Source organism: Peromyscus californicus, unplaced genomic scaffold (assembly GCF_007827085.1).
Source record: "Peromyscus californicus insignis strain IS unplaced genomic scaffold, ASM782708v3 Scaffold_20__1_contigs__length_68692818, whole genome shotgun sequence".
Classification (NCBI taxonomy): Eukaryota; Metazoa; Chordata; class Mammalia; order Rodentia; family Cricetidae; genus Peromyscus; species Peromyscus californicus.
Window position 1 is genome coordinate 41,460,764 of NW_026294503.1, and position 60,948 is coordinate 41,521,711.

Sequence of the window (60,948 nt, forward strand, 5' to 3'; positions counted from 1 at the left end):
TGCCTGTGCTGGGATTCAAGGCATGCTCCACCACTGCGGGACTGGAAAGGCACATTTTAACCTCTGATTAGGAGCTGCTGCCCAGTACAGTTGAGTCCTGTTGCGGGATGGTATTCCTTGTAACATCCACTTTAGCTCAAATTTCCAGTCTCTTCGCTCCCAACTTTGGGAAATGTTCTGTGCCTTGATTTCCCTTCCTGTTGAGGTGCACTGGGCCATCTGTCCTGTGCACCTTAGTCTGGTCACCTTTTTGAAGGGCCCTGGCCTGAGGCTTGACAGTCACTTCCTGCTACGTGCAGGCTGGCTCATATGGACATCTTTCATCTTCTGCTAACCCACTGAGTTTGGCTGTAGGGTTTTCCTTAGAGCATGATGAGTTTTGCTGCTTCATGCAGTCATTGGAGAAGAACTCTGTTTCTGCAGACAGATTGTCCACACAGTCCCTGTAAAAAGCATGAGAACTACCAGGCACGGGGGGTGGGGGGTGGGGGGGTGCGCACAGCACTTGGGAGGCACAGGCAGGAGGATTTCTGAGTTCAAGGCCATTCTGATCTACACAGTGAGTTCCAAGCCAGCCAGAACCATATAGTGTGACCCTGTCCTTAAACAAAACAAAACAAAAAAACAACAACATGAGAACCAGGTACAGGGAGCTTATGGCACTGTCCAAACTGGAAGGGGTGAAGGGGCTGTGGGACAGTTGTAGACCATCATCACCACAAGCTGGTGAGTATGGACCTGGTCTCCTGGTGGAAGAGAACGCACTGACAGCCGTGTGGTGGCCGTGTTCTGAGCTGCCACCACCAGTGGAGCTGTGGGCATCACAGGGACCTGGACAGGAGGAGGGTCATGGCAGACAGAGACGTAAGACTCTGGGGTCACTGCAAGAATAAAGTTTGTATTTCCCCCACTACTGTTTATATAGCGTTGAACTCGCTGGCGCCACAGGCAGAGCCTCTTATCCGAGTCCTTCCTTCTGCACTTCCCTGCCCCTGTGGCCTTGTTTTGCCCCAGAGGACACTCCTCCTTGGCCTTAGCTCCTGCCTGCAGTTTTCCCCACAGCCATGGGGCTGCTGCATGTGGGTCAGGGTTTGGGCTTGAGAACGGAACTGCAGACCATCTGGACCCACAACACTGGGTGGTTTTTGTTTGGGCTTTGTTTGGATTTTGGCAGGTCTGGCTGTAGGTTTGACACCCACCCACCCCCATGCCTTTTGGGGCCTAAGATTCTTTCTCATTTGATGGGGATTTGAGAAGATAGCTTAATGGGTGCTGGGTAGCCTATCCTAGAAGGACCCAGGCATGTGAGTAACCCTCGGAGGGGGTGGTAGCTCTGGGGTTTTCAGCACAGGGCTTTATCTACCTGACATCATGACTGTTATCTCCCACCTGACTGTGACCTTTTGCTGTAGATAAGTCCTGATGGGGTAGAGGGCATTACAGGTACCTCCTAAAAGAATCTTTGTTCTACATCCTGAGTGGGGAAGGTTAAGAGGCAGCCAGAGCCCTTCAGTTGCAGTGCTAATTCCTAAGAAGTTACGGGGGGTGGGGTGGGGAGGGTGGATGGCCCCTGACCTTGCCTGCAAGAGCAGTTTGTACCATGCTGGCAATGGGGGAGAAGGCAGTGTGCTCCAACCAGTCCTTCCTCACCAGAGCCCCGACAGTGGTAGTCATTGGGAGCTGGAGCCTCCCGTATGGTCAACAGCAGCATGTACCTTTAGTGACTTACCTGTGCGTTCTCAATGTGTCCATCTCCCCAGCCTTTTAGAGATAAGAGGTGTGACACAAGTCCCCTTCTGGGCATGGGTGGACTGACTTGGCCAGCCTTGTCGCCTCTGCACTATGCCTTCAAAAGGAGGTTGCCATCTAGACACTGTATTGTCCCTACATCACCAGAAAACCCAAGGTGCCACTGACAGCTGGTGCTTAGCTGAGGCAGCACGGGCCTCGTTGGAGATGAGCGATCCTGAGACACTTCTGAATCTCCCTGAAGGACCTTGTCTACATGGAAGTTTTGGGTCATGAACAATGAGCTCTCTCAGCTTGGAGCTCTGGGCTGCTCCTTTACGTCAGCAAGGGGCTTATATAGGCCCTTCCCGCTCAGTCTTGGTGTAAGACTGGGGCTTCATGCTGGCTTCAGCCTGGGATTCTGGACAGGTTTTTGAGTCTGAGCTCTGTCCAGCACAGAGGGCTTCCGTGTGTGAGATTTCCCGGCTTCTGTTGCCTTGGGTAATGTATATAGCCTGCCTTACTCTTTCAGCTTCCGCCTGTTGGCAGAGGGTTTGTGCATCCTCTTGTGAGTGATAAGTCTCAAGGACCCGAGGCCTGTCCGCTTTAGTCATTCCACGCTTCTCTGCTCTCAGCAGTGACAAGCCTGATTCAGTGGCCCCCCTTGAAATCTCAGCCAGTCCTCTCCTGCCCTTTTGCCCCAGCTACTGAAAGTCTTTCTGCATTCTCAGGGTGGAACCTGTCTGCCTCTGTTGGAAATGGTCTGATTTCCCTACTGAGAGAAGTAAACTGGGTTTTTTCCCCATTGGAAAAGCAGTGGGGCCGAGTGGTGGTGGCGCACGCCTTTATTGCCAGCACTTGGGAAGCAGAGCCAGGTGGATCTCTGTGAGTTCGAGGCCAGCCTGGTCTACAAAGTGAGTTCCAAGACAGACTCCAAAACTACACAGAGAAACCCTATCTCGAGGAAAAAAAAAAAAAAAAAAAAAAAAAAAAGGAAAAGCAGTGTGTGTTGAGGGGGTGGGGTGTGTGTGTGTGGTGGCACAGGCCTTTAATTCCAGCATTCAGGAGGCAGAGGCAGATGGATCTCTGAGTTCAAGTCCAACCTGGTTTACAGAGCTAGTTCAAGGATAGGCAGGGCTACACAGAGACATTCTGTTTTGAAAAGAAAGAAAAGGAGGAGGAGGAAGAAAAGGAGAAGAAGGAGAAGAAGAAGAGGAGGAGGAGGAGGAGGAAAAAGAGGAAGAGAAAGAGGAAGAAGAGGAAGAGGAAGAAAAAGCAATGAGAAGCTGATACTCAACAAACAATTCAGTCTGGAAAGTGGACTCGGGATTCTTATCTGTGTTAGATGGAGAGAGCTGAGGACACTGGGGACCAGCTCAGAACTGGCACAGGGCCAGAGCCTTGGAGTGCTATGTGGGCAAATCCTTGATCCCAGTGTGGCCTTGGTGCTTGCCTGCTGGACACATATTCATAGTGTTTGGTATGTTAGGCAATGCTCCAAGGGTTTATAAATCATTTTTGTGAGCTTAACTCACTCTTTTATTATGCAGTGATCCATACTTTGCAAAGCAAGAAACTGAGGCTTATTGAGGAAAATGAACTTGGTTTGCATAGATAAATGCTATAGCCAGGATCTTCTCCAGAGTCACCCAGGGGCTTCATTTGCTCTGCTGGTGTGAATAGCATCTCTAGTCTTTACCTTCCTGGTCCTTAAAATCCCCTTCTCCCATGATAACCCAGGCTATGGTGAGACCCTCTTTCAACAAAACAAAACAAGAAACCCTAAAAAGCACAATTTCCCCAAGTCAGGTCATAGTAAGAGTCTCTAGCTGATGGCAGATATCCCAGGCACAGAATCATCTCAGATTAGGGGCCCTGCTCTAAAATATCGGTCTCATTTGCAGAATGCTACCTCCTATCCTGGGATTTTGTTATTATAGAAAATCTTTTGTAACGTTTTCCCCTTGTGCTACTGGGTAATGAACCAGGTCTTGTGCATACTACCCCTTTTTACTTTTTTTTTTTTCCCTCGAAACAGGGTTTCTCTGTGTAGTTTTGGTGCCTGTCCTGGATCTCACTTTGTAGACCAGGCTGGCCTCGAACTCAGATCCACCTGACCCTACCTCCTGAGTGCTGTGATTAAAGGCGTGCACCACCACCGCCCGGCCCTTTTTTACTTTTATTTTGAGTCAGGGTTACTTGTGTACACCAGGCTGGCCTCAGACTCACTGCGGCTCAGACTGGCCCTCAAACGTTAGTGATTCTCTTTCCTCGGCCCACTAGGTATTAGGATTACAGGTGACTGCTACCATGCCCAGATGTTTAGTTATTTTGGCACAGGTGTGTGCATATTCGTTGAGTACAGGGACTGTATCCTCATGTGTGCACAACATGCAATGCTCAGATCAGCAGTTAGCATCTACCGCCCCACAGTTGTGTCATTGAAAAGCATTTAACAATGGAGGTAAAATAATCAAGTGGTATATATATTTAACTGTTCAGATACCTACTGCCTGAACCTACTAATGCCAGAAATCCATGGAAGTCTGTTTAAAGGGCAAAGAATTTATTAAGGGGAAAATCTCACTGTACAGAACAGAATTGACACCAGTGATAATAAAATTAAAAAATCAAATAAATAAATTACCTTCCTACTTGAAATTTTTTTGTTGTTGTTGTTGGCCCATTTGGAAGTAAGTCACAGATGTTTTATTTTATTTTATTTTTGGTTTTTCGAGAAAAGGTTTCTCTGTGTAGCTTTGGAGCCTGTCCTGGAACTAGCTCTGTAGACCAGGCTGGCCTCGAACTCACAGAGATCTGACTGTCTCTGCCTCCTGAGTGCTAGGATTAAAGGTGTGCACCACCACCACCCCGAGACATTTATTTAATACTTAATTTAAAATTTTTTTTAGAGACAGGGTTTCTTTGTGTATCCCTGGCCAGAAGTCCTGGAACTAGTTATATAGCCTAGGCTGGCCTTGAACTCAGAGATTCTCCTGTCTCTGTCTCTCAGTGCTGAATGCTGGGATTAAAGGCATGCTCACTACAAACTTGCTATTGTTTGTTTTTGAGACAGAGACTCACTGTGTAGCACTGGCTGAGTGGCCTTTCTTCTGCCTCTGGAGTGCTAAAATTAGTGTAGACCACGCCCAGCTTTCTTTTTACCCCCTAAGGCAAGGTATCATGTAGCTCAGGCTGGCCTCAAATACACCATGTAGTCAAGCATAGTGGTTTATGCCTTTAACCCCAATACTCAGGAGGAAGAGGCAGGAGGATCTCTGAGTTTGAGGCCAGCCTGGTCTACAGAGAGAGTTCTAGGACAGCCAGGGCTATACTGAGAAACCTGGCCTTGAAAAAAAAAATTTAATTTACAAAAAGGGGCTGGAGAGATGGCTCAGAAGTTAAGAGCACTGGTTGCTCTTTCAGAGGTCCTGAGTTCAATTCCCAGCAACCACATGGGAGCTTACAACCATCTACAATGAGATCTGCTGCCCTCTTTTGGCATGCAGGCATACATGCAGGCAGACCACTGTATACATAATAAAAAAATAAATAAAAATTTTTAAAAAGAAAAAAAAACCAAAAAACTGGAAGGAAAAAGAGAAATGTGGTGCTGGGCATGGTAGCGCACACCTTTAATCCCGGCACCTGGAGGAAGAGGCAGGCGAATCAAGAGAGACAGTGGCTGCATAACCCTGAGCTGGATGGAGTATCGGGCAGCAGACATGGGACAGAACTTGTGCTTCAGTAGCTGTAGCTCCAGTGTGCAGGCTGTGGTCCTGGTATCGTGCTGTGCATCCACTTGGTTCCAGCACCCTTAGACTCAACACCTGACTTTTCCCGCCTTCACTGACCTTCCAGAATGTAGTCACTACTCTAGTGGGACACTTGGCCTAGATCCTTCACTTCCTCACTGCTGGATAACTGCCCAGGCCTCCTCTTCCATACTGCCATTGGTACTGGAGACTGCTAGGGCGTGTGTCAAATGAGCTGCCAGGTCGATGGTACTGACAAGTCTCCCATCTGCCGAGGCTGGTTTCCTTGAAAACCAGGGCCTGTTACATGCATCTCGTCTCTCGCAGAGCAGTGTCCAGTCAGTAGGCTTTTCTGGGAGGGTATGTTACAGACCCCATCCTTTGACTTCTGTGTTATTCTTTTATTATTGTTTTTTAAGATTATATTTATTTTATTATGTGCACAGTGTTCTGCCTGCACGTATGTTGTATGTTATTTTAATTGTATTCTCCCACTATTTCAGTAGGCTTTTCTGAGAGGGTATGTTACAGACCCCATCCTTTGACTTCTGTGTTATTCTTTTATTATTGTTTTTTAAGATTATATTTATTTTATTATGTGCACAGTGTTCTGCCTGCACGTATGTTGTATGTTATTTTAATTGTATTCTCCCACTATTCTCTCTTCTCCTCTTCCCACTCTGGATGATCCCCTTCTTTCTAGCTAGTCCACTTTCCACTTTCATGGTGTGTGTGTGTGTCGTGTGTGTGTGTCCGTGTCCCAGTGAATTTCATTATAGTCAGGAGCATGGGGCACTGCTTCAGAGGAGCATGGGCACCTTACCAGTGGCTTACTGCTGAGTCCCTCTCTTCTCCATGACGGGCTATTGATGGGTCCAGTCTTACGCAAGTCTCACAAAGGTAACCATAGCTGCTTTGTACAAAGTTCAAGACTGCAATAGCGCCGGGCGGCGGTGGCGCACGCCTTTAATCTTGGCACTCGGGAGGCAGAGCCAAGTGGATCTCTGTGAGTTCAAGGCCAGCCTGGTCTCCAGAGTGAGATCCAGGACAGGCACAAAAACTACACAGAGGCGCCGGGCGGTGGTGGCGCACGCCTTTAATCCCAGCACTCGGGAGGCAGAGGCAGGCGGATCTTTGTGAGTTCGAGGCCAGCCTGGTCTACAGAGCGAGATCCAGGAAAGGCGCAAAGCTACACAGAGAAACCCTGTCTCGAAAAACCAAAAAAAAAAAAAAAAAAAAAAAAAAAAAAAAAAAACTACACAGAGAAACCCTGTCTCGGAAAACAACAACAACAATAACAACAAAGACTGCAATAGCCATGTCATACCCAGGGAAGAGCATTTCAGAGCATTTTACCCCATCCTCGGGCTCTTCCGTCTCTCCCATGGTGTTCCTGAGCTTTGGAAGGGGTGATGTAGATGTCCCACTTAAGGCCAAGGACAGTCACTTGCTTGTTTCAGCACTTTGACTGGTTCTGAGTCTCTGCAGTTATGGCTGCCCACTGCAGCGAGAAGCTCCCTGACGAGCGTGATAGTAGCACTACTCTATGGACAGAAACATAATAATTTAGAAGACAATTGGATGGGCACATCATGGCCACTTAGCGAACAACCACTGCCACTTCCTCACGGGGCCTGTGACTTCCCAGCTGTGGCTCTGCCCAGATTTCAGTTTCAGCTCTCCTTGAATCTTTCTGCTTTCAGAATAAGGTCCAACACAAAAGCCACTTCTGTGAGACCACGCTCTTAACAATTGGTGGGTGGGCATTGCTAACACTTCTCCCATGGTGTGGCCCACTTCCTCTGGCCACCGGTTAGTGGTGTCAGCACCAAGAAATAGTAAAGGACAGGTTAGGGGTGCCACCACAAAAGTGATGTTGGCCCTGATCACAGATAAGTCAGGTCCGGACAAATTTTCTTCCCTCAGAGATGAGGCATTTTCAGGAATGTCTTTCTGCTCCTGCCTTTAGCTTTTTCATCCAGTAGACACCCTGTGTCTTTATTGCTAAGACTGGTGTCTAGGCAGCTTCCTGCCTGGAGCCCTGGAAGCATGGACAGCCCTTCCTGAGTGAGAGTTTGAGGATGCGTTGTTTGGTGTGGCTCTGCTCCAGGCTTCCGGAGGTGCCAGGCAGCACCAGAGGCGTGGGTTGTGCCCCTGTGTCCCTGCCCCTGCCAAGCCTTGCCATCTACCCTCTTCACAGATGCGACTCTGCCACTTCCACTCCACTCTGCTGCAGAACAGACAGAAGCCCTGGCCGTGCCCTGCCATATTCTTCAGGAGAAACTTCAAGAGCCCACTGGCCAGGTAATGAGGTCCCTGCAGCCGAAGGCGGGCCCCCTTCCCAGGCACGGAGACGACTGCGTAATCACAAAGATGGGGAGGCCCACCCCGGACCCCCAAACAGGATGCGTTTGTATCTGTGGCATCTTGGAACCTGAGACCACAGGGTTCCTGACCTGTGATGGGTCACACTCAGAAACATGTGCTCTCCATAAGAACTTTGTGATGAGCACACACTGACAAATTGGGAGGACTACAGACAGAGGTCCCCAGTCCATCAGAGACACGGGGGTCATTTAGAGATGGCGGGTGCGATTGCCTTGATGGGGCGTCAAGCAAGGTGTGAGAACAGCCAGAAGAGGTGTGGTGGCTGCATGGCCCTATGAGCAAGGAGGAAGGCTGTCCTTTTTTCTTTACTTCCCTACCTGCCTCAGCTTTCTGAGTGCTGGGATTAAAGGTGTGTGCCACCACTCCCTGGCTGGAAGACCCTTTCTTTCAGTGTACCATGGCACAGAGAGGAGGCCGTGTGTGACATGGATGATGTTCCTGCTGCTGCTGTAGTCAGCATCTGTGGATGTTTGCTGTCTTGGGCAGTATGGGACTCTAGTCTAGTCTTGCTTCAAGTTCTTGCTCAGTTTGGTTTGTGCTGGCTTTAGTACTACCAAGTCTCACTTTCCATTAGGATCTCTTGCACCATCAGAGTGTAGACTGCAGATCAGTACTGACCTGCCCAATGAGGCAGCCGAAGAAGGCCACCTCCTCCAGCATCTGGCATTTGTGCTATTGTGGAGCCTAGGAAAAGGGCCTTGAATGTGTTGGGTGTCTTCTGGTGGCCACATGGTCCCAATAGACAGGACTTAGAGTTGGCTCTGCTCAGGCAGGAAAGAGGGAAGCTGAGGCCCCAGCTCCCTCGTGAAGGAGCAGCGCTTCCAGCACCTGTCCATGTCTCCTCAGGACCTCAAGAACCAGGCTGCTGTGGAAGAGGACACTCTCTGTCACTATAGTGGGGGTGCCCTTGCTCCTCGGAACCCGCTATTTCATGGCAGAGGCGCAGGAGAAGAGGAAGATCCGACTTGCGGTAGACGGTATTGGGCGCTTCGGCAGGTAGGAGGGCTGTGCCAGACCTGGGATAGCTTGGGAGGGATGGCCTTCTCCACATTCCTCTCCTCCAGGGGCTGTGGGGTGGTTCTCGGACTTTGCGGTTAACATGCAGCACACAGACAGGAAGGTGACAGTGTCCCCCCAGACGTTAGCAGGTCAGCCATAGCCTGGAGGGCAAGGGCTTCAGCCCTGGACATAGAGAAGCTGCTGGGATTGAAGGCATGTACCACCACTGCCTGACTCCTTCTCTGGCTCTTAAAGAACTTCTCTCTTCCTCCCTTTTGCAAGTGACCCTCCTGGGACCATGATGCTGTCATGCCCAACACTGCTTCCTCTGCCCACAGCCCTCATCCCTCTCCCCACTGGAACTTAGCAGTCTGTGCTTGAGTAGTATTCCGTGAGCTCGTAAGGACCCAAGTTACTAGAGGCTGACCTTAGGCACAGGGGTTAATGGGTAAGGCCAGACTTTGGGCTTAGGGCAGAAGGACCCCCAGGATCTAACACACTCCCAGCCTGCCTGGGGCTGAAGTTGCTTCTGCCTGCAGGTCTGTGAAGGTCGGTCTGCTCATCTCCCTGGACTACTGGTGGTGCACAAATGTTGTCCTACGAGGAGTGGAAGAGGTTTGTCCTCATATCCTGAGCACATGCAGGGAGGGGACACCGGTGGTACGGGGTGCTGGGGGGACCACGGAGTGGCTACCTGTCCCCAGCCTTTCTTCCATGCCTGTGGTCAGAACAGCCCGGGGTATGTGGAGGTGATGTCTGCATGTCACCAGCGTGCGGCTGACGCCCTGGTGGCAGGAGCCATCCGCAATGGGGGCCTCTATGTGAAACTGGGCCAAGGGCTGTGCTCCTTCAACCACCTGCTCCCACCCGAGTACATCCAGACGCTGCGTGTGCTGGAGGACAGGGCTCTTACTCGGGGCTTCAGGGAGGTGAGTCCAGCTGATGGGGAGGAGGAAAGAGGTTGCTGCCTCAGCAGCCCTGGCAGTGACTCCGAGCACATTCTTGCCAGGTGGACAATTTGTTCCTTGAAGACTTCCAGGCACTTCCTAATGAACTCTTCCGGGAGTTTGATTATGAGCCGATGGCTGCTGCGAGCCTGGCTCAGGTGCACCGTGCCAAGCTCCATGATGGCACTGATGTGGCTGTAAAGGTATCTATGCTGCTGCACACTAGATGGATCCTGGGCCAGTGGTGAGCCTGGATTTCAGTGTACCCTGGCCTACTGCAGGTACAGTACATTGACCTACGAGACCGCTTTGATGGGGATGTGCACACACTGGAACTCCTGCTGGACCTCATAGAGCTCATGCACCCCACCTTCGGCTTCAGCTGGGTCCTACAGGTAGTGCCCCCCATAGCAGGTGGGGGAGGGGCAGCTAGTGGTAAATGCTAAACCCAGATGTGACTGACCCGTCTGCCCATATATAACTTCTAGGATTTGAAGGGGACACTGGCCCAGGAGCTGGACTTCGAGAATGAGGGCCGAAATGCTGAGCGCTGTGCTCAGGAGCTAAAGCACTTCCGTTATATTGTTGTTCCTCGGGTGCATTGGGACAAGTCCAGCAAGGTGGGCTGGGTAGAGCTTTCCCTGAGGGTGGGGCAATGCACGGCTGCTGAGCTCACTCCGCCTCTTGCTCTCGCAGCGGGTGCTGACAGCTGACTTCTGTGATGGCTGTAAAGTGAATGACATGGAGTCCATCAAGAGGCAGGGGCTGGCAGTGCAGGACGTGAGTACCATGTGCTAGGGCAAGACCGTGCGTGGATGCTGGGCAATGGTTGTTGTCATGTATTCCCTATGCTCTCCCTAGGTAGCGAAGAAGCTGATCCAGGCTTTTGCTGAACAGATATTCTACACTGGCTTCATTCACTCTGACCCCCACCCTGGCAATGGTAGGAAAGCCCCCAGGGTGGGATCTCAGAGGGGTGGCTTGAGCTGACATGCTGTGTTCCTAGTTCTGGTGCGGAAAGGTCCAGATGGAAAAGCAGAACTGGTGCTCCTGGACCACGGGCTCTACCAGTTCCTGGATGAGAAGTAAGCTGGGACAGGAATGGGGGTGTGGGGGGGGAAACGGGCCTTCCTTGGGCCCCTCTTCCTGCAGCTTGGAGCTTGGAGCTCAGTTAGGCCTTCCTGCAGGGACCGATCCTCCCTGTGCCAGCTGTGGCGGGCCATCATCCTGAGGGACGATACTGCAATGAAGATACATGCAGCTGCTCTTGGGGTACAAGGTAAGGGTGCGTATTTGTGGAACAGGCAGAAGCGTGCCACTGTGCACCAAAAAGGAACTCCTGCCTTCTCCACAGACTATATGCTGTTCTCTGAGGTGCTCATGCAGCGACCTGTGCGCTTGGGCCAGCTGTGGGGTTCCCACCTGATGACCCGTGAGGAGGCGGTCTACATGCAGGACATGGCTCGTGAACACTTTGAAGGCATAATGGAAGTGCTCAAGGCACTGCCACGGCCCATGCTACTCGTGCTCCGAAACATCAACACAGTACGTGCCATCAACTCGACACTGGGCACCCCTGTGGACCGCTACTTCATCATGGCCAAGAGGTTAGTGACCCAAGGGGAAGCCTGGAGGTGGTGCTGCAGGTCAGCAGGCTGATGTGTGTATCTGATACAGTGCTGTCTCGGGTTGGAGCCGCCTGGTGGGTGCAGCGTACCATGGCATTTACAGCAGCAGCCTCTTGCGCCACATCAAGGTCATCTGGGAGGCATTCAAGTTTGAGGTGGCCCTGAGGTGAGTGAACATGGGTGCTGGATGGGTGGCTGGCTGGCCAGGATCTGCTCCCCATCAACTTATGACCCTTTACCCTGCCCCTCTAGGCTGCAGACCCTTGCCATGCGGCTCGCGGCCCTCCTGTTGCGTGTTCTGGCCCGCCTGGGCTTTGCCCCCAAGGCTGAGGAGGTCTCCCAGTACCTGGAGATGTAGGTCTCTGAGCCAGAATGACTACAAGGCTGCCAGGGGTCAGCAGAACTTCCAGCCTGGGCACACTGAGCAGGCCCAGTGCAGATATCTTTCAACCCGGGGCTGGAATGGGGAATACACTATGGGACTCTTAAACACAATGACCACACACTCATCTGAAAGAAATCGTTTTTCTTTTATACAAAATGGGTAGAGAGAGATAAGTGTACAGTGGCAGGGTGGCATCACAGAATTAGAAGTGAGCGGTGACACGGTCTGTCTCCAGCAAGTCGTCCAGGATCTGTGGGATGATGGGGAGGTAAAGATGTGGGTGGGTAGGGCAGGTAAGGCAAATGGGCTAGGGTGAGAGGTGGTACTCACAATGTCAGGTGTGGTACCTATCTTCTTGGCCAGCTCACTGCGCTCCATAGTGCTAAGGTATAGGTAGCGGTTTAGCAGCTCTCCATCAAGGACGTTGCGCACAGCATTCTGTAGGATGCGCCGGTCGACATGCAGCATTCTGGGGTGGTGGACATAAGAGGGTCAGAGCACACCGGGGTGCAGGGACAGGCCAGGGAAGGGGCACACTCACCGGAAGGCACGGGGGTTGAGGCCAGCATGGTGGGGTAGCATGGTTGTCAGTGCGTTCTGCAGCATCAGCAGCCGTCGATAGGTCTTCTCTTGCATGGGCAGCAGGAGCCCGATGCCACCATCCAGGGTGGCTGAGGAGATGCCGTGTGAGCCAGGCTGGCCCTCTCGTCCCTGGACCCCAGGCTGGCCCCCCGTCCCTGGAAACCCCACCCCAACACTCACCAAACCAGGTGATGTGCTTGTTCTCCCACACAACTGACTTCTTGCTGGGCCCCTCAGCAGCGCCTCGGCACGGGGTCCTCCAGAATGTGTTCACGTGGGCCCCCACGTGGAAGTCTGCTCGGCGCAGCAGGCGCATGCCCCCAAAACTCTCTTTGGCTGGGGACAGGAACTCAGGTCATGGCCTGCCCACTACCTGGTACCCAGCCCAGGAAGAGATCAGAGAGGAACCACTCACCTTCTGGCAGATACATATACACCATGAGATTGCGGTCTCGGTCGGACACTGATGAACAGAGAGACCAGAGTCAGCCTCAGCTACCCCCCCACCCCCACTAGCGCAGCCTCCAAGGAGCCACATGCTCACCTAAGAAGCCCAGCTGGGCATTGTCCACCATGAAATCCACACTGTACACCTCCAAAGGCTTGGCATCCTGGGGAAGGGAAAGGACAGTGTGAAAGCAGGCACTGGACTGGTGCCCACCTGCACATCTGTCCCTCTGAGTACCCGGGACACCAGGCTCAGCGTCTTGCTCTCCTCCTGGTAACGCAGCAGTGAGATGCTCTTCATGACATCTGCTGCCAGGATGAAGTTCTTGACACTGATCATCTGGTGGATGTAGAGCTGCGTGTCGATGAAGGCCATGCCCGTCAGCTCGCTGGCCCGCAGGCTCCACAGGAAGATCTGAAGGGTGGGAGATGGTGAACAGGGCCGCTGTTAGAGGCAGAACAGCGCTCCAGGAGGGAAGGGAAGGACAGGAATAACACACCTTTTGGCCAATGGCTGACACCAGGTGGCCATTGCAGTGGCACAGTGCAGTCACGGGCCCCTTCTGCTCCTTCTCGTACAGGACCTTGAACTTGTTCTTGGTCAGGGGCTGCCCAGGCTCAGGCACCACTTCAATCACGTCCATGATCAGGATCTGGAAGGGCAAGGGAATGTGTGGAGATGGCAGATTGTCTGCTGGGGGCTGCCTGCCCGCCCCCCACCCAAAGGCCCTTACCCGCCCACGGCACGTGACTTCCTCCCCCTGCATGAGGCAGGTCCCAGCAGCCACATAGCCCTTTAGGCCTGAAACGGTCTCCTCACTGCGCAGTGACACTGTCTTCATGCACGTAACATGCTCCCATTCCTCTAGCTCGATCCTGCATGAAGCCAGGCTTTGTCAGCACTTGCCACCTCCAAGCTGCCAGCAGAGCAGCCCCTGGTAGATCCAGCCTCACCTGGCATTGGGAATGGCCTCCCAGCTGACTGGGGAGATGAGCTGGATGGAGAAGGCTTCTTGCTGGGGGTGGATGTATCTGTCATCTGTTGAGACAAGGAAAGTGAGTCACCTTGTAGACAGTGTACAGCCGAGTTCTGCCCCACCCTACCCTCAAGTGTTGCATACCTCTCTCAATGGCCTCAAATTCCTTTTCCTCACCAGTCATTCGTGGGATTCGAGTGCAGGGTGTGTTGGTGCTGGTGGCCACAGCGTACACCTGGGGTGTTAGAGGGTGTCACATGCCAGAGGCCAGGCTCAGAAGGTGCCTGGGGGATGTGGGACAGGGACAGACCTTGGACTCTACATGGTAGGCCACATAGTGGGCTGTGCAGCGCAGTGGGATCTTCCTGACAGGCCACGGAGCATCATAGGACAGGTAGGCAGGCAGGACACTGATTCTCAGTTCACCCTAGGGGTGCAGTGGGCAGCAAAGTCAGTTTGGTCTGGGGTGGATAAGGATAGAGCCAATGAACCTAGGCCTACCAAAATGTTCTCTAGCTCTGTGGTATGGGATATCAGGACTGCTGTGTTGGGTAGTGGCCTGGAGAGACTAAAGCTTTGTCTAGGCTCATTTCATGTTGGTGGACGGTAGTACAGGGCATGGGAAGGCCAGGGCCAGAGGACACCCCAGGGACTGGACACAATAATAACCCCAATAATAGACAAAGGAGCCAATGTCCGTGACCCCGGCCACCCTTCACCAGCAGTTCTGTGTTGTTAGCCCCTGGAAAGCACCTGCCATCAGCCTCAGAGGCATGTGCTTGTACACAAAGCCATACAGCAACTAAGAAGCGGAGCAAATGGTAAAGCCACCTCAGCCTGGCTCTTTAACGAAGTCTGAGGCTGTACCTCAAGTGCAGGATGGTGACCTCACTGGTCTCCCCTCCACACCCCCACTGTCTCATCCTTGGCCCCACCAGTTCCCACTGTCTTGGCCCTCTGCTCCCACAGCTCGTCTGGCCCAGGGCAGTATCAGTGGCATTGGAGGAACTAGGCTGAGCCTCCTTACCTGTCTGTTGAAGTACAGGAAGCCACGGGGGCAGTTCACATTGTGGAACGGAGCAAAGGAGTCAATGGGGCCGTCAATGCCCATGGGATGCAGACGCAGAGCTCCACGGCCAGTCACCAGGAGCCAGTGAGGTGAGGGTCCACAGATGAAAACCTAGAGGCAGGCACCTTTGAGTACACTGAGAGTGAGGCGCCATCCTCCAGTCCTGCCAAGCCACTTGCCTACCCCTGAATAGCCATAAATATCCTCGAAGGAGCGGAAGCGCGCCACACGACCCCGGACTCCAGACCCCTCCTCAGCACTGCAGCCTTCCGTCTTCTTCTTAGACGGCTTTGGCTTCTTTTCACGGAAGTTGATGTTGTGGGGGACCTGGCAGAGGCCACAGTAAGCGCTAGGTCCTCCAGACCCTGCTGGCCTGGCCTTCCAATCCACCCCATGCCCAAACAGGGTCTAGCCACTGGCACCTTCTTGAAGCGGACTTTGAGATTCCCCTGGCCCAGCTGAGAGTCGTGGGGGAAGGCTTCATAGATAAGCAACTCCTGGTCCACATGTACCTGGGGATCCAAGCAGGGATAGCGCTGAGCTAAGTGGGGGGGCATGAGGATGGGGCAGGCCTTGGGGGGCAGGTGGTAAGAAGGAACCTACCAGCAGGTAGGGCCTGCTCTGTCGGCTTCCCAGGGCAACCAGCAACACCTCCTTGACCAAAGGCAGCTCCCCCTGGCGTGTGGCCTCCTCCTTTCGGACTTCACCTTGTGTGGTGGGCTGTCCAAAAGAGCTGTCCACCAGGACCCGCTGTCCCACAGGGAAGTTCTTAACTAGGAACACCAGCCGCCAGTCTGGGAGCTGGTAGATCTGGAGAGAGGACAATGGTTAAGAGTGGGGTCAAAGGTTACCGTGCTGTGACACTGCTGTGTATGATGCACCCACCTCCATGGTGCCATTCTCCCGCACCAGCAGGCACCAGTGGGTGGGGTCTACCCTGAAGGGTGCGGGGTCACGGTCAGCGGGGGGCTGGTTGCTCCTGCGGGCCTCCTCTTTGCTGGGACTGAAGAGGGAGCCGGAATCCCCATACAGCATCTCTTCCTCATCGTCCACGGTGGGGCTGGGAACCAATAGGTAGATACGTCACAGCGTGCCATGGTAACACTGGCATCTCACATACCAGCCCCTACGCACCTTGTTTCCGAGCCCAGACCTTCAGCCTCTGAGCCACTTCGGCCCCCCAGTTCGTCACGGGCCCCACCCAGGCGGCTCTCGGTGGTGAACATGCCACTGACGTCACGGTACAGGCAGAGTGCAATCACCTTGGACTGCTGTAGGAAATGGGATAGGGTTCAGACAGGGGCAGGGGGCAGGCAGGGGGAAGACAAGGGCATCAAGGGTAGGGGGCCTACATGATGCAGTGGAGGCTTGTGTAGTGCCAAGCGGTGGTGGCGGCCACCGTATGAATCACTCTTGAGCAGGAACATGGTAACGTGGCCCTCAGCACTCATGATGACCACGTAGGGATCAGCCACAGCACACTGCACGATGGGGGCACCCAGGTCCACAGGGATGAAGTGCAGTTGATTCACTGTGGACACAAGGTCATTAGGGTGAGGTGGCAATCCATACCACCTCAAGACCCATTCACACAGACCTGCCCACCTACCGCCTTCCAACAGGCGAATGCCCAGAGGTGAGACTTGGACAATGTAGCGATTGTCCCCAATGTTTCCAGCGAAGACTGTGGGGCCCTGTGTGGCAAAGCCACTGGTGTCCAGCTCCATGATCTCCTGGCCAGTCTGTAGGATCTATGGCGACAGTGGTGAGTGGTGCCCTTCCCCAGGGGACCCTGTCCCTAGTCCCAGACTCGACGTTTTTTTTACCATGGTTGAATCTTCCCGGCTAAGAATAAGGAAGCCATGCCTGCGCCCGTCCTCCTCTGTTTTGGGGGCAGCAGGCTCCTGCTCTGTGCTCTCTGCTTTGGGTGTTTCTTCCTGTGAGGGCAAGAGAGGGGCAGAGCAGGGGCCACAGTCTAGCAAGGGCAGTGTGTGACTGTGACCACCTGGACCCCAGTGTCCCCAGGAGCTGCACAATTCCCTGCCCCTCTTGGTCTCCTCCTCAGCCCAGTTTCTACCTCCTCTTTCCGCACAGGAGCGATGACCGTCCACATATCATAGCAGCCAGGAAGTTCAAAGGTTGTCACCACCTGGGGCCGGATACTCTTCTGGATAAAGATGGGGTGGGAATGAGTGCTCAGCCCTACTAAGCCGTACCAGGAGCCCCGTCCGTCCGTCCGTCCGTCCGTCCCCCCCCCTGCACACACCTGCAACACTGACAGGGCCCCATTCTTCCCGTAGCCGGAGCAAACCACAATCTCCAGGTCTGGCTCAGGACTGTTCTGGAACTACAGAGCAGGGTAAGGACACAGCTTTCCATCCCACCTCTAGGCTCTATCTACCTATCATCCCGGCCCCTTGGGTACCTCTTCAGAGAGGAAGGCAGGCTCGCCCACAGCAGCGTTGGCACAGGGTCCAATGTTGAGCATGCTGTCACACACCTGTGGGCACAGCAACGGTCAGGTAGGGTCAAGCGAGTGGATGTCCACTGCCTTCCCCAGTCTTACCTCAAAAGAGTAGGTGGCCAGCTGTGTGCCTGACTGGGCCTCGCTGCCATATACTTCAATTTCATCCACCTCATCCTGTGGCACCGTCTTGCCTCCTGCAGCAGACAGAGTCCAGCTGAGTCCAAGCATGGACTCTGGCCCTCCCTTGCTCATCCCAGTCCATCCTCTCACCTGTCCAGCCCACTGTAGGGTCCACTCGCTTCTTCTTAGAGGGAGGCTCTTCCTGTGAGGCATGAGAAATGAGTGAGTAGCCCTGAGGCTGTCTCACACATGGGGGCCATGGAAGGACAGGCCCAGGGACCCTACATTGTGGGAACTTACCTTGTCAGCAGCCTCACGGACAGAGCTGGCGGGGGGCTCCTGCAGCTTCTCTGTGTACTTGAGGAGAAGGGAGTTGCCCAGGCGAGAGCCTAAGAACAGGTATCCAGGCTCCATTGTGACCATCTGAGGGAGAGGTGTGAGTAAGATACAACCAGACCTGACCCAGGACACTCCCAACCCCGTTCCTACTCACACTGGTGGTAAGGACACTAGCAGCTGCCTTGTCAAAGTGAAATGCTCGGACACTGCGCATGCCATCAGTGATGAGGGTCAGCACGTAACTGTGGGGAAAGGTAAGGGCATTGAGTGGGCAAGGGACACCGAGGCAAGGGGAAGGGAGCATATGGGCATCCCAGAGGTCAGGGGTCATAGGCTGTGGGCTTACATCTCGCCTCCCTTGAGGGAGATGACCATCTTGTCATAAGAGATGAAGGCTGCCTGTGCGCAGTCCAGGGTGATCCGTACGCCCTCTTGGGTACCTAGGGGGTACATAATGATCAGGCACACTGGATGTCTTGCCCTGAACAGAGCGCACTCTGCACCAGGCACATCCCACCTTGCCCATAGTACACCCCACTCACGTAATGGGAAAGCTGTGGTGCCTGTGGTGAGACTGTTGAGAGCCACACCGTACGGGGGCACACTCTGGTTCAGGTACAACAGTGAATTGACAGCGAAGATCACTACCCCACCTGGAGGTAGACGACACCACTGTTACGCAGTTCATTGCCGCCCCCTGTCCCCATTGCCATTCAACACAGCCACACCCTCACCTATGGGCTTGGGCACAGCCAGGGCCTGGGTACAGTCAAAAGGCAAGCTGGTGAGGGACCAGATGACCGGATGGACTTTCTGTGTGATGTTCAGCGAGATAGCCACAATGGAGCACGTGTCCTGCCTCACAGCCACCCGCCTAGAGCAGCAGGTAGGTCATCCAGAGGCAGTCACATTGCTCCCAAGGCTAGTGACCCAGTCACCCCACCCCCTCTCTATAGCCCTGCCCGCGCAGGACCTCTGGGGGCCCGTAGCAGGGGCCCCGGCCTCACCCGGGCCAGGTCTGGGCAGGACCTCTGGGGGCCCGTAGCAGGGGCCCCGGCCTCACCCGGGCCAGGTCTGGGCAGGACCTCTGGGGGCCCGTAGCAGGGGCCCCGGCCTCACCCGGGCCAGGTCTGGGCAGGACCTCTGGGGGCCCGTAGCAGGGGCCCCGGCCTCACCCGGGCCAGGTCTGGGCAGGACCTCTGGGGGCCCGCACCCGGGCCAGGTCTGGGCAGGACCTCTGGGGGCCCACAGCAGGGGCCCCAGCCTCACCCGGGCCAGGTCTGGTTGGGTTCAAACAAGATCAGCAGGGTGGGCTCATAGTAGCCATGGAGGAACTGCAGGTCGATGATGTTGAGCAGCTTCTCATCCAGAGCCCGCACGTCGATGATGTAGCTGGGCAGGAAGCTGGACCTCTGCCTACAGACCAAAGGTGTCAGCAGGAGGAGTGATAGGGCAGAAAGCTCAGGGCTCTTGGGTGCTCAAAACCACAGCCACCCCGGCTTGGTACTCACCCTTCGCCCATGAGCCCCTCATGCTCCTCAGCCAGGCTCTCTCTGCGGAAAGGCAGAACTACCAGCCTCGTGCCGTAGATGAGCATGGCTGCACAGCGCCCGTCAGGGTCCACCCGCACACGAGGCGTGTGCACATTCTGCACAAAGCCATCCTGGGGGCAGAGGGGACATCAGTTAGGCTACACAAGATCTGAGGGGACTCCTGGGGCAGCAGAAGAGATACGTTAGAGAGAATTGCTAGGCTTAGCCTGGGCACTCTTGGGCTTGGCTTACCCTAAGTTCAGGCTCCTCAAAGTAGTGCAGAGACAGGGTCTTCAGGTCATGGGTGCCTGGGTCATACTCCACCACTGACAACTGGAGGCAGGAGGTCAGAAGCGTGGCCCGTTCAATACCAACCCTGAAACACTGACAGACCCCAGCCCAGCACTGCTCTCTATAACACGCTCACCTTAGCATCTTTGAAACTGAGAAGCAAGGCATCACGTTTGGCGCCCGCAAGCTGCACGCTGGCCATGGACATGACATTGCCAAAAAAGGAGAAGGAAGCTACCAGCTCCAGTTTCTCTCTATGGGCCTTCCCCTCTGGAGTAGAGGTCAAAAAGTCAGGACTAGGCCCTGTTCCCAGGCCACCCATATACGCCCCACCCAGGTGCAGGGCTAGAGGGGCTATCCCACACTTACCTGTGCTCCCATCATTCTTGGTCAAAGCCTGGAAGGGAAAAGGGAGCAGTAAGGAACCACACACCAGGTAGACCTATCTCATCCATAGTCATCTGAAGGACAGGGGAGTCCACCCAGGGCTGGCCCCGGCCATCAGCAAGCTCTACTTTGCAAGGTCAGTGTATCAGCCAGGTGATCCCAGGCAAACTTACATTCACATATCCTAACCCTATCCTCAGGGCTCCTCACTGGAAAGCTACACGTCTAGCTTTCCTGGAAGCCCACCCCTATGCCGCACACAGTCATTCTCTACAGTCTCAAACTTGCTCAGCTGTGCACCTGTAGGCTTATACCTGAGACCAAGCAGCTCAGTGCCAGCTGCAGGTCCAGCTGGATACTAGATAGCTGGACCAAGACAGAGTCAAGGGATACTAGAACCAAGAGGTAACAGGCATGGTAGCACATACCTGTGATCCCAGGAGGTCAAGACAGGATTCTAAATTCCTATCCAGCCTGAGTTACATGGCAAGACCCCCCCCCCAAAAAAAAAAATAACAACAAGACAGAAATGAGGCCTTGAGCTTTCCTGGCAACTCCAGGTGACAGCTGTACCGGACTGGGTGTCCCCACAACACACAGCTGCATATTCTAGATGCACAGGAACAGACTCAAGACAGCAACAACAAAGGACACATTTCCCTTTAAACATACTGAGGGCTGCTCTGAAGGACAGGTTGTGGGAGCAAGGACCATGTCCTCCTGGAAACCTAAGTTCTAGGAAGATGTCTGACAAATCTTAGGCCATAAGCTGCCAGGATAGGCACACAGAACAGAACAGAAGAATGGACAGGTCACAGCCCAGCCTGCCCCTTCTGAATTTGCCCAAACCTGACCACGGTGTGTCTTGACACACTGTGCCCATCTATCTTAGGTAGCCTGTCTCAAATCAGTGACTGGACTGAGCCCTCCATCACTTCCACCCCTGTCACTTTGCACTTCAGTCTGTGGGACAAGGGAAGCCATACTGTTCTGCTAGGGACAGAAAACGAGGAACTGCTATTGGTAGCTGCAGCTTTTGTTTCAAAGATCTCTCTTTACAATGTACCCCAACCATTAAAAATGTAAACACTCAGCAGGCAGAGACGGGAGGATCTCTGTGAGTTCAATGCCAGCATGGTCTACAAAGCGAGTTCTATGACAGCCTCGGCTGCTATACAGAGAAACCCTGTCTCGTCGTCCCCCCCCCAACATACCAAAAAGCAAACACTCCCGTTAAATCCCAGTGTACAGTTATGCTGCTTTCTCCCTCACCTTTAAAAACCTTTCTCTTGACCTGAGTGCCATTTTTGTTTTTTTTTTTTTGAGACAGTTTCTCTGTGTAGCTTTGGAGCCTGTCCTGGATCTCACTCTGTAGCCCACCGACCGGTCTGAGTTCCATTCTTAACACTCATATCAGGCAGCTCACAACCACCTGTAATTCCGGCTCCTGGAGATCCAATGTCTCTGTCCTCTGTGGCACTTACACTTATGTGCACAAACTGACACAGAGACAAACAGACAATTAGAAATAAAAACAGGGACTAGAATGATGGCTCAGAGATTGAAGAGCACTGGCTGCTCTTCTAGAGGACCTGGGTTCGACTCCCAGCACCCACATGGCAGCTCACAACCATCTGTAAGGATGATCACTAGTGGTGCGGACACTCAGATACACAATAATAATAATAAAATTATTTAACAAGTAAAAATTAAGCCTTTAATCCCAGCACTCTGGCAGAGGCAGAGGCAGGCAGATCTCTGTGGGTTTGAGGCCAGCCTGGCCTACAGAGTGAGTTCCAGGACAGCCAGGGTTGTTATACAGAGCAACTCTGTCTTGAAAGAACAAACCAAACCAAACCAAACAAACAAACAAACAAAAAAAAAACAAGTAAAAATTAAAATGTCTAAAACCCTTGCTCTCTCCCAGTTACTGCTCCGTTTCTTTGCTGTCCTTTGTTTGTTTGTTTTTTAAGACAGGGTTTCTCTGTGTAGTTTTGGTACCTGTCCTGGGTCTCGATCTGTAGACCAGGCTGGCCTTGAACTCAGAGATTCACCTGCCTCTGCCTCCCAAGTGCTGGGATTAAAGGTGTGTGCCACGGCCGCCCGGCTCTTTGCTGTCTTTTGGACAGGTCTTCTTCCAGCCAGCTGATTCCCTGCTACCAATTCTCCTCCACAGGCCTCAACCATCCTCACTGGCACCCCATAGCCTTTTGTCATAATCACCTAAGGCTAAGAGCACAGAACCAGTGCAGGACCCTCTTCCAACTCGTTACCCTCCCAACCATGTTTCCTGAGTGGCTCTCCGCTCCTGGCCACCATGGAACAGCAACACTACCCCTGTAACTGCTAAGACCAAATCCAGACCTGTTATCCACAACCCCGACAAAATCTTGGCATGATTCTCAGTTCCTCTCAAACTGCACATCTGTCCATCCTAAATCTGATGGCTTCCCATCGCCACATAGCTACCCTGCTCCAGGCCACCATTAATTCTTGCCTAACAGCTATAGCCACTTCCTGACTAGTCTCCTCGGACAGCTGTCAAACCTAAGTTGGGTAAGATCACTTCTTTGACAAAATTCCCTGCTTGGAGAGTGTGGCATGGAGCCCCACCATGTTACTTCTCTCCCTGCCTATAGCCTCTATCACAGAAACAGTTTTGCTTGAAACTACTTTGTCTCACTCATACATACTTCTCCAGACCTCGTTGTCTATTTAAATCACATCTTCTACAGGTGAGACTTCGCTGCAGCCCTGCCCAGCTTTGCTGCCTTAACGACACTGCATCTCCTTGTCTTTATGTGACCTGTCATTCCCTGGGGGGCACACTCCGCAGAGCAGGCTTCTCCCCAGAAGTCTCATACAGCAGAAGCTAATAAGTGTCTGAGAAAGCCAGGCAGTGGCGGTGCACACATTTAATCCCAGCACTTGGGAGGCAGACGCAGGTAGGCCTCCGAATTTAGTCTACAGAATGAGTTCCAGGGCAGCCAGAGCTAGACAGAGAAACCCTGTCTTGGGGGGGGGGGGGAGAACATTGGCCCTCTCTCATAGTACCCATGATTCTGCCTGAACACCTCCCCTATCAGCAGAGGTATGTGCTGCACCTTGGCTAAGATGCTGCCTCTTTAGGGGCTGGAGTGATGGCTTAGCCATCAAAAGCACTTGCTGCTCTTACAAAGGACCCATTTGGCACAACCATCCATAACACTGACCTTCATGAACACTAAGGATTCATGTGGTGCACATACACGTAGGCAGAACACATAAAATCAAATGAATAAACCTAATTTTTAAATTTCAGGGGGGAAAAAATGGAAGAAGTTAACACCCTTCAGGCTTCATTTTTGTTTTGTTTGTTTGGTTTTCTTTTGAGACAGTCTCACTATGTTGCCCTGGCTGGCTGGAACCAGTTTAGACTGGAACACCCAGAAATCTGTCTGCTTCTGCCTGAGACTGAAGGCATGCACTACCAAGATTCCACAGAAATTGCCTCTTTGCAAGAAGGCTTCCTGAACCACTTGCTGTCACTCCAGCAACCAAAACATCCCTATATCTTTATTGATGGGTTTGTTCCACTTTACTACATTTACTGCCAGTAGTCGGTCCCCAAGCTGCATCCAGCCTTGCTCCTTTAGGTAGAAGTGTTCTTCCCCCAACAAACCCGATCAGTCTCAGAACAGCTCTGGTTTGGAAGCACCCAGCCTCCTTCACCGGCTCTCACTCCCGGAGATACTGCGGCAGTCTGTATATATTCATTTACTAAAGGGTCATCTCCCTCAAGGGTCTGGTTCACTGCCATGTCCTTACTGCTAAGCACATGGAAGGTCTGCAACAATCTCCTGGAAATCCCAAACAAATAGGAGACCGTAGGCAGGCAGGGGCATTCGCTCAGGGTAGGATGAGGCCAAACAACGTGGTAGTGGAGAACCGGCTCTGGGGACGAGAGGCCTTAGGCAAAGCTAGGTTCCTGCCCTGGGGAACCTGCCGAGGGGACTGCGGCACGGCCTCGGCATCTCTGCTCCGGAGACAGGGCTTACCTCGGCGTCGCGGTTCAGGCGGTACACATACAGCTGCGAGGTGCCGGCCACCACGAGGTTGCGCTCAGTGTTGTTGAAGAAGTTGCAGTACATGGCAAACTCCAGCCCGGTGGGCGGGTGTGCCTGCTTGTACACCGCGTACATATTGCCGCCACTGTCACGCCGGAGCCGCCGACTCGGGGGACAGGGACGGCAGCGGACTCGGCCCGGCCGCGCGCGCAAACCCGGCCACCAGGTTCCGAGCTTCTGCGCCTGCGCTTCCCGCCCGGACCTGCCTTCTAGGAGGACCGACCTGGTAGTTGAGAAACACAGTTCCGGACTACTTCGCCTATGCGCCTGCGCGCCGAGGCTGCACTCGAACAGCGGCCTCTAGTGGCCTAGTTTGATAAGAACTGAAGATCCTGGTCCCAGCGCTGGAGAGCTCCGGGACATCCTCTCGTTCCCACTCTGCTCCCTCCAAGCTTTTCCTCATTAGCTAAATCTAGAACCTCGAAATCCCAGTGCTGGGATTAAAGGCGTGCACCACCACTGATCGGCCCTAAGATCTCTTTTTAAAGAATTTTGTTGTTGTTTTCTTTTCTTTTCTTTTTTTTTTTTTTGAGTCATAGTCTCGCTATATGGAGGGCTGTCCTGGAACTCTGAAGACCCAGCTGGCCTCGAATTCACAGAGGTCTGCCTGCTTCTTCCTCCCAAGTGCTGGGATTAAAGGTGCACAGTCAAGCTGGCACATACACACATAATTTAAAAAATAAAATCTTAGCCGGATGATGGTGGTTGTAAATATAAATCTTTACCTATACTTCTGTAAGTAGCACGCCTTTAATCCCAGCACTTAGGAGGCAGAGGAAGGAGGATCTCTGAGTTCGAGGACAGCCTGGTTTACTGAGTGAGTTCCAAGACAGCCAGGGCTACACAGAGAAATCCTGTCTCATAAACCAGAATAAAATACAACCTTACAACCTTAAACTGGGCGTCGGTGGCGCACGCCTTTAATCCCAGCACTCAGGAGGCAGAGCCAGGCGGATCTCTGTGAGTTCGAGGCTGAGGCTAACCTGGTGTACAGAGCGAGATCCAGGACAGGCACCAAAACTACACAAAGAAACCCTGTCTTTGTGTAGAAAAACAAACAAACAAACAAAAACCAGACCTTAAAAACAAGTCTTGAAGACCTCTCACACGGTACCTCACACTTGTAAGCCTAGCACTCTCAAGGACTGTGTACATTTGAGACCAATCCGGTTACCTAGTGAGCCCCTGTGTTAAGTAGCAATTGAAACAATCCTCCAAATTGAAACATTCTGTTCTAGAGAGAGGTTGTTAGGACTCCAGAAGTAAACAGCATTTATAAGGTTCAAGGGTTCCTGAAACTCCCAGAGTGGACTTTCCAATACCTGGAACTCTAAGGTGAGAGTGGTCACGCAGGCAGGGTGAGCTTTTTGTGTTTTTCGTTTGGTTGGTTGGTTGGTTGGTTGGCTTTTCAAGACCACGTTTTTAGCCGTCCTGGCTAGAAGGCTGGCCAGGAACTCAGAGATCTGCCTGCATCTGACTCCCTAGCACTGGATTTAAAGACCAGGCCTGACGCTAGGTGAACTTTTTGGTGATGCAGCTGCTTATGAATCATCCTCATTCCTGTAAATATAACTCTTTACCTATACCTCTGTAAGTAGCCCCAATAAACTCATTAAACTAGTTTGCCAAGTTGAACTTTAGTGAAGTAATTTTTTCCTCTGTTGTGATAGCCTATCTGGGGTAAAGACACATTTGTTCATATCTCCCCAGGAAACCACACAACACACTTTCTTTCTTTTTTTAACTAAATAAATCTTTAATTTTTTTAAAAAAAATTAGCAGGCGGTGGTGGTGCATGCCTTTAATCCCAGCACTCGGGAAGCAGAGCCAGGAAGATCTCTGTAAGTTTGAGGCCAGCCTGGGCTACAGAGTGAGTTCCAGGAAAGGCGCAAAGCTACACAGAGAAACTCTGTCTCGAAAAAACAAAACAAAACAAAACAAAATCAGTCTATGTACTTTAAAGATGTGTTGGCCTCAGAATGGAAACCAGGATATGTGTTACATTGGAGAAGAGGTTTTGCTTTTGTTTCCACAGGAGAAGAAAAACTTTGGATACCATCAAAATTGATAAAGATAAGATTTGAACAAGAGACACCTCTTGATTAGAAGAGATGATAGTTCATCAGCCAGTGTGACCATTCAATCTAAACTAACTTATAAGACTAACAAATGCTTTTTCTTTATTTCAGATGTAAATTGCCAAAAGGGAAACTCCCCAAAGTTAGGGTTGGGACAGAGTTTTGTTTTTGTCTTTCCAGGAGAATGAAGGAATCCAGCTAAAGAATCTGAGGACCACTGGACAAGTGAGACATCTGAAGAAAAAGGATGAATCATACAGAGAAAATGTCCCATGAAAAAGTGTAAATTGGCCTATTGGTATATCACATTTCCAACAGGATAAAATTTCATAAATCTTTTTTTTTTTTTTTTTTTGGTTTTTCAAGACAGGGTTTCTCTGTGTAGCTTTGTGCCTTTCCTGGAACCTACTTGGTAGCCCAGGCTGGCCTCGAACTCACAGAGATCCGCCTGGCTCTGCCTCCTGAGTGCTGGGATTAAAGGCTTGCACCACCACCGCCCGGCAAATCTCATAAGTCTTCTCAAAAAAAAAAAAAAAGTAGCGACCGGCGGTGGTGGCACATGCCTTTAATCCCAGCACTCGGGAGGCAGAGTCAGGCAGATCTCTGTGAGTTCGAGGATAGCCTGGTCTACAAAGCGAGTTCCAGGAAAGGTGCAAAGTTACACAGAGAAACCCTGTCTCGACAAACCAAAAAGAAGAAGAAAAGAAAAATTAGCAACAGTAAAGTACACAGGTCTTTTTTTTATTATTTATTCATTTATTTTTCTATTCTCAACTTGATACAGTATAAATTCTTATCCTAATACTGAAATATTTCATTGAGGCTTGCCTAGTAATTGAGTAAAACCAAAACTTATTATAAGCCACAGTCATCCTAGGCTCCCCCCTGCTATATAGCCTCCCTGGTTCTGTGGGTTGCAGTCTGATTGTCCTTTGCTTTATATCTAGTATCCACTTATGAGTGAGTACATACCATGTTTGTCCTTCTGTGTTTGGGTTACCTCACTCAGGATGATGTTTTCTAGTTCCATCCATTTGCCCGCAAATTTCATGCTGTCATTGTTTTTCTCTGCTGAGTAGTACTCCATTGTGTATATGTACTACATTTTCTTAATCCTTTCTTCAGTTGATGGGCATCTAGGTTGTTTCCAGGTTCTGGCTATTACGAATAGTGCTGCTATGAACATAGTTGAGCATGTATATTTGTGGTATGATTGAGCATTCCTTGGGTATATGCCCAAGAGTGGTATGACTGGGTCTTGAGGTAGATCGATTGCCAATTTTCTGAGAAACCGCCATACTGATTTCCACAGTGGTTGTACAAGTTTGCACTCCCATCAACAGTGGAAGAGTGTTCCCTTTGCTCTGCATCCTCTCCAACATAGACTGTCATTAGTGTTTTTGATTATAGCCATTCTGACAGGTGTGAGGTGGTATCTCAGAGTCATTTTGATTTGCATTTCTCTGATGATTAAGGATGTTGAGCATTTCTTTAAATGTCTTTCAGCCATTTGTGATTCTTCTTTTGAGAATTCTGTTTAGCTCTTTAGCCCATTTTTTAAATGGATTGTTCAGTATTTTTTTTTTTTTTTAGATTTATTTATTTATTATGTATACAGAGAAGGGCACCAGATCTCATTACAGATGGTTGTGAGCCACCATGTGGTTGCTGGGAATTGAACTCAGGACCTCTGGAAGAGCAGTCGGTGCTCTTAACCTCTGAGCCATCTCTCCAGCCCCCGATTGTTCAGTATTTTGATGTCTAGTTTCTTGAGTTCTTTATATACTTTGGAGATCAGTCCTCTGTCAGATGTGGGCTTGGTGGAGGTCTCTTCCCATTCTGTAGGCTGTTTTTTTGTCTATTGACCGTGTCTTTTGCCCTACAAAAATTTCTCAGTTTCAAGAGGTCCCATTTATTAATTGTTGTGCTCAGTGTCTGTGCTGCTGGTGTTATATTTAGGAAGTGATCTCCGGTGCCAATGCGTTCAAGAGTACTTCCTATTTTCTCTTCTATTAAGTTTAGTGTAACTGGATTTATGTTGAGGTCTTTGATCCACTTGGACTTGAGTTTTGTGCATGGTGACAGATATGGATCTATTTGTAATCTTTTACATATTGACATCCAGTTATGCCAGCACCATTTGTTGAAGATACTTTCTTTTTTCCATTGTATAGTTTTGGCTTCTTTGTCAAAAATCAGGTGTTCATATGTGCATGGGTCTTCAATTCGATTCTATTGGTCTGTATGTTGGTTTTTATACCAGTACCAAGCTGTTACTATAGCTCTATAGTAGAGCTTGAGGTCAGGGGTGGTGATGCCTCCAGAGGTTGCTTTATTATACAGGATTCTTTTAGCTATCCTGGGTCTTTTATTTTTCCATGTGAAGTTGAGTATTTTTCTTTCCAAGTCTGTGAAGAATTGACAACACCCTTTCTAAAAAATAGAAAACCAAAGCTCTTTGTAGTGTGCACTTTAACCCCAGTACTCAGGAGGCAGAGGCAAGCAGATCTCTGAGAGTTTAAAGCCCCGGTCTTTGTATGAAGTTCCAAACCAATCAAGAATAATGAGACCCTCCCAAAATTAAATAAATAAAACATAACATTTATGTTATATAAATATGTAATTTACATATAACTGTATATAATATAAAGTATATTTATATAAATGTATAAGTTCATATAAATTTACATGCAGATGTCTTAATTATGTATATTTTATATAAATTATTTATAAACTATATTATATATCCTTATATAATTTTACTTTTTTACTTATTTAATTTTGGTTCTTCGAGACAGTTTCTCTGTGTAGCCCTGGCTGTCCTGGAGCTCACCAGTAGACGAGTGCTGGGGTTGAAGATATGCACCACCACTGTCCATTTATTTATTTATTTATTTTTGGTTTTTTGAGACAGGGTTACTCTATGTAGCTTTGGTGCCTGTTCTGGATCTCACTCTGTAGACCAGGTTGGCCTTAAACTCACAGAGATCTGTCTGGCTCTGCCTCCCGAGTGCTGGGATTAAAGGCATGCTCCACCACCACCTGGCACATTGGCAACTCTTCCAGAGGTCCTGAGTTCAATTCCCAGCAACCACGTGGTGGCTTACAGCCATCTGTAATGGAATCTGATGCCTTCTTCTGGCATGTAGATAGAATACCATATACATAAAATAAATCTTGAAACAACAACAACTTTTGGTCTTGCTTAAATGCTTTGGAGTGTGTGGTGGCTTTCTTGAGATCCCAGACCCATTTCATGTGCCCAATGACAACTTGTCTTTGGTCTTCTGGCCTCCAAAACAATGAGGGAATACATTTCAGTTGTTTAACGCACCTAGTCTTAGGTAGACTTCTGTGTCAACCTCAGAAGACTAATGCAGCGGGATTTGAGATAGCCAATCCTGCCAAGGGCTGAGGAGCAGCTCCGTATCAACAGATTGACCTTTGCACACCTCTAGGCTGGTGTTCATGACAGAAAGGAACCCTCATGTATGTGAGCAATACTGGTGATGTAGTTTTGACTGGAGACAGGAACTCACCAGATCCTGGAGAACACTGACCATTCCCCAGGCTTAATCATAGAAAAGACAAGCTGTCTATCCATAGGAAATAAAAATAGCAAGGAAGGAGGCGGAGCCCTGCCCTAGAGCTTTCACAGGGAGGCGCTACAAGAAGAGAAAGCATTCGGTTCTAATGGACAAGAGGTCTTTATTGAAGTCAGAGCAGGGAAGTGAGAGCTGGACCCTCTGGCTACCCAGTGGATCCCAAAGTTAAAGTCTCAAGAAGGTGAAGCAATCTAGACAGGGACGAGGACTGGGAAGGGGTAGAGCCATCAGAAGGTGATGTTGTCTTCGTACAACGACAGCAGCAGCAGGACGGCCCAGCCGCCCAGCAGACCCACATTGTGCAGCAGGAAGAGAAGCCAGGGCCGCTGGTCCCGCACATTCATCATGGCTGGGAGCTGAGGAGAAGTGGGGCGCCAGTTCAGTAGCCAGCTGGGTGGACCCCACCCCACCCCACCCCACCCCCGTTAGTTCCCCACCCCGGCATAGGCTCTCCACCATCCTAACCATGTCACAAAGCGCCACATAAAGGAAGAGGCCGGTGGCTACCGCCAGAATCCAAGCTTCGCCCTCCTCCCCTACTCCGACTGCGAGAGCCACATAGAGGCCAATGAATGCTGTGAGCGCTGAGGCCAGGTTCAGCAGAAGCGCATGCTTCACAGTCAGCCCAGCATGCAGCAAGGCAGCGAAGTCCCCTAGGACAGAACAAGTCTTAGTAAGAGCTCTGCCCGCCCACACGTCAGGTACAGCCCATCAGACCAGTTAACACTCTCATCCCAGACAGACACACCCATTCAAAGGCCAGGCCAGCTCCAGTCCCCCTCCCACCTCGCTGCAACCCACCCTATCTCTAGCCACGCCCACCGATGATGACGGGGCGCTGCCATCGAAAGGCCTTGTTTCTTCTTCTATTGTCTTGCTCATCTCCAGAATAGATCACTCCCACTGAGCCCCGCCCACTCACGCCACGCCCCACCGCTCACCCAGTTCGTGGGGCAGCTCATGGCAGAACACTGCCAAAGAGGTGGCCAGCCCAGTCTTCCAAGAGGATGCGAAGGCTGCGCCCACAGCGAGCCCGTCAGCGAAGTTGTGCACCGCATCGCCCAGGGTGATCAGATAGGGCAGCAGCCTCAGTTCTGTGGGCGCGTCAAATGTGAGTCCTGTAGGCCAGGTTCTGCACACATGCCTAAGGGCAAACCCCAGATCTACAGCCCTCCCTTGGGGCTCACCTGTTTTCAGTCGCTGGGACTCTGGGAACAATAGTTCTGGGCTCTCCTCTGTCACCTGCGGGGAGCGAGAGAATGAACCCAGCCTCAAACAGGGCAGAACTAAAAAGGGCTCCACGTTGGGTAGAATTCACCACTTACCAAATCTGAGCGGGAGCTGTCGTGGGGCTGTTTGGACTGCCGGAGATTGCTGGGTGTCAGCTGCATCGACACTCCATGGCTGTGTCCCCCGTGGCTGACAGGCCCATCCTTCTCAGGATCCTGTGAAAAAAAAAACTGTTCAGAACCTATCGAGCCCTCCCTCCCTCACCCGTCCCACCTCCTGGTTCTCCAGAGCCTGACCTGGTCCCTGGGCAATAAGAGGTTGAAGAAACTCTCAAACAGGAAGAAGATGTAGAGGCCTCCAAGTGCAGCCAGCAGGCGCCAGGTAGACTGTGCACCAGTGCCCACTTCCTCGTGGGAATGGCCTTCCTCACCGTGTGTGTGCAGTCCCAGCACCTGAGGAGGAAGGGGGTGCTGACCGGGGACCTCAGGGCCACAAGGGGCTGGGGCTGGGGCTAGGGAAGGGCAGGGAGGGAGGTGAGGACGCTGTTGAGTGAGGGTTGACCTTGGGTGTCAGGTGCAGAAGGGCATCGCCTGTGAGTGCCCCCACGGCCAAGCTTAGGAAGGTCTGCATGACGTAGTGGGTGACTGTGCTGCATCTGGTACAAGTCAGCAGCAGAAGGCCGAACACAGCGCAGAGGCAGATGATCAGTGTAGCCAGGGAGCCATACAGATACCCTGTGGGGAAAAACGACACTGAGAAGACCCAGCTTCCTAGAGAGGCACCCAAGGCCAGCCCAGGAGTGAGCAGGTGCTCAACAGATCTGTGGGCTGTCAGTTGGGGCCCTCTTGCCCCACTAAATCCACTATCCTTCCCTTCCTTACTGGCTTCTCAGTCCTCAGTGCCCATTCCCCGCTCCCCCCTGGAGCCCAATGACATGAGGCCAGCACCCAGGGACTGAGCCAGCCAGGCACACCTCGGGGTAGGCACTCACTCTCGGCTTGGCTGAGCTGGTCCTGAACATGGGCAGTGGGGTGGAGGCTGCAGGCTCCACTTAGCTGCTGCTGGACTAAGGCAGGGCTCAGCTGGGCCCAGGCCTCAGGGCTCACCCCAGCCTGTTCAGACAGTCCATACACAGCCATCACATCTTTGGCACTCAGGCACACCTGGAGGCAGGGGAGTAAGACAGGAGTCAGGTGTCTGAGCAGACCCGGGGAAACCCACCTTTCTCCAGAACTGCAAGAGGCTCACCGTGTCCCAGACACTGGAGCTACTGTTGTGGGTAGTGTGGTGCTCGGAGTCTTGGTGATTCGCTTCCCTGGGCAGATGATCGTGGTCATCGTGGTCACTGTGATCCTCTTCTCTACCCACCCCAAGTTGATGCATCAAAACCTCCAGTTCTGGCAGGAAGAACAGTCAGTGAACAGTCTTATGGGCTCCAGCCTTGTCCCCTCCTCCCAGGAGTAGAGGCTGAGGATCTCAGCCTAGGCCTCACCAGCCAGCGTGATATTGGGAGCCTCGCTACCGCGTTGCCGGAACACAAAGTCCACAAAGTACTGAGGGCTAGGCAGGCCTTGGAAGCAGGACCCATTAATGACATGGTCCAGCAAGGCAGTCAGGACCAGGCCGGGGCTTCTGGAAGCTCCTGCTTCCTCAGCCTCCTCCAGCAGTTGGGGAACATCTACACAAGTCTGGAGAAGAAACTGGCCTCAGCTCTAACCTCAGCGTCAATCTCTGGAGTTCACTCTAGAGCAGCCCACTGGATGGATTGTCCATCACCTCCCCCAACTCACTCTCCCCACCCCCCACCTCCTCAGACTACTCAGATTTCACCAAAGACATCAGCTGGCTACAGTCCCTCCTTATACCATAGCCTAGTCCTGCCCCAGCTAGTCACAGCCTTCACTCTGGCCTCCTCTGGGCCTCAGAGCTTTCCTGACCAACACTTCCCCAAAGGGTTCCCCCAGACTGCAGTCCCTGTCCTACTCAAAATTGAACACCCAATTTTGATGCCCCAGACACTCCAGCCTCCCAAGTATCAGCTCGGATGCCAAGGAGGCTTCACATGGGACATGTTCCCTGCTGGAGCAGTCCCCCTTCCATGGCACTTGGGTCCTTCTCACTACTCCCAGCAGCCCCCTGGGTCCTCACCTCCTCCCCGGTGGTTTGGTTGGCATCATGGGCCTCAATCTTCTGCAGTAGCTGGCTCAGACCCAAGGTCATGGCCTCTGGACTCTCCAGTAGGGTCAGGTAGTTGTCCACACGGGAGGCCAAAAGGCCATTTTGGATGTCCTCACATGTTTCCTCTGGGTTGCTGAGGTAGAGGGCCGCGGCAGTACTAAGGTGGCTAATGTATCTGGACTCCAGGACTGGTTCTGGGGCAAGCCCTGGCTTGTCGGGTCTGCCTAGGGCCAAGACATCCTCCACAGTCAAGCACTACGGGCAGACAGGTAAACAGGGTCTGGGCTGGATTGGGCCCACCAGGCACAGCCAGGGAATGGATTCTATCAGCTATCTTACGTCCCGTTCTGCCCCTTGCATGGTTATCTTGACTAGGAACCTACACAGAGGGGTCCCCAGCAGTTACTCCCCCATCCTGAAGAGGGGAGGGTGGGTGGTCCTGGGTTCACTGCAAATCTGACAGCCTAGGAAGGGGAACTATGTGTCCTAAGAGGGAGGCCAGGCCTGTGTAAGCCCCCAAGAGGCAGAGGAGGCCCGGCTCCAGCCTGCAAGTAGGCTCAGACAACCAGCCTCCAGACCCGCCTCCTGGAGTTTGCCCAGGTCCCTTTGCTGTCGGCCACAGGGTGGAGCGGGCAGGAAGGGGCCGGGGCTGGGGGACCCGTCGGGTGGGGCTGTTACCTTTTCACACGGCCCGTTGGTGCAGTGCACACGGTCCGCCAGCGTATTTAACAGGCGGTCCAGTGCCTGCCGATCCAGAGCACCCTGACCCGAGATGAGCAGGCTTAGCAGGCGATTGGGCTGGACCACTGCTGCTGTGACCACCAGCATGGCCAACAGGAGCCCCAGTGTGAGCCGGGCTGGGAACCCCATGCCTCAGGCTCCCAAAGTGCTCCTTGCTTATGGTGCTGTGTGGAGACCGCTGGCGTCGGGGCTGGCTGTGGACTTGCTGGGGCGTCCTGAGGCCAGACTGGGGCTGGGCTCGACTTGCGTGGCCCTAACTCCAGGACCTCTCCCAGGTATTTCCTGCACGGCTCTGTGATTGGCTGCTGGGTTAACCATTCCAGTGGCAGATCCTCCCTGAAAGTCTGGGGGCAAGGAGCTGCTGCTTCCAGGGGCTGGAGCTAGAGCTGGGTCCCTTCCCTTGGGTGGGGGGCTTGAGCATCCCCTCCCCTGCCTGTCACACCCAGATCTGCCACGCAGAGCCGCCTTTGCTCCGTGAAGAGCCCAGGTCACCCCCTCCTATGACCTTGCCTATGGAGCTCAAGCTAGGGGACCAGAGGCAGATCTGCATAGACGTTACCAAGTCAAACATGGGTGTTGTATTTGACATTTTCAGGAGAGCCCTTAGGCCTGCCTCCACCCTTCCTCAGCTGCCTCTCAGCTCAAGCAGCTTAGACAAATCCCAAGTCTTGCGATCTGGGTGGGGGTGGGGGTGAGGGTGGTGTTCTTGGATCTTGGGCTACGGCCTCAGGGCCCAGCATGAGATTTCTGAAAGGTACTTGCTGACTCATGTTCCCCACCCCCAGCCCTCAGGGGGAAAATCCCCAGGAAATGGCTAAAGCCCCAAGCCAGACAAACAGGAAGAGAAGATGTGACCTTGGTCCTAGCCAACATCTGGCCAGCCTTTGGGGTCAGGAGGAGGTTGAGGACCTGCTGTGAGCTCTAGGCCTAAGCACAGGAAGATTGGGGTAGGGCTGGGGTTCCCAGCTTTGACCCTCCCTGATCGGTCCCTTTAGCCTTTGACCCAAGAGCCTTATCGCTACCCAGGTGGCAGGCTGGAGGAGGAGTTGGATCACCAGGGAGCTGACAATCCCCAGGTCACAAGGCCTTCTGAAAGGGGTATTGGGCCCTCTTCTACCTAGGTTCATAGCACTCAAGACCCTAGGCCTCTGGGGTGTGGTTTGGGTGTGGAGCTGGCAGCCTAATGCCTAGAGGACTCTGTCCCCTAGTATTCTGGAGGGTAGGGCAGGGTGGAGGAAAGAGTCTGGCTGAGTATCCTGAGCCTAGGGGTCAACTGCTTTGGACCTGCTCCTAGCACACATACACACACACACACACACACACACACACACACACACACACACACACGTCAATGATTCTTAGGGCTAGGGTCCCTACAATGTAGCTTCTAATCTTGGTCCTACGGAGGCACTATACTTGAGAACTGGGAGTATCAGTGTGAAGACAATGAAGAGAACATTCCCACATGTAGCTCTGAAGATGCCATATACCCAAACTGGCTTTTCTATTTCCACTGCTGGGCTGCTGGGGGCTGAGCCTGGACTGGTTTCCTTCCCCTGCAGATTGGCTGCCCACTGTTTAAGCACTCAGCTGTGGGGGACCCAAAACAGCTTGACCACACAGCTGCCATGATAGGCTTACTGGCAGGTACTACTCGGTCCCCAGGAAAAGCCTAAGCTGATCCCACCCAGGGAGGACCAGCATCTAAGCAGAAAGGACCTGACATCCCAAATATTCTAATCCTTAGATAAGATTGCCAGATGTTGGCTAGGCAGTGGTGGCACACGCCTATAATCACAGCACTCAGGAGGTAGAGGCAGGTGGATCTCTGTGAGTTCGAGGTCAGCCTGGTCTACAGAGAGAGTTCCAGGACAGGCTCCAAAGCTACACAGAGAAACCCTGTCTTGAAAAACAAAACAAAATGGCCAGATGTCCCTGAGCCTAGCACACATCCATTTCCCCTTTTTGCCAAGACACCTCTAGACAAATGTCAGCTCATCAGGGTCCTGAACCTTGGAAATTCCCTCACCTCAACCTCTACTATGATAAAAAAAAAAAAAAAAAAAAAAAAAAAAAAAAAAAAACCCACTCTGCCAGAGCTCAGGGCTCTCTGCTCTCCCTGCTGCATCAGATAGAGAGTCCAAGCTCGAGTTTGAAATAAAGGCTCTTTGCTTTTGCATATGGATTTGGTGTCTCCATGGTGGCCTTTGAGGGGTCCCTGTGATCTGGGCATAACATCAGCCTCTAGGGAGAAATCTTCGTGTAGGCTTGGCAGTCCAGGCTTCCCTAGATTTCTCCTTCAAAGGGGGGACCTGGAAGGCCAGCACAGCCATGTACCTGTGTCACTGTCCCTGTCTCCTTTCCAGCACGCTCACTGCCATTGCCACTGTTATATAAAAAAGTATAAGACCAATGTCTGGAGTAGGTGAGATGGCTCACGGGGTAAAGGCACTTGCCACCAAGCCTGATGAACTGAGTTCTACCCTTAGGATTCACATGATTAAAGGAGAAATCCAACTCCTGAAAGTTGTCCCCTCACCTCTATTGTATGCCATAGCAATTGCTCCCGCAGGCAAATAAATAGCAAATGGGAGCCTTACTACAGCTTGGGAAGATGAAATTGTAGAGATGACCATAGTGTGGATGGGCTTAATGCCACTAATTGTGATCAAAATGATTATAATGGCAACTTCTATATTTTATCACAGTAAAAATTAAAATAGAGCAAAACAATTCTACTTGGTTATCAATTCCTTGTGGTTATTGCCAGCCTTAATTCAGCAGCTACATATAATATATAAAGAAGTGAAAACCAGGCTTCATGGCATACATCCCTCATCCCAGCACTGGGGAGGCAGAGGCAGGCGGATCTCTTTGAGTTAGAGGCCAGCCTGGTCTACACAAGTTCCAGGCCAGCCAGAGCTACATAGTGAGATCCTGTCTCAGAAAACAATGAAAGTAGCCTGCATTTAATCCCAGCACTGGGGAGGCAGAGGCAGGCGGATCTGAGTTCCAGGACAGCCAGCCCTACACAGAGAAACCCTGTTTTGGAAAAAAACAAAAACAAAACAGAAAACAACAAAAGTGAAGGTGTTGGAGCAGGCCTGATCTGGGCTTGGTGGCATACACTTGTTATTCCAGCACCAGGAATCCAGAAGGCAGGAAGGAAACCAGAAAGGCAGAATCAGAATTGTATTTGAGGCCAGTATGGGCTACATAGGGAGACCATTTCTTTCTTTCTTTCTTTTTCTAAAATTTATTTATTTTTATTTTATGTGCATTGGTGTTTTGCCATGAGTGTTGGGTCCCCTGGAACTGGAGTTACAGACAGTTGTGAGCTGCCAGGTAGGTGCTGGGAATTGAACTCAGGTCCTCTGGAAGAGCAGCCAGAGCTCTTAATTACACTGAGCCATCTCTCCAGCCCTGTGAGACCATTTCAAACAAAACAAAACAGAAAGACAAAGAGGGGTTGGAGAGATGGCTCAGCAGTTAAAAGAGCTGACTCGTGTTCCAGAGGACCTGGGTTCTGAGCACCAACATAGTAGCTTATAACTACCTATAACTAGTCCCAGGGGATACAAAGCTTTCTCTGGCCTCCATGACATTAGTCATGCATGTAGGGCATAGACACATATGCAGGCAAAATACTCATATTCATAAGATTAAAAACAAAAAACAAAACACCCAAAAAACCAAGAGCTGTGAATGTAGCTCAGTGGTAAAGCATTGCCTAGCAACATGCACAGGACTTGGGTTTAATCCTTAGCACCAAAAACACCATTTGCCTAGCCACTGAAGGCAGGTGCTTCAATTAAACCCTGCCATAAGGTTGGTATTGGTGGCAAACACCAGCAATCTCAGAGTTGAGGAGGTTGAGGCAGGGGTATAACCTTAAGTTCAAAGACAGTCATAGCTACATCATAGCAAAACCATGTCTCACAAAAACCAAAGGCCAGGTGTGGTGGTACACGCCTTTAATCCTGGCACTCAGGAGGCAGAGCAGAGCCAGGAGGATCTCTGTGAGTTGGAAGCCAGTCTGGTCTATACAGCAAGTTCCAGGCCAGCCAGAGCTACATAGTGAAATCCTGTCTCAGAAAACAGGAGTAGCCAGGGTGGTGGTGGTGGTGGTGGTGGTACATGCCTTTAATCCCAGCACTCGAGAGGCAGTGGATCTCTGAGTTCAAGGGGAGCCTGGTCTACAGAGTGGGTTCCAGGATAGCCAGGGCTACATAGAGAAACCTTGTCTCAAAAAACTAAAACAAAAAACAAAAAACAAAAGCCGGGCAGTGGTGATGCACGCCTTTAATCCCAGCACTCAGGAGGCAGAGGCAGGTGGATCTTTGTGAGTTCGAGGCCAGCCTGGTCTACAGAGCGAGATCCAGGACAGGCTCCAAAGCTACACAGAGAAACCCTGTCTCGGAAAAAAAAAACCAAACAAACAGAAAAACAAACAAACAAAAACCAACCACCCCAAAGTGAATGGGCTCCTTATTTCTGACAACACAGATGCCACCACAGTGAACTTTGGAGGACTACATGTCACATGGCAGGGTCACAGTGCCTAACTCAGCATAGTACAGCAGAGGGGACCTGCCCGTGGTCTGGACTGGATTTATGGAGCCTGCAAACTACCTAGAGCTCTCAGGTGGAAGGCAGTGATGGCCGGCAAGGAGGCAGCCACCAAGGTTGTCAGATTCCAGTCACATCTGGCCCAGTGGAGGGTCTATGTGAAAGGACCAAGCAGATGCCATAACAGGCTGCTCAGTCTTCTCTCAGAGATCAGGCCTTAATTTCAGTTTCCTGAGACTTGAGCAAGCAGTTTCTGGGAGGGCCATGAACAAAAGACTGCTCAAAGTTCAGCCAGATGTTTACTTTCTGGGGCCCCTCACCAACTTAGGGTTATGTGCAGTACGTGCTTGGCCAGCCAGCCCCCATGGTGGCTCAAGGACAAAGCCTGGGACTTGTGCTGGACTGCCCCCAAAGTAATAAATTGTAACCACCAACCAGTAAATTCAAAGGTTATATACCCTCACCCAATTAAAAGAGAACAGAGATAAAAATAAACCAATCCGAGTTGCACCCGTGCAAAACTCCCCCAACCCCCCTGAAGGGCTTGTGGATTTTGCCTTTAAAAAGCTAGCCACACAAAGAAAAAGCAAGTTCCTCCTGGCCTCACGACTATGAGTGAGTGCTTTGGATCGAGCTTCCCTGCCCGCAGCTTGTAAACAAACAGAAATAAACCATGCTAATTGCATTCTGAACCTAAGGTCTGTGGTGGTTTGTCTTTGGGGTCCCAATCTGGGCATAATATATGCATGTCCCACTCTAGGAGCTGTGAGGACTCACCTTGCCGCTATAATTGACCAGCTAGCATCTCCTATGGAGGCAACTCTGTGTGGGGGGCTGAACAACAGGGCCACAACACTTTGTTGGTTTAGGGGCAGTGGCTTCAGGGGCTCTGTACCCCTCGGGGGCAGGGCTCTGTTCCAAGGTCAGGAGGGTAAATAGAAAAAACAGGGCAGGCTCAACATAACTACCCACGGCAGGAAGGTCAGACAGATCTTTATTGGGGGTAACTTTCCGACAATATAGACATCTAGGACAGGCGTAGATACTGGGGGGCTGGGGCGGTACATCTCCATGAGTCTCACTCCTGCCTCGGTCAGGCTCAGGCATGTAGGAAGCGGTTGAAGGCATTGTAAGCTGACTCCAGATCGAAGAGCATCTGGCGAACCTGGGAGTCATCCAGCTCATCAGAGGCCGACATACCACTCAGGGTCTGCAGCCTAGGGACACAGGCACAAGTGTGTATGAGCAGTAGGACTATAACGCCACCGCGAGGCTCCCCCTGCTCAGGAAAGCCACTCACCATTGGCTGACTGTTTGGCGGCCCTCAAAGTCTGCAGGCAGGTGGCTCATTCGGTGCATGGTCTCCATTAGCTCCCGGAGGTCTGGTTGAATCTACAGATACAGATGCCAAGCTGAGACCCTATCTACCTTGCTTCTGTTCCCCTCCACCCAGGCCCAGGTTTCCTGCCCAACTCCTGCACCTCGTCCATGGCGCGGATCTCCAGACGCAGCTTGTCCATGATTGTAATGAAGAGCTGGGGGGAGCATATGCATTAGGCATCTCCTAGTCAGTTGGGGTGCAGAGACCCTTTGCAGCTTATAGGCCTGTCACAAGGGCCGGGTTCCCATCCATTTTCCTCCCCACACCCTGTACTCAGGGCTCCTTTCTGTCTGAGAGCTACACCTTTGAAGACCTGCCTAGATTGACCTTTGGGGTCCACAGACATTGGGGGGGTCACAACTGTGAGAGCAATGTGGGAATCTAGGGTACAGTTCTACACAGCCCCTCAATCCATGGCTCTGCCAGAGTAGATCCTGTGTTATGTTTCCCTCCACAGAATGGAACTCAGTCAGGTGGGGCTCAGGCTCCATGGATGCTTCTCCCCTCACTCATAGCTGAGGTGATCCCTCCCAGGTTACTGCTTAGCTCCAGAAACTCCACGAATACACACTCATGACTGACCCAGGCTGGTAGTCCCTTCCCCCTAATTCCACAGGGCCCTCCCAGGAGCTGTGGGACACACCGAAACTACGTCTGCGATGCATCGGTTGAGGTTGCCCTTATCATCCTTGATAGTGATGGGTCGGTCCTCCTTGATCCGCTCCATGGCAAGTGGGCAGTCCAGCTAAGGAGAACAGACATGGGTTTGGGGCATCATCAGGCCTCCAGGAGGCCAGGGTATCATCCCCACGTTCCACCACACCTTTCCTGCAGGATGGAGGGAAGGTTTGGCTCACTCACTCTGAACTTCCGGCAAAACTCGTCAATGGAGCTGATCTCTGAGCCTTGAACCTGTCGAAAGGCAGCTTTGTACTGGACCAGGAGCCTGGAGCATGCTGCAGTGTACCTAGGGAGAGGAGCAGTTGCTGCTGGAGACAGACCAGTCTAGCTTGGCTCATTGTGCTCTCCCTCAGCAAGTCTCAATGCAGCAGCTTTCATGGTAGGCTAGGAGGGTCAAAGGTCTCCTGATGGGTCTGTACATGAAGAGAGCTCTGGCCAAGAGCAGGGAGGTATGCCCTATTACAGGGAATCTATGTGGGCTGACTGGGAACTCAGCACAAGAGCCCAGATGTCTACTCTGTTCGCCCTAGACCAAGGTGTCAGACCTCCCTTACCACCGGGCAGCTCCTGGTCCAGTCAACTGGCTTATTATCTCTGAACAAAGCACCAGCATCCGTGTTGGCTACCCAGACTGGACATTGATACCTTAGACTATGCTGTCCCCAGGCTGCAGCTCACCTTCTGAGGTCAGAACCATACTCACCCTTACAGAGTGTCCCTGGCTGATATGGCCCTGAAGCTGGTAGCCACCAGGAGCACCCTTATAGCTTGAGCTCCAGACCTACATTTGTGCTGCCTACTGAACCCACAAGCTTCACAGAAGGGAGAAACATGCTTCTGAGGGTTGGTGGCCATCGACAGCTGAAGCCACAGGCTTGCTCACTCATTCGGGGTGACGCAGTCCTTGATGTATGCTTTCTCCAGGGCCTGCATGGTCTTCACCACTGCAAACAGCTCTGCCATGTTGTCATACCTACGACAAAGGCATCCATCAGGCCACAGCTCCGAGGCAGGGACGCCTAGGCATCTGGAACCTAGGGCAGCCAATTGCTGCTCTGCAGCCATGGCACAATTCAGCCCACCTCTCACTCCATCCCTGGAAGATAATCCTCAGGCACTATCTCCCTAGCCCGACCTCATTTCCTCCCCAACCATTGGTGTGGCGGTGGGTTTGGGAGGAGACCGTTGGGCCTGCCACGGAGGCTCAATGGGCCCACGCACGCGCGTGTGTGTATGTGTGTGTGCTGGTGGCAGCTCAGATATTTGACTTACTTCTCCCGTTCCCGAGCATTCTTGTACAGCTTTACTTCCTGTTGGAAAAGTGGGCAAGTCAGTCGGCATCAATAGGTGGTTACGGAACCAGTGACAGCCACGTGGTCTTCGCAGGGGCCATGGCCAGTTAAGTGTCTGCTACTCACCTCGTACAGCTCCGGCTTGTTCCCAGGGGCTGCAACAAACAGAGCAGGCAGGAGCTGACAGGTGGTCCCAAGATGACATTTTAGCTACGTCCCTGAGAATGTCTCCCATGTCATGCCCCAAAGAGCTCAGAGGAAGCTACAGAATAGAGGCTCTAGCTTCTCCTCCTACCGGTACTGTCTCCAAGAGGCTGCAAACTGAATGCTGGGGTTAACTCTCCACCCACAACAAGGTGGTCATACTTTGTCGACAGAACCACGATATGGTACAAATATAAGTCTGTCACACACTTCAAAACCTAGGGTTGGAGACCCAGAGATGCTCAGGATGCCAGAGGTTCTGGCCACATTGAAGTCCATTATCTTTATTAAGCAGGGTACAGCTAGGCCCTCCGAATTCCACCATAAACAGCTCTGGCACTAGGCACTCCCCAAGGCCTATGAATATGAGATGGAGGTGGCAGCGTGGTCCTTTCCCAACAGCCCCTGCAGCAGGGAAAGCCTGGGCCCCTCCATTTCCTTCCAGCTTAGGCTACACTCACCTCCAATGCCAGGAGTAGCTGGGATCCCGTGAAACATCCTTCAGGCCCTGGCAGCTACAGCACAGAGACCTGGGAAGCAAAGCCAACACTAACTCAAAGGGTCCCTTACACCTCAAGAATTGGGCTTTGTGGGGTCAGAGCCTTGTGAATAGCTTTCCTGCTCCCTATAGAAACAACACAGGATGCTATAGGACTGTCATGGGGAAGCCAGGCTTGGAGGATAAAAACTGAGAGAGAAGGTGCCAGGGGAGTCCTGCCTAGAAGCTTGGTTAAGGTAGGGAAGAGCAGCTGATAGAAGAATTGGGGTAGCATCTTGAGCTTGGAGGAAGGGTCCAGTGTTGCAACACCTTTCAATGGAAACGATCTTGGAGTGTCTAGGGCTCTGGGAGTGGGAGTAGAGGACAGTTTTACTCTAATTCTGTGGGAGCTACTGGAGGAATGAATAAAGTAAAGCTTGTTGGTTGATGCAGTCTAGAATGGTGGAAGCAGGGCCCAGGGAAGGTCCTGTCTAACAAGGAAGTTGATGTCAGTGGCTTAGCCAGTTAAAAACCCGCCTCAGGATTTGAAATGGGGTGAAAAGAAAACAAAGCTCAATGAAGGCAGGCAAACTGAGATGGGGTGGCCTGATGAGAAGCCTGAGCTACTGAGGTCGCAGGAGCTAGGAACAGCCAGCGCAGTCCCCGAAGAAAGGTGGATACCCTCACAGCCAGGGAAACCTGAGCTATGAGCCAGTAATGCCACCTGACAGCGCCCACCGCCTACTGAGACACGGACCGCGCGGCAAGGGCCGCTGAGCCCAAAAGGAGACGGGATCGGGACATTGAGCCCAAAGGATTCCTTTGCTGCGGGACCTGGCCATAGCCACTGCGTACCTGGGGCGTTTGGAGTCCCGGAGATGGCGACAGCAGCTCGGCGCTCGCTTTTTCCGCCTGCGCCTGCCGGGAAGCCCGATCGGCAGCTCGGCGCTCACTCCTGCAACTTAAGCCTACGCACAGAGCCAGACCAATCAGTGGGTCGGCGCTCGTCCTCTCTGCCTGAGCCTGCGCTCTGAGGCAGCAGCGGCTGTCAAGGCTCTAAGTCTCACATCGTCCACCCCTTTCCCAGACAGCCACACGAAGGGGACAGCAGCTTAATTTATTAAGGTTTTATTTTTTTTGGGGGGGGGGTGGGGGGCCAGAAACGACGAGACCAGGGTCAGAGGCATTTAAAGAAGAGCTTGGGACCTTGGTCCAGTGAGCACGCGCCGGCCGGCCGTCTCTGACACACGGCGTCTCGGTCCCTCGTGCTCAGGTGTCTGCTGCACAACTGCAGCTCCTGCAGCTGCACGAAGATCTTGTCCCAGAGGTCGGAGTTCAGGGGCCCCTGGATGCCGCAGCCTGTGGGGGTGGGGGCGGGGAGAGGTAGGCTTAACTGGCAGGCAGGCTTTTCAGCCTCACACACAGGAGGCGGGGTGCTCATGATCTACCGCAGAGCCTACATTTTGGCTTGGCCCGACAGAAAATGTACTCAACAGGGCTTTGAACATCTCTGTACATTCTGGGCCCGAGGCTCTCTGGAAGGCTACTGAATGCCAGGACTTGATCATTAGCCCAGAGATCTCAGTAGGCTTAGGATATCAGGGAGCGGTCTGAAAGGGCACAAGTGCCAGAAATATCGGTGTGTGCAGGAAGCGGGGGTGGGGGGGTGGCGTAAGGCACAGGACAACCACAGGGGCTCCCCTGTGCTCAGGTTTTCTCAAATTTCAGCTGAGCAAGGCAATGCCTGGCCAGTCTACCAGCTATACCTGTAAGGGGGAGATTGCCTTGGTGTAGCAAAACAAGCTCCCCTACCAGTAGGCAGAGTTTGAGTAATCCCTCCTGCCAGGAAGGAGGAAAGAGTTTGCCCTTTAGTGGAGCTTGTACCACCCTGGAATCCATCCATCTTCCTACCGACAAGAATGAGGAAATAACTCTGCTGTAAATGACAATGGTTTGCTACTCTCCTGACCCAGAAAACCCTACATAATCATGCAAATCAAGAGGTTCAAAAATCTTCCTGTTCATTTTAAGAACACCTGTGAAACTGCCTAGGCCTTCAAGAGTATGCACGCACATCTGAAAAGCCACCAGGTATCTATCTGGAAGATGGCACTTTAAAAAAGCAATGTGGCGGGGGGGGTGGCGGCACAGGACTTTAATCCCAGCATTCGGGAGGCAGAGGCAGGCAGATCTCTGTGAGTTTGAGGCCAGCCTGGTCTACAGAGTGAGTTCCAGGACAGCCAGGGCCACACAGAGAAACACTGTCTCGAAACCCCCCCCCCCACACACACACACTCCAAAAACAAGCAATGTGTGTGCTGTCCCAGAGGTCTAATGGTGGAGTCGGAAGATGTTTGCCAGGGCAAACAGCGCTGTTGGACACAGGGTCATGGTCTCAGTGAACTTCAGATGTAGATTCTCTAGTCACAAAGCAGCTAAGATGCACTGCACTGTGGATCTTAGAGAGTTCATGGTGGATTAATCCATACATGAGCTCCCACGGCCTCAATGACATGACCCTCACTGAAAAGGAATAAACTGTTCCTAGCCAGGAGGCTGCCCAGACAAAAAGATAACACAGAAAAAGACAAAGAAAAATTTATGACACAAGAGTAAATTCAGCATAAAATACACGTGAATGGGGGACTGGAGAGAGAACTCAATGGTTAAGAGTACCTGCTGGTTTTTTTTGTTTTTTTTTTTTTTCTCGAGACAGGGTTTCTCTGTGTAGCTTTGCGCCTTTCCTGGAACTCACTCTGTAGCCCAGGCTGGCCTCGAACTCACAGAGATCCGCCTGGCTCTGCCTCCCGAGTGCTGGGATTAAAGGCGTGTGCCACCACCGCCTGGAGAGTGCTTGCTACCTTTGCAGAGGGTCTCCGTTGGGTTCCCTGACGCCCCATGGTTAACTGCATTCATCAGTAACTCCAGTTCCAGGGTTACCAGATGCGCACATGGTGCACGTGCATACATACAGGCAAAACACTCATACAAATACAAGAAAAATAAGCAAATCTTTTTCTTATTTGTTTTGAGACAGGGTGACTATGCAGCCCTAGCTGTCAGCTAGTCTAAATTCTGGGATTAATGGCATGCTCTGCTGTGTCTTACACAAAGTAAGTAAATCTTTTTTTTTTTTTTTTTTAAAGTTTTTAAAAATAAATGCAAACAGGGCTGGACAGATGGCTCAGAGGTTAAGAGAATTGGCTGCTCTTCCAGAAGTCTTGAGTTCAATTCTCACCACATGATGGCTCAAAACCATCTATAATGAGATCTGGTGCCCTCTTCTGGCCTTCAGGCATACAAGCAGGCAGACCACTGTATACATAATAAATAAATCTTTTTTAAAAATGCAAACAAGGGGGGCTGGAGAGATGGCTCAGGGCTTAGGAGCACTGACTGCTCTTCCAGAGGACCTGGGTTCAATTCCCAGCACCCACATGGCAGCTCACAACTGTCTGTAACTCCAGTTCCAGGGGATCTAACACCTTCACACCAATGCACATAAAATAAAGTTAAATAAATTATTTTTAAAAATAAAATGCAAACAAGGGCTGGAGAGATGGCTCAGGGGTTAAGAGCACTGGCTGCTCTTCCAGAGGTCCTGAGTTCAATTCCCAGCATCCACATAATGGCTCACAACCATCTATAATGAGATCTGGTGCCTTCTTCTGGTGTACAGGCATACTATATACATGGTAAATAAATAAATCTTAAAAAAAAATGTAAACAAAAGTTTTAAAAAGGAATGAAGAAATATACCTATGGAAAAGGCCCTTAATGCCTTTTTTTTTGTAATTTATATAACTTTATTTTATGTGCATTGGTGTGAAGGTGTCAGATCCCTAGGAACTGGAGTTATAGACAGTTGTGAGCTGCCATGTAGGTGCTGGGAATTGAACCCAGGTCCTCTGGAAGAACAGCCAGTGTTCTTAACCATTGAGTCATCTCTCCAGCCCCGGTCCTTAATGCTTTTTGTTGTTGTTGTTTTGTTTTTTCAAGACAGGGTTTCTCTGTGCAACAGCACTGGCTGTCCTGGAACTTGGTTTGTAGGCCAGGCTGTCCTCGAACTCACAGAGATCCACCTGCCTCTGCCTCCTGAGGTCTGGGATTAAAGGAGTATGCCACAACTACATTTATTTTCATTAATTTTTTTTTTTTTTTTAAGCCAGGCAGTGGTGGAGCATGCCTTTAATCCCAGCACTTGACAGGCAGAGGCAGGCAAATCTCTGAGTTTGAGGCCAGTCTGGTCTAAAGAGTTAGTTCCAGTATAGCCAGGGCTTCACAAGAGAAACCCTGTCTGGAAAAAATCAAAATAAACAAACAAACAAATGAAGTTTGTTTGTATGTATACTGGTTTTTTATCTGCATGTACATCTGTGTATCATGTGAAATCAGTGTGCCTGCAGAGGCCAGAAGGCAGCTTCAGGTCCCCTGGAACTGGAGTTACAGAGATTGTGAGCTGCCATGTGGGTCTGAGAATGGGGGTCCTCTGAAAGAGTAGTCCTTCACTGCTGACCATCTCTCCAGAGTCTCTTGTTTTTTTGAGACAGGGCTTCAGTATGTAGCTCAGGACACGTTTGAAGGAGTCTGCCTTAGCCTCCCTAGTGCTGGGTTACAGGTATGAGCCATACCTGGTTCCTTCCTGCCGTATTCTGAGCAACAGGACAGAGGCAGTCTCACCTTGCCCCCGTTACACCACAAGCTGCCTTTCACCACGACAGTCCCACAGAGCCTGGCTAGTGGCAATGACCGCCTCTTCCTCTGGCAGGTCCCTGGGAAGTAAGTCCTGCATTAGGAGAGGCATGGCAGGAGCCGCTGTGGCTTCCAGCTCTTACCTGACAAGCCAAGGAAGCTGAGGCCTTGGGGCCGCTCTTGGAGGGCAGATAAGAGCTCCTCCAGACTGGCACAGCTGACCTCAGGGTTGGCAGACAAGTCCAGAGAGACAAGTGAGGGGCAGCACGGGAGACATCTGGAATACCATGGGAAGTGAAGGGATGAGCTTCCGGGAAAACGGTAGTTTTATTACCATAGGGAAGGCTGACCCAGACAAACCCACAGGTCTGCGAGCCAGGGACCACGCCTAGCAGAATGCCTAGCAGAATCTGCTGCAGCTTGGTGCAGGTAGGACCTCTACAGTACCTGTCTGGGGCAAGACTGCAATGGCCAGCTCTGGGCAACTCCTGACACTGCCCTGAAGGACAGCTGAGGCTCTAGGAGCATGACGGGAGGGGGAAGGGGCATTTTACCAAGGAAAACAAAGGGTAGACCAGAGAGAAAAGTTCTCGAACGACAGAGACTTGGGAGGGTTAATATGCCTGCCAGAGCCATCCCTGGAGACACGACCTGACCCATCTCCCCCGGCCCTGGGTTGTTCACATCAGGCTCCCTCACAGGACTGTCAGTGGCTGAGGGGTGGGATGTTACCTGCCCAGTTCTCTCACAGCCTTGTCACTCAGGTAGTTTGCAGACAGGGTTAGGTGGGTCAGAGCACAGCCTTCCTGGACATAAGCACAGAGCAAAAGGCCATGCCTAGTGGGCACCTATCTGCCTTCCTCCCGGCAGAGACCCACACCCAAGAAGGCTGTTTGGAGATGGAAACACCTCTCTTCTAGGATATGGGTTATATAGATGCTTTGTAAAGATTACAGGGGCCTGGTGTGTCCCTTGGAACTTGTCTGAAAAAACAACAGCCTGCTCCCAGGAGTCTATGGGTGTTTCCTCCCAACTCACTAGCCCTTTCCTCAGACTATACACCACTGCATGGTTTGAACTGTAGGGCCTGTAGCTATAGGGGTTTTTGGCCTATAATGAACAGAACATTGTGTTCTGGTGTGGCAGTCCCCTCCGTACCTCATACCTTGGTCAAGTATTTGACAACGGGATCCACAAGATTCAAGTCGCTCTTGCTGGCTGCCACGGAGCTAAGCTCCAGGCGCAGGAGGGCACGGGCCGGTAAGCTCTGCAGCACCCTGGCCAGGGCTGGAGCACCGAGCGTATTGTAAGACAAGGACAAGGTCTTCAGGTGTTCAGCGTCTGTACAGTGCAAGAACTTTCGTTAAGCCATGCAGCTACCCACTGCCCTTTCCCTACCCTAGAGTTCTGACCCCAGAAGCCTTGTGAACCCTGTTAAAGAAACTGTTACCCCTGGATTTTGCATGTGGAGATTGAGAAGCAAAGGCTTGTGTCCAGTCTCTTGAACCCAGTTTCCCCCATTTCCCATGTCTGGCTGCTGGGGATGAGGCTCTGGGCCAGGACATCTGTGAATGGAGGTCAGGACAGTGCTCTGACCACGGCCACCTAAGCCCACACCCCACCTTCTTCTGGGTGGCCCCAGTTCCCAGCCCTCTGGACTGGGGCAATGTCACTGAATCAGGGGGCCCATGAGGAAATTGCCTCAGGAAAGTAGAAAGCTTAAGCTACAGGTGTAAAGGGACTTTGAGGGCAGACATGGCATCTCTGAGACTCTATGTGTGGTGTCTGGGGACTGGGATGAGTCCTGAGAACGGCCAAAGCTGGTTAAGAACCAATTTCTGCTGGAGCCCCAGCTAAACCCACATGTATACCTGGGTGCTAACAGGAACTGGGCCTTCCCTCAGAAGCCAGGTCCTTGTATCCTGGGGACCCTCTGCTCAAGGTCCTAATGCTCTCAACACTGGGCTCAGGGAATACACTTTACTGGTCATCTTACCTTGGAAGGCGCTACCCAGAGCAGCCTGGTGGCTCTGGAAGAAGCTGGGGCTGAAGCCACAGGCTTGTAGGCGCAGGGTGCTGAGCATGGGGCAGGCCCGCAGAAGGGAGGCCAGGGCCTGGCCACAGCCATCTCCTAGTGGATTCATGCTTAAGTCCAGTTCCTCCAAGTTCTATAGAAGATATGGGTTGGGCACCGAGTTCCCAGATACCCACGGGCCCACCTCCCCACAAAGAGTCTGATATCTATATGGGTCCCATTCAAGGGCCAAGTACTGCCCAGCTCTCCCAGCCGCACCACATCACCTATGAGTGGCTCAATGGGAATACGAATGCCTTGCAGTTGATGGCCCACTGTGCCCTGGGTCTTTACCTGCAAAGCAGCTTGGCCCGAGGAGCCTTCAACAAGCTGGCGCAGACCTTCCTGGCTCAAGTGATTGGAAGAGAGATCAAGGAGGACCAGGTTAGGCATGGTGCCCAGGGTAGCCAGCAGCTCAGGAGCACACGCATCGCCTAGTCGGTTCCCAGCAAGGCGCAGCTCCCGGAGCGCTGTGTGTAACTTGAGGGCCCGCAGCAGGGGTGTGAGCTGGGCCTGGCACAAGGCCAGGGAACAGGCACTAAAGGAAGGGCTTGAACTCTGGTGCTCCATGGCCTGCAGCACTTGCTGGTGCTCCCCTGAGAAGAGAGACACAGGGTCGCCAGGGTCAGAGCTTGAACCTGCCCTCGAACCCTGCAGGCAAAGCCAGTGGCCCCGGAGGTAATACTGAGGACTGAGCCCATTCCTACACGCCTTGGATTTAGTGCAAGGAGCTTGCACATAAATCTGGGGGGGCTCTGATCTCCCTCAGCCATACTCACACCTTCCAGTCTCGGAAACAAGCTTCCTGGTGACCTCCAGCCCCTCCCTAGGCTTTACCTATGACTAGGTTGCTTCGGGAATTCTCATTCCAAGAGCCCATGATCTTAGAACTGTCTGTTCCTACCCATCACCCACATGTGTGAGTGTAACAGGTATAATGCTCGGAGGAGAGTTGGGTTTCTCCAGACATGGGTATGTGCAGGGTAGATGGAGACTACTTGCCCAGCTCCTCTTGCCTAGGCCTCCAAATCGAAGGCAGGGCTAGCTCACCTTGCCCCAGGCTCTGGCAGGCTCTGCGGTAGCGGTCAGTTAGCGGGGGAAGGTCCCATGAAGTGACTTCAGCCAACACCTAGGATGTATATCTGGTGAGCAGCCCTGAAGAACCCAGTAACGGGGGAAGCCTGTGCCCACGGCCCTGGCCCTGCTGCCCACCTCATCATTACTCTGCAGCACATCGGGAATGGGGTCCTGTGGAGCCAACAGTGCTCCATCCTTCCGTAGGGTGAGCTTTGGAAGTAGCCCACAGGTTTGGTAGTAGCGCTGGGCAGCTTGCTCTGCTAGCCAAGCCACAGAGTGGACATCACTGCTATAGAGAAGAATGACATGCGGAGCTCAGACGCCCGACCCGGGGTCCTACTATGGTGCCCAGGATCTCCAGCTCATTCACCTGGCACTTCCATCCCTCCTCCAGATAACTAGCCTCTTATCTGGGCAGCCCAGCAGACTACCTGCTCTTCTGGCCATTTCTAAGGCCCACAGAACCTTCCTAGGCTGTGCTGAGGATCCCCGGGGCGCAAAGGAGTAGGGTGCCAAATCAGGAGTCTCTCTCACACATCCCATCCTGATACGCACACAAGGGTGCTGTGTACCCTACTGCTGATAGCTCAGGCAGAGCTGCAGGACAGACAGAAGAGTCTGGGAACAGGAGAGGGCAGATGCCTTACCTGTGTGGGACAGGGATGAGGAAAAGGTTATCCTGAATTTGAACTCGAACCCGGATGGGAGGAGGCTGGACCAGAAGCTAGCAGGTAAGGACAGAGGGAGGGACGGTCAGAAAACAGTGTTCTACCCCGACCTGTCTCAAGTTGGAAAGACAATGCTTATGCACCCACCAAAGGCTGGCCTGCTGCGCAATTTTCCCTGTTGGGTCCCGAGGTCCTAGGCATGCTGAGGTTCTCTGGAGACTCTGCAGCCAAGGTGCCATCTCCCGCTTTAGTCCGTGTACCCCAACCATCAAGACACGTCAGGCGACTCTGCTTGCCACGATTCCGGCGTCTGACAGGGCATCGCTCATAGTCTGACCCTGAGGTACTGGGCCTGTTGCTATGGGTCAGAGGTGTATCTAACTCCAGCCATTCCCCAGCCAGGTATTCCTCCTCGGGAATGAGCGCTGCCTTGGGGACAGGGACTTCATCTGAGCCCCGAGGCAGGCTGGGTACCAATCGACGGCTCTGGGCACTACCCACTCCTCGGATGGCTGCTTGGTAGGCAGCCCAGCAAGCACTTGACGTGGCTGTCTCTCTACTTTTGGATGACAGGTCAGCTGTCTGGGCTTCATCCTGCTGTGCTCTGGTAGAATGTCTCAGTCTTTTCTGAGATGGCCTGCAGGGACCCATGCTGTCCTCATCCTCTGAGCTGCTACTGCTACTGGTCGGCCTGTGCCTATTCCTTCGAGGTCTGGACACAGCAGACACGGCTTCCTCCAGAAAGACCTCAGCAGGGCCTGGAGAGGCCTCTGGAGGTCTAGGGGTACCCCGAGAGGGTTCTGGACAGGGGCTTGAGCGGGGAGAGGTCTCAGGGTCAAAGAGATGGTTACTTGGAATGGTCTGGAGTACAGGGGAGCCATGGAGGGCTGAAGAAGAAAGAAAAGATCATGAGACAGGACCCCACCTCTAGGGCTAGAGACAGAGGAGGCCCTGCTTACCTTGGCCTGAGGAGGCCATCTGGAGCCTCCTCTCCATGGAGGCCGCCTTCTGTCTTGTCTCAAGGTCAAGGTCCCTGAAGTACAGCTTCACCCACTGCTGCAGTGTCTCCAGTGGGCTGAGGCCCTATGCGGCACTCAGTTGAGCAAGGTAACAAGACTCCATTACAGTCCCTGTTCTCCCTGCCCATGCCCTGGCTCACCTTCCTGGTACGGAGAGTTACAGATGCCCCTCGCTCAATGAGTAGTTCAGCTACCTCAAAGTGGCCACAGTTGAGGGCATCATGCAGCGGGGTGATGCCATCACACCCCTGGCCACCTGGGTCATCCACTGCTGCTCCGTGGTCCAGAAGGAAGCGGACGATCTCTGGGGGCGAGAACACGTGGACTCAGTTCCCAGTACCATTCCCACTTACCTCCGGACTCACATGTCCACCACATGCTTGGCCTGACCCTGCTTACCAAGATGCCCATAGTTGCATGCTTCATGTAGAGGTGTCCAGCCGCAGTAGTCTCGGGGATTCAGAGGATGGCCCTAGGATCAAGGAAAGATGGGTCTTGGCCCTGGTCCCAGCTGAGATGGCTTCATGGTTGGGACCTGTCCCAGAACCCAGAGTGGGCCTCAAAGGTCTACTCCTTGGTATAACTCTCTCTTTCCCTCGTTAGGTATTACAAAGGAAAAAGGGGAGGATGTGCCTGCCTCTCCCAGTGCCTCACTGGCCTCACTATCATAGTAGACTCCTAGGCTGTGTGCCATCCTGTGCCTTGGTACAGATAATGCCTGACTACAGGGCTTGGAACAGGAGGGAGGATGCCAGAGGTCTCAGTCTGTCAGCCATTCCTGTCCTGGCTTAGCCAGCCCATTCATGAACAACAGGGATGCTATACAGGTACTTGGCATCTTGTCTCCTTTTTTTTTTGGTTTTTTTTTTTTTGTTTTTTTTTGTTTTTTCGAGACAGGATTTCTCTGTGTAGCTTTGCGCCTTTCCTGGATCTCGCTCTGTAGACCAGGCTGGCCTCGAACTCACAAAGATCCGCCTGCCTCTGCCTCCTGAGCGCTGGGATTAAAGGTGTGAGCCACCACCGCCCGGCTGCATCTTGTCTCTTTTAAAACCAAGCAATAAAGGAGATATTGCCTGGGCCCACAGCTCCCTGAGGAAGCCAGGGCTCAATGGTCTCTCTAGTGATTTTGACCCACCTGCCTCACAAGGTCCTGGACGCGGCGCAGTTGGCCTTCGATGCAGGCTCGGTGTAGCAGGGTCTCTCCCATGTCATTGCGCCGGTTCCACTGTAAGAGCAGTTGCCCGGACATGGGGCAGAAGTGTGAGGGGCGGGAGTGCTGCTGGGTGCAGTGCTGCCAGATAACAGGGAGGGTAGGGCATGTTGTCCTCACCTTGTTTACCTTCCGCCGGCCCAGGCAGCCCCGAAGCTCCTCATCTTCCTCCCTGTCAGCATCATCCTCTAGAAGAGTAAGTCCACCGACCTTTAGCCTAGAGCATACTATCTCCCCTGACCTCTAGGGCAGAGAGAGCAGCCAGGAGCTGGAAGGTTGAACTCTGGGGTCTATGAGCTCTGAACCCAGGTAAAGTAAAGCGGACTCCCAGCCCAGCCCAACTCCACCAACAGCCCGCTCATGTATTATTTGTTTGTTTATTGATTTTATGGTTTTTCGAGACAGTGTTACCCTGTGTAGCCCTGGCTGGCCTCAAACTCACAGAGATCCACCTGCCTCTGCCTCCCGAGTGCTGGGATTAAAGGTGTGCGTCACCACCCCAGCCCACTTCTATCTCACTACTCCACTACACACAGGGGCTGAAGAAAGGGCGTTACCGTTCTGCGCCATCATCAGAGGAACTGTTCACTCATCTCCTGTCTATCAGGTGCGGGTCTGAAACCAGACCTGCCCTGCAGATGAGTCTCCATTATAGACTTTCTCTCTGAGGAAGCACCCTTGTCAGGGTTTAAGTCCCCTGCTTCGGCCTGCTGCCTTGTATGTTACTGGCCTCTTTCTAGTGATTCTTGCCAGATGCACCTCACTAAGCATCCCTTCTGGCATCCTCTGGCCCTTGCTATAACACTTTTCTTCTCTGCTCTCTCTTGTGGCTGTGGCTACCAGCTGAACGACACTCCCTAAAGTTGAAGTAATTGGTCTCTCTTTTTGATCATAACACCTATATACCAATATTCAACCTGACTCATCCTCTTTAAGACATGGCCCAAATACCCAGGTACTGAGGCGCTAGCCCTGTAAGTTCACACCTGAAGTCAGGCTTTCCTAGAAACCAAATCCACAAACCAGTCGGCTGGAAATCAGCCCTCAGCTCCATGGCCTCCTTCCTGCTTTGTCCCATATAGCCAAGACACTCTCATTCTCAGCACTGTACCACCAGACCCCTCAACACACAGGCCTTGAGCGCCAGGAACAGGAGGGAGCAGCTGGATCACTGCCAACACTGCTGGAAAGTCTCATGTGAGAGGCACAGCACGGGGCCCCAAGCACGGTCTACCACCCATAAGGCCATCCATGACACACCATCTCACTGCCCCTGGACACGGGCTTCTACTGGGACCATCTTCCTAGGCTTTGACCCCAAACAGCCTTTCCTGTCTGATGCCCACTCTGCCTCTGAGCAGTAATTTCCTGAGAGAGCTTCTGACTACTATGTCCCATGTACCACAGAAGCGGCCAGCCTCCTCCATTCACTCCCGCAGATGAACTGATTGCCCTCCCTAACTTCGGCAGGCTCCATGGAGACACATCTCCAGTACACACCAGTCCATCCCAGGTATCATCTCAGAGCAGAGCCAGCAGAAAAGGCAAGTGTAGCACAGGGGGCAGCATTTGGCCCTCACCGCTCTCTGAGAGCTCCAGTTCACTGGTCTCCGGGGCCTCACTGGCTTCCTCCTCTTCTTCCTCCTCCTCTTCCTCTTCCTCTGCGCCTTTTGCCATACTCAATTCCTGCAGTTTAATTTCGGTGCCAGGGGCTTCTTGGGGCTGCAACTTTAGTTGCACGGTATAAAGGTGCTGTAAGATCTGCCTCTGAGGAGCAGAGATGCCCAGTTCAGGAACAAGCAGGACCACAGAGAGCAATGAATGCAAGGAAAGACAGGCTTGAGGCAGTAGGATTCTAAGTTCAAGGTCAGCTTTAGTATCTTAGTGACACTGTCTCAAAATGAAAATACAAAAAGAGCTGGGGATATATACAGGTCACAAGTAAGGTCTTAGGTTCAAAAGCCAGAAAAAGAGAAAAAAACCTAGACTTATTTTGGAATCCAGTGGTGGTGGGGTGGGCTCTTATACCTGTAGCTGGAACCGCTGGGCCCGCTGGGCACAGCTAAAAGCCTTCTGGAAGCATGGTGCTAGCAGTTCATACGTGTCCCCAGCTTCCTCACGTGACAGTGCAATATTGAACCAAGTCTTAGCTTCCTGGAGCAGAGAAAGAAAGGCAAGGTTGGTGGCTGCCTAGCACACCCAGCTGGCCAGCCATAAGCTGGCTTCCCTTAGCTGGTCACATGAAACTGGAAGATGTGCTTTGTTCCTGTCCTAGCTCCAACTGACGGCCCATGACAGTCCTCGGAAGGAACAGCCTTTCCAGGGGAAGCATCCACTCATACCCACCGCTGGAGAATGGTGGGCTCAAGGCAGAGGCACAGAAATACACCCAGGGACAAGGGCATGTCACCTCCAGGGCATTGCCCTTGCGTAGCCTCAGCTCCTCTTCATAGTGGTGCACAGCCCTGCGGTGATCCTTCATGTCTCCCAGTGTGGTGGCCAGGGATACATGGATGACAGCCAGCTCGACATCTGGCCTGTTCAGCAGCTCAGCAAAGTGCAACTAGGAGGCCAGCAGTCACAGTAAGGCTCAGAACCACTTTATCTATTGCTGGCACTTTCCTCCCATCCCATGAGGGGGCGTGGTGCTCACCTGCTTCTGGTAAGCTTCTAATGCCTTTGGGAAGTCACCTGCCTTGGAGAAAAGGTCCCCCAGTTGTTCACAGATAGCCATGGCACGTTGAGGATCACTGCCCTCGGCCTCTTCCAGCTGCTGCTGCAGCTGGATCACGGCCAATACTGATGGAAAAAGTCTTGTGTGAGGGGGCAACACAGCACAGGACCCCAACCACAGCCTACCACCCAACAGCCATATTCCCTTAGGCAGGGAGCCTGGGAGCCGGGGAAAGTGCCTCCATGTGACTATTGGTAAAAGGGGGGGTGGGGGAACGGACTGACCACTTGGGACTTTGGAAGGTTAGAAAAGCAGGAATGCTTAACAGCCTAGAGCGGTGCTTGGTTTGAAGATCTGAACATACTGGCCATCACAGCCAGTTTCTGGGCTACAGCATGCCACCTATGTGCCCATTTGCTAATGTTGCTTTGTGACAAAGCCACAGTCAGTTTCCCGCACACCTTCTTGTGCCCTAGACATGCTGTGCAGTAGGCTTGGACAAAAGCAAGGGTCTTCAATTGGCAGAAGTCCACCCTTACTGTCAGAGGCCCATGTTCAAGTTGCCACTTCCCCAAGAACATAAGCTTGGGTCTCTCCTGCTGGGAGAACAGAGCCCTTTTCCCACCCCTGGGGCTCAGTTCCAGGTCTCCATGCAGCCTCACCATACTTGAGACTCTGACAGACAGCCGCTCTCTGGACAGGCTTCTGGGAGCCCAACCTATAGGCCTTCTTCAGGGATCGTTTGGCAGCCAGGAAGTCCCCCAGATCTTGGAGAACCTGGGAAGAGAAAAAAAGTGAGACCCATAGACTCCCTCAGGCCCAAGCTGAAGCAGGTGAAAACAGGAGAGATGATACCTGGGACACCACCATGCAGCATTCACTTTCCATGAACCTCATCTTCATAGCACGCGCACACTCCCGGGCTCCCTCCAGGCAGCGCATGGCCTGAGAATGCTGCCCTCCGCGCCAGTGGATGGCACCCAGGTTGTATCGGGCCCGGAACAGATCTTCATAGAGATGGTTCTGCCTGTGGAGGATGGGGTGACAGGAGCTCAGGGTGTGCCTCGTCCACCAGCTTTGGAACAGTGGACACTGAAATACCTACGATGCTACTGATGCTCAGCTAGTTATGGCTATTAACACCACCTAGGCCACAGCCTGACTACGCTGTGGTTTCAGGTCTAAACCTGCTTCCCTCAGCCTGCAGCATAGATGTGAATGGAAAAGGAACAACTTAGACAAGCTGTCCTCTTGGAAGGATCCCAGGGGACCACTTGTTCTCTCTTGGGATGGGGATGGTGCCTCACTCAGCAAGGAAGATGCTCTTCTTGAAGTAGTCATTGCAGAGGGCTGTCTGCTGCAGACTCTCAAAGGTGAGGCCCAGGTTGAGATAAAGCCGAGTCCTCATCTCGCTCAGTTCTCGCTGGGTCAGCATCCCTGGAAGAGAACAGCTCTAGAAACTCAGCTGCCTCCTCTGGATAGGGTTTTTTTCCAGGTACTCCTATTCTTTATCCCAACTTGTATTGAGGGAACCAATAGTCTGCCGCAGACAGTATACACAGAAATAACAGGTGCCTGATGAGTTCAAGTTGGTAATCAACACAGACCTTGGGAAGGGAGGGCCCAGAAAGCAGGATATGGGAAGAGTCCGGGGAAAGGGCACCTACCCTCTAGTTTCTCATCCACAATAGCTAAGCTCTTCTCAAAGGCAGCCTGGGCCTGCAGTAAGGCATCTCTTGACTGGCAGTGATCATACACATCTAGATGGGTTCGGCCAATGGTGGCCCAGGCTCTCTGCAGCTCGGTGTGGTTGGAAAGGGAACCAGCCAGATCCAGGTAGAGATGCTGGTGCTGGGGTGGGAAAGAGGAGCTTTTGAAACGATCCCACTTCTAGCAAACCCAGAAGTCTGACCCCAGGGGAAGCTACCCTTGTACAAGAGAACCTTCTGTTTCCCAGATTTCAACAGAGTTGGCTATACACATGTCGTGGTATCTTTTCTGTGCCAAGGACTGTCTATGGTGATAGCTGCTCTGCCGTGCCTGTAGCCGGCCAGGGCTGTCAGGCCAGACCACTAAGGGCTGCCTGAAGTGTTGCTCCCAACAGCAGTGGGTCCTGAGTCCCTCTCCTTCCACAGAGCAAAAGCCATAGTTCCTTAGTAGTTCCGGTTGTCACATTCATGCCCCCAACCCCCTACCAAGAGCCAGGCAGCACCCGGAGCAGGCATAAGGGTGTGGCTGACTGCCATGTCAGCTATTGTGGGATTCTTATTTGCATACTGACCCTCTCTCTACAACAAGAAGAGCCCAGAAGGGCAGGCCCTGTACCTTCAGAGCCGCAGAGTAATTCTCCATCTCAGCCAGCCGTTCTCCGATCTTGCGGTGGGCCACTGCGCAGCCTAGGGTGTCCTGGACGCTCTCTAGCAGATGTAGCTCTTGCTGGTGCTCCTCCAAAGCTTCCGTGAAGCGGCCTGCCGGAAGAGGGGAATGGAGTGCTCAAGGTGCGACATCACCCAACCCGTCCCCAGCCGCCAGTCCGCCCTCTCACCGCTCCGGCTCACCGTGGCCCGCCAGCAGCTCCCCCAGCTGGTGGCAGTAGACCGCCTCCTCGCGCAGCTGCCCATTCCTCTGGGCCCTGGCTTTGGCCTTGCTCAGCTCTGCCGGGAGGAAGGGAGGATCAGGGCTGACCCGGGAACTGATCCGCACCCTGCGCTCCCGACACGCACGCCCCAAAATACTCACGGCGAAGCTCCTGCTCCAGAGTCATAGTTACCCAGCCACTACCGCCGGGAAAATCTAGACTTCCCGCGCTTCACTGGGACCACGCCCATTTACCTCGCCCCACCCCCAACGCGCAGGCCCCACCCAGTCTTCTGAACGTATGTCTAACCCCGCCCCTTCGGTGGTAGACGTGCAGCAGCGCTTGATGGAACCGGTAGTTCTACCCGAGGCCTCCTGGGAGCTGTAGTCCGACCGGCTCAAGCAATCAGGAGCGGAATTTGTGTAGGGTTTTCCTGGTGGCAGGCAGTGTAGGCACCCAGGTAGGCGGTGTCCTTATTTAGAGACCCCCTTCGGGTGGGTTCCCAGGACTACAGCCAACCTGTGAACGGCATGACCCTGCTGTCCTGGAGTCTACCTGCCTTTTTTTTTTTTTAATTATTTATTTATTTATTTTTGGTTTTTCGAGACAGGGTTTCTCTGTGTACGATTGCGCCTTTCCTGGGACTCACTTGGTAGCCCAGGCTGGCCTCGAACTCACAGAGATCCACCTGGCTCTGCCTCCCGAGTGCTGGGATTAAAGGCGTGCGCCACCACTGCCCGGCCCTTAACTTACTTATTTTGTGTGCGTTGGGTGTGAAGGTGTTAGATTCCCCCAGAACTGGAACTGGAGTTACAGACAGTTGTGAGCTGCCATGCGGATGCTGGGAATTGAACCCGGGTCCTCTGCAAGAGCAGTCGGTGCTCTTAACCGCTGAGCCATCTCTCCAGCGCCCCTTTCTCTCTGTCTCCCTCTCTGTCTCTCTCTGTCTCTGTCTCTATCTCTCTCTCTCTCTCTCTCTGTCTCTCTCTCCGTGTCTCTCTCTCTCTCTCTGTCTCTCTGTCTCTCTCTGTCTCTCTCTGTCTCTCTCTCTCTCTCTCTCTCTCTCTCTCTCTCTCTCTCTCTCTCTCTCTCTCTGTCTCTCTCTATTAGCTGGAGCCGGGCAGTGGTGCCTATAATCCCAGCATTCAGGAGGCATAAGCCGGTGGATCTCTGAGTTTGAGGCCAACCTGGTCTATGGAGCGGATTCCAGGACAGCCAGGGCTACACAGGGAAACCTCGTCTTGAAAAAAAAAAAAAGAGATTTATTTTCTGTATGTGTTTTACTTGCATGTATGATGTGCACTTCCAAGTGTGCTGGGTGCCAGCAGAAGCCTGAAGAAGGCATCTGATCCCTTGGGACAGGAGTTACAGTGGCTTACAAGTCACCGTGTGGGTGCTGGGAACCGAACCTCTGCAAGAGAAGTACATGCTCTTAAACTACCTAGCCAGCTTTCCGACCTGCCTTTTTACAACAGTTGTTCTGTCATGCTACTCCCACTTTCTCTAGAAATTAAAGCATACACCACCTATTTATATTTGTAAAAAAAAAAAATTTAAGGACAGATGCTTACTATGTAGTCCTGGCTGGACTCTGAGATCCTCCTGCCTCTGCCTCCTGCATCCTGGGATCAAAGGCCCGTGCCACCACACCTAGCTTGTAAGTTTTACCTTTAAATTTTTTTTTTTTTTTTTTTGGTTTTTCGAGACAGGGTTTCTCTGTGTAGCTTTGCGCCTTTCCTGGAACTCGCTTTGGAGACCAGGCTGGCCTCGAACTCACAGAGATCCGCCTGGCTCTGCCTCCCGAGTGCTGGGATTAAAGGCGTGCGCCACCACGCCCGGCTAAATTTTTTAATTATTGTTTTATCTGTATGGATATTTTGCCTGTATGTATGTATGTCTGTGCACCATGTGTACCTAGTGCCCATTGAGGCCAAAAGAAGGCATCACCTAGAACAGGTGGTACAGGGGGCTGGAGAAGATGGCTCAGCACTGGCTGCTCTTCCAGAAGACCCAGGTTCAATTTCCAGCACTCACATGGCAGTTCAAAACTGTAACTCCAATTCCAGGGGATTAGACACCCTTATACAGACATACATGCAAGTAAAACACCAATGCACATAGAATAAAAAAAAAATAATTAAAAATAAAATAGAAAAGTCGGGGGGCTGGAGTGATGGCTCAGCAGTTAAGAACACTGGCTGCTTCCAGAGGACCCGGGTTTAATTCCCAGCACCCACATGGCAGCTCACAACTGTCTGTATTTTTTTCCTTTTTTTTTTTTTTTAAAGATTTATTTATTATGTATACAGTGTTCTGCCTGCATGCCAGAAGAGGGCACCAGATCTCATTACAGATGGTTGGGAGCCACCATG

General features: G+C 52.2%; 5 protein-coding genes across 9 annotated transcripts in view; 1 reads left to right on the forward strand and 4 right to left on the reverse strand.

Moving 5' to 3' along the window:
* The window catches only part of Adck5 (aarF domain containing kinase 5), a 12,823-nt gene extending 869 nt beyond the window's left edge, over positions 1 to 11,954 (forward strand). The window contains exons 2-15 of one of the 4 annotated variants that reach the window (XM_052748144.1): positions 7,684 to 7,787; positions 8,718 to 8,867; positions 9,410 to 9,485; positions 9,575 to 9,799; positions 9,880 to 10,020; positions 10,099 to 10,212; positions 10,306 to 10,437; positions 10,514 to 10,597; positions 10,679 to 10,760; positions 10,824 to 10,902; positions 11,005 to 11,096; positions 11,172 to 11,424; positions 11,495 to 11,611; positions 11,698 to 11,954. In XM_052748144.1, the coding sequence (XP_052604104.1) occupies positions 7,684 to 7,787; positions 8,718 to 8,867; positions 9,410 to 9,485; positions 9,575 to 9,799; positions 9,880 to 10,020; positions 10,099 to 10,212; positions 10,306 to 10,437; positions 10,514 to 10,597; positions 10,679 to 10,760; positions 10,824 to 10,902; positions 11,005 to 11,096; positions 11,172 to 11,424; positions 11,495 to 11,611; positions 11,698 to 11,803 (1,755 nt within the window). In that variant the 3' untranslated portion in view covers positions 11,804 to 11,954. Of the gene's footprint in view, positions 1 to 7,683; positions 7,788 to 8,717; positions 8,868 to 9,409; positions 9,486 to 9,574; positions 9,800 to 9,879; positions 10,021 to 10,098; positions 10,213 to 10,305; positions 10,438 to 10,513; positions 10,598 to 10,678; positions 10,761 to 10,823; positions 10,903 to 11,004; positions 11,097 to 11,171; positions 11,425 to 11,494; positions 11,612 to 11,697 lie in introns of those variants that run through there. The other 3 variants (XM_052748145.1, XM_052748147.1, XM_052748146.1) reach the window with 3 other exon arrangements.
* Positions 11,955 to 11,956: 2 nt separating this feature from the next.
* Positions 11,957 to 24,307, reverse strand: Cpsf1 (cleavage and polyadenylation specific factor 1). Its single transcript, XM_052748143.1, has 37 exons — positions 24,079 to 24,307; positions 20,024 to 20,051; positions 19,791 to 19,924; positions 19,616 to 19,696; positions 19,343 to 19,494; positions 19,101 to 19,247; positions 18,566 to 18,705; positions 18,374 to 18,484; positions 18,178 to 18,271; positions 17,986 to 18,073; positions 17,793 to 17,915; positions 17,643 to 17,694; positions 17,472 to 17,566; positions 17,331 to 17,405; positions 17,172 to 17,252; positions 16,983 to 17,072; positions 16,732 to 16,842; positions 16,515 to 16,656; positions 16,258 to 16,436; positions 16,040 to 16,176; positions 15,791 to 15,965; positions 15,509 to 15,715; positions 15,328 to 15,417; positions 15,089 to 15,232; positions 14,864 to 15,016; positions 14,147 to 14,263; positions 13,981 to 14,071; positions 13,814 to 13,898; positions 13,594 to 13,735; positions 13,360 to 13,512; positions 13,098 to 13,274; positions 12,957 to 13,023; positions 12,828 to 12,875; positions 12,593 to 12,748; positions 12,372 to 12,501; positions 12,161 to 12,299; positions 11,957 to 12,080 (listed from the first exon to the last, which is right to left on the reverse strand). Exons 1-37 carry the CDS (start codon positions 24,220 to 24,222, stop codon positions 12,033 to 12,035), a joined length of 4,326 nt encoding a protein of 1,441 aa, XP_052604103.1. The 5' UTR covers positions 24,223 to 24,307; the 3' UTR covers positions 11,957 to 12,032.
* Positions 24,308 to 29,913: 5,606 nt separating this feature from the next.
* Slc39a4 (solute carrier family 39 member 4) lies at positions 29,914 to 34,549 on the reverse strand. The gene is made up of 12 exons (XM_052747458.1): positions 33,917 to 34,549; positions 33,209 to 33,493; positions 32,553 to 32,748; positions 32,309 to 32,457; positions 32,052 to 32,223; positions 31,622 to 31,794; positions 31,357 to 31,512; positions 31,156 to 31,275; positions 31,018 to 31,072; positions 30,772 to 30,924; positions 30,296 to 30,483; positions 29,914 to 30,186 (listed from the first exon to the last, which is right to left on the reverse strand). Exons 1-12 carry the CDS (start codon positions 34,106 to 34,108, stop codon positions 30,058 to 30,060), a joined length of 1,968 nt encoding a protein of 655 aa, XP_052603418.1. The 5' UTR covers positions 34,109 to 34,549; the 3' UTR covers positions 29,914 to 30,057.
* A 4,976-nt stretch (positions 34,550 to 39,525) lies between these two features.
* On the reverse strand, positions 39,526 to 43,551 carry Vps28 (VPS28 subunit of ESCRT-I). The gene is made up of 10 exons (XM_052748151.1): positions 43,440 to 43,551; positions 42,568 to 42,636; positions 42,029 to 42,057; positions 41,883 to 41,920; positions 41,494 to 41,583; positions 40,791 to 40,896; positions 40,573 to 40,674; positions 40,030 to 40,083; positions 39,849 to 39,940; positions 39,526 to 39,765 (listed from the first exon to the last, which is right to left on the reverse strand). The coding sequence occupies exons 2-10, from the start codon at positions 42,602 to 42,604 to the stop codon at positions 39,648 to 39,650; spliced, it is 666 nt and encodes a 221-aa protein (XP_052604111.1). The 5' UTR covers positions 42,605 to 42,636; positions 43,440 to 43,551; the 3' UTR covers positions 39,526 to 39,647.
* Tonsl (tonsoku like, DNA repair protein) lies at positions 42,028 to 58,845 on the reverse strand. 2 transcript variants are annotated; one of them, XM_052748149.1, is made up of 28 exons: positions 58,738 to 58,845; positions 58,557 to 58,652; positions 58,324 to 58,466; positions 57,666 to 57,849; positions 57,306 to 57,435; positions 56,854 to 57,025; positions 56,661 to 56,775; positions 55,978 to 56,123; positions 55,735 to 55,887; positions 55,353 to 55,478; positions 54,905 to 55,091; positions 53,445 to 53,512; positions 53,250 to 53,339; positions 52,514 to 52,586; positions 52,255 to 52,418; positions 52,055 to 52,178; positions 51,243 to 51,982; positions 51,075 to 51,151; positions 50,563 to 50,713; positions 50,401 to 50,479; positions 49,645 to 49,946; positions 49,273 to 49,444; positions 48,442 to 48,617; positions 48,009 to 48,082; positions 47,420 to 47,553; positions 43,440 to 43,943; positions 42,568 to 42,636; positions 42,028 to 42,057 (listed from the first exon to the last, which is right to left on the reverse strand). In XM_052748149.1, exons 1-26 carry the CDS (start codon positions 58,760 to 58,762, stop codon positions 43,762 to 43,764), a joined length of 4,083 nt encoding a protein of 1,360 aa, XP_052604109.1. In that variant the 5' UTR covers positions 58,763 to 58,845; the 3' UTR covers positions 42,028 to 42,057; positions 42,568 to 42,636; positions 43,440 to 43,761. The 2 variants fall into 2 exon arrangements, with proteins under 2 accessions (XP_052604109.1, XP_052604108.1); XM_052748148.1 differs by having other exon boundaries at positions 50,563 to 50,716.
* Between the last annotated feature and the right edge of the window lie 2,103 nt (positions 58,846 to 60,948).

What these genes read in the sequence shown, in the direction of transcription:
- Cpsf1 (XM_052748143.1), bottom strand. Translation starts at nt 24,222, where the DNA reads ATGTACGCGGTGTACAAGCAGGCACACCCGCCCACCGGGCTGGAGTTT. An exon ending in CAAGCACATCACCTGGTTTG is followed by an intron (nt 12,502 to 12,592) that starts GTGAGTGTTGGG and finishes GCATCTCCTCAG; the next exon opens with CCACCCTGGATGGTGGCATC. An exon ending in CTCAACCCCCGTGCCTTCCG is followed by an intron (nt 12,300 to 12,371) that starts GTGAGTGTGCCC and finishes CCACCACCCCAG; the next exon opens with AATGCTGCATGTCGACCGGC.
- Slc39a4 (XM_052747458.1), bottom strand. Translation starts at nt 34,108, where the DNA reads ATGGGGTTCCCAGCCCGGCTCACACTGGGGCTCCTGTTGGCCATGCTG. An exon ending in GCTCCAGTGTCTGGGACACG is followed by an intron (nt 32,224 to 32,308) that starts GTGAGCCTCTTG and finishes CCCTGCCTCCAG; the next exon opens with GTGTGCCTGAGTGCCAAAGA. An exon ending in ACAGCTCCCGCTCAGATTTG is followed by an intron (nt 31,073 to 31,155) that starts GTAAGTGGTGAA and finishes CGCTCCCCGCAG; the next exon opens with GTGACAGAGGAGAGCCCAGA.
- Vps28 (XM_052748151.1), bottom strand. Translation starts at nt 42,604, where the DNA reads ATGTTTCACGGGATCCCAGCTACTCCTGGCATTGGAG. An exon ending in AGTTTTGCCGGAAGTTCAGA is followed by an intron (nt 40,675 to 40,790) that starts GTGAGTGAGCCA and finishes TGTTCTCCTTAG; the next exon opens with CTGGACTGCCCACTTGCCAT. An exon ending in CGCCAAACAGTCAGCCAATG is followed by an intron (nt 39,766 to 39,848) that starts GTGAGTGGCTTT and finishes CTGTGTCCCTAG; the next exon opens with GCTGCAGACCCTGAGTGGTA.
- Tonsl (XM_052748148.1), bottom strand. Translation starts at nt 58,762, where the DNA reads ATGACTCTGGAGCAGGAGCTTCGCC. An exon ending in TCTGGAGCAGGAGCTTCGCC is followed by an intron (nt 58,653 to 58,737) that starts GTGAGTATTTTG and finishes TCCTCCCGGCAG; the next exon opens with AGCTGAGCAAGGCCAAAGCC. An exon ending in CAGCTTCCTTGGCTTGTCAG is followed by an intron (nt 43,944 to 47,419) that starts GTAAGAGCTGGA and finishes CCACCCCCACAG; the next exon opens with GCTGCGGCATCCAGGGGCCC.